This window comes from Bufo gargarizans, chromosome 4 (assembly GCF_014858855.1).
Source record: "Bufo gargarizans isolate SCDJY-AF-19 chromosome 4, ASM1485885v1, whole genome shotgun sequence".
NCBI lineage: Eukaryota > Metazoa > Chordata > Amphibia > Anura > Bufonidae > Bufo > Bufo gargarizans.
In genome coordinates, this window is record NC_058083.1 from 509,593,321 (window position 1) to 509,665,409 (window position 72,089).

Below are 72,089 nucleotides of genomic sequence, written 5' to 3' on the forward strand. Positions count from 1 at the left end.
TAATGCAGGTTATATTAATCGCATTGCGAATTCAACTTACCACACTCTGCGTCAACTACTTAATTTTCCATGGGAGTTTTGCCATGGATCCCCCTCCGGCATGCCACAGTCCAGGTGTTTGTCCTCTTGAAACAACTTTTCCATCACTATTGTGGCCAGAAAGAGTCCCTGTGGGTTTTAAAATTCGCCTGCCTATTAAAGTCTATGGCGGTTCGCCCGTTCGCGAACATTTGTGGAAATTCGCGTTCGCCGTTCACGAACGGAAAATTTTATGTTCGCAACATCACTACCCATAAGACGCACCTAGGTTTTTGAGGAGGAAAATAAGAAAAAATATTCCGGAGAAGAAGCCAGGTGTTACTGGCGAAACAACGTCGGGAGGAGGCGGCTGAGGGTTCCACACGCACTCTTGGGTAGTTATTGCTTTTTCATTTCCACACACAGGCCCGCTACTATGCCTTATTTTCGGATTCATATGTCTTTTGGCTTCTATTACCTTATTGGCTTTTCTATGTGTGGCTTTTTCTGCAAGCCATATACCCTTGTGTGTTGACCCCTCAGCCCCCTCTAGGGTTGTTTTTGTTCCTCACTGAAGGTTTCCCCTTCCTTGCTGCTGTTTTTATACACGTTATAAGTAATGTATATCCAATAAAGACTTTTTCATGTTTATACATGCATGTGTTTAGTGCTATTTTTTGGTGTGTAACGTTACCAAAAGGTTAAGGATGATTACAGTTTAGATATGAAGACTTCTGTGAGCGGCGGGGCCCGGTGTAAGAGTGACTGCACCGGGCCCCACCGCGATTCCAACAGCAGTTGCCTTCCTCAGCAACATGAGTCTTGTGGCTAGAGTGATGAAAATAGTGGACCATAGCCTACATACTATTATCATTGGTAATCCTGTCCTGGGTGTTTGTGATTGCCGTGAAGTGTAAGGCAGGATTCCCTAAAACTTGGGTCAACGATGAAGCCAGGTTTCAAGTAACAAATCCACTGTACTTTACTGAAGCAGTTCATCAGTGATTCACACAGGCACTGTAACATTTACAACTGACATATGCAATTCCCCAAGGCTGTGGAATATGAAGGATAAAGGTTCTATCCATTAGTCTGTACAATCTTTCCAAGTAGACCAAGAGGTGCGTTTTATTTCTCTCACTCTGGCTATATGCTACCTCTGTAGGTTCTTTGGTGGAATAAAGTCGGGCCCTTTCTGGCCTTTGGGTATGATGGGCAGCCTAAGGCTTTTCTGCTCCCACCACATGCAGAGAAGTCTGTAACCACCATGTAATTGCATGTACCTTCCTCTGACAAATGCTCTGCAATCCTCCTTTGTGGTCGCTAAATGTTCTGGAAGGTCAAATATCTCTTTCCTTCAAAAGCTGGCACAAATGCTGTCACTTTAGCTTTTATAATCCTCAGGGGAGTTGAATATCCCTGCCAGACTCTGATCCTAACTGCTTTTTTAGCTGTGCACTTATCGACAGCCAACACTAGACTGACTTCTATTTCCTCGTTGAGATGAAGGGGTGCTACCTGCCATGCCTAGCCGCTAGAGACCTCCCACTCTCTCTCTCCATAAACAGCCTACAGGACATATAATACATGAATATAATGCATGAAATACAGTGACATTAACATTTCCAAGTGGCTTCTGACTGACCACATTGATTTATAATGGGAACGTTCGAGGTTCCATTGACTTTACCATTATTTCCAAATGTCTCTCACCAACAGGATTGACTTATAATGGGACCCTTCAAGGTTCCATTGGTGTCGCTATTATTTCTAAGTGTCTTCCAACTAATCCAATTGAATTATAATGGGAGCATTCAAGGTTCCATTGTTTTCATCCTTATTACCAAGTGGCTGCTCACTTACTCCATTGACTTCACCATTATTTCCAAATGGCTCTCGCAAACACGATTGACTTATAATGGGATCCATTGAATTCAGCATAATTTCCAAGTAGCTCCCGACTGACCCCATTGATTAATAAAGGGAACGTCCAAGGTTCCATTGACTTCACCATTATTTCCAAGTGTCTCCTGACTGACCCCATTGACTTATAATGGGAACCTTCGAGGTTCTGTTGAGGTCTTCATCAGTTTGGTGGCCAGAATGGTGCAGTGCATGCTGCGCTCTTCACGCTGTAATGGTGATGACGCAAAGGCCATGACTATTTTATCTCTACTTTTGTTTTAATACATATGTCCGCTCCCTCCACCCTGTCCCTCTCTTGTGCAAGACCGAGACCTTCCAAAGCGCCTGTTGGCCAGTCCGAGTTTAATCACCCCCAGCTCTTAATCAAATAACCCAACAAATGGAATTGTCTCCTCGCTCATTCAACACTGACAAATTAGCAAATGTGAGACTAAATTATGCATATCTTCCAGAGCCGTAATGATATACTGTACGTGGCAGCTGATAATTTACTTACGTCGAGTCCATTCATTTAATTATGCCGCTAAACCTGGTAAGCCAATTGGTCATCATGAGAAATTCCAGGCAGGCTAATCACAAATATATAGAACACGTCCCCTTATTGTCCCCAGCGGCTAAGTGCTAAAATGCTACTTACTGCTCAGAAGGTTAATGTCCTGCTTATGTAAATTGTCCAATTTAACATTCAGCAGGCGGTATTATAAATCCTGGCACCAGGGATTTCATTTAACGTATGTTCAAACTAGTTGACCTGAAAGGTTAACAAGCAGAAGTTATACAGGACGATTACTGAACCGACTGCTTATCAAGAAGCAGAAGCTTCTAGATATTAAATAGTGCTACGCACTTGATGGTGGGAAGATGCCACTCTGCAGGCGTTGGGTTCTGAGCTCGTTCTCAAGTTTGTCACATCATAGCTATCTATTGAAGGTCCCTTTAACAATTAAAGGGGTTGTCCAGGAATAATTTTAAAAAAAACTGATCTTTTTTCAGAAATAGCGCCATATTTTTCCAACAGATATTTCCTAGGCAAATGTTGGGCTACAATACCAGAAACAGCCCAGAGTGGTGCTGTTTCTGAGGACAAAAAAAAGCAGATTTTATTTTTAATGATGGACAACCCCTTTAAAGTCAGTTTATCAACAGGAAATTCACTGGTAGACTAGTGTAACGCCCCCGAGTGGCATTACCACTCCTACGCTCTGCTTCCATCTGTGAATGCTAATATAATGTTATCTTATGCATTTATTTCCAGGTCCCTAGACACTGCGCATTTATAATAGTGTAATGTAATTGTTCATGTAATGTGCCTGGTTCACCAGCAGGTGGAAGCAACTATGGCATAGCTACACTTAGAATGGAATTCACTATTCCATTCTTCCCTTCTTTCTTGGTCAGAAGTGGGCCAGTCCTGTTTGCTACTAGAAGGAGGTAGGGAGTTCTCGTGTGTTCTGGTTGAGACTCCATGTTGGAGCTGCCAGGATTCTAGCCTATTCCCTGGCATAATCCAGAGTCAGACTACAGAGAGAAGTTGCACCATCCTGCAGAAGGAAAGATTCCATTTAAGTCTGTTAGTAAAGCAGAGCCAAAGAGAAACCGATGTAGAAGAGTTGAGATTGTTCGCCTGCCAGAGGTAATGCTAAAGCCTGCTGGAAACAAGATAAAGTCTGTAAACCATTTGGAGAAACGTTTATGCAAAGTAACGCCTCAGTAACGCCTCACGAACGTGCCGTTTTTTTCGGTCCGCAAACCGCGGATCCACAAAAAAAATGGAAGCCGCCCGTGTGCCTTCCACAATTTGTGGAATGGAACGGGGGGCCCATTGTAGAGATGCCTATTCTTGTCCGCAAAACGGACAAGAATAGGACATGTTATATTTTTTTGGAGTGGCCTCGGAACGGAGCAACGGATGCGGACAGCACATGGAGTGCTGTCCACATCTTTTGCGGCCCCATTGAAGTGAATGGGTCCGCACCCGAGCCGCAAAAACTGCGGCTCGGATGCGGACCCGAAAAACGTTTGTGTATGAGGCCTAAAGCTGCCATTGAACTTCATCACAAGGTCTGGACTCAAATATTTCTTCAAATCCCTCAATTGTTCACCCTATTTGTCTGCTTCAGAGCCAACACCTGGGTGTCACGGTCAGTGTTCCCTCTAAGCTGCGCGGATGCACAGCAATTATTGTGCCCCCGCTCATGTCCACTCAGCGCCCGCTCACCCTGCCGCCGGCAAAATCCCTACACTCATGCCCACACTGACAATGACACCTTCAATACGACCTGTACGGCTCAGCGTGGCGCCGCCTACACATATTGCTGCGCTACTGCTGCGGCTCCTCCTTCTTTTTCTGACCAGAAGAGGAGAGGAGGTCTGAGCACGCAGCAGCAGCCAGGCGAGGTAACGTGGAGGCGACGTCATCTTAGATCCTAAGGCTAGAGCAGTTTTACTGTCAGGGTAACCCATTGGTAAAAGCTCAACAAAGACATCATTTGAACTCATGGGTTTTCACAAGGGCATAATAGACTGCACAGGAATGTATCCATCTGAGGCTTGGGGTCCAGGGGCCCCCTGGGAGTCTGGCACCCCACAGGCTGCAGCAATATAATACCCCAGATCACACAGGGTTGTTAGACATTAACCCCTAACACTTCTTAGCTTTTCTTCTCGCGGACTCTTGTTATTTGGTTTAGCTGATACACTCGAGCATGTCCACAGCTGTGGCTGCGTTACATTTACAGCAGGTTACACTTGTTTGTTTTATCCTTTTGGTCCCTGGTGCTGCCCTCCGCTATGATGCCCTCACATAAAAGACCCTCATCTACAGTGCCATCACCTATAGGACCCTCATCTACAGTGCCATCACCTATAGGACCCTCATTATTATTATTATTATTTATTATTAAAGTGCCATTCATTCCATAGTGCTGTACATATGATAAGCGGTCACATTCATAATACAGACAATTGCACTAATCATAAACAAGACAAGTTACAAACTGGTACAGAAGGAGAGAAGACCCTGCCCGTGAGGGCTTACAATCTACATGGTATGGGAGAAGTACACAGTAGGTGCGGGTGAAGTTGCTCATGGCGGTATAGAGGCAGCAGGGTCACTGGTTGTAGGCTTGTCTGGGTTTTCAGGTTTCTTTTGAAGGATTCCACTGTAGGTGAGAGTCTGATATGTTGGAGTAGCGAGTTCCAGAGTATGGGGGATGCACGGGAGAAATCTTGGAGTCGATTGTGGGAAGAGGCGTTAAGAGGAGAGATGAGAAGAAGGTCTTGTGAGGATCGGAGAGTGCGTGTGGGGATGTATCAGGAAAGTAGCTCAGAGATGTAGGAAGGGGACAGGTTGTGGACGGCCTTGTATGTATTTGTTAGTACTTTGAACTGAATTCGTTGGGCAATGGGGAACCAGTAAAGGGATTGGCAGAGCGGAGAGGCAGAGGAGTAATAGGGTGAGAGGTGGATTAGTCGGGCAGCATAGTTGAGGATAGATTGGAGGGGTACGAGAGTGCTAGATGGAAGGCCACAGAGGAGAATGTTGCAGTAGTCTAGGCGGGAGATGATGAGGGCATGTACAAGCATTTTCACAGATTCAAAGTTGAGGAAAGCACGAATGCGGGAGATGTTTTTGAGTTGGAGGCGGCAGATGGTGGAAAGGGCTTGGATAGGGCAGAATCCAAGGTCACTCCAAGGCAGCAGACTTGGTTACCGGAGAGAGTGTGTAGCCATTGATCGTGATAGATAGGTCTGCTGGGGAGGGTGAGGAAGATGGGGGAAATATGATGAATTCTGTTTTATCCATGTTAAGTTTTAGAAAGCAAAAGGAGAAGAAGGATGATATAGCAGATAGACATTGTGGGATTCTTGATAGTAAGGTTGTGATGTCTGGACCAGAGAGGTAGATTTGTGTGTTGTCAGCATAGGAGTGATACTGAAAGCCATGGGACTCTATGAGCTGTCCCAGGCCAAAAGTGTAGATAGAAAAGAGCAGGGGTCCTAGGACAGAGCCTTGCGGGACACCAACAGAGAGGGAATGAGACGAGGAGGTGGTGCGGGAGTGGGAGACGCTAAACGTCCGGTCTGTGAGGTATGATGTGATCCAGGAGAGGGCCAGGTCAGTGATGCCAAGAGATGAGAGAGTTTGCAACAGAAGGGAGTGGTCAACAGTGTCAAAGGCAGAGGACAGGTTAAGGAGAAGGAGGACAGAGTATTGTTTCTTGGTTTTGGCTGTTAGTCGGTCATTGGTGACTTTGGTAAGGGCAGTCTCAGTCCAGTGGTAGGGTCGGAAGCCAGATTGTAGGCGGTCAAAGAGGGAGCACGAGGAGAGGTGAGAGTACAGTTCAGAATGGACATGTTGTTCAAGTAGCTTTGAGGCATATGGAAGAAGTGATATGGGGCGATAACTGGACAAAGAAGATGGGTCAAGTGAAGGCTTTTTGAAGATGGGTGTAATGGTAGAATGTTTAAAAGCAGAGGGGAAGATACCAGAGGTTAGTGATAGGTTGAAGAGATGAGTTAGGGCTGGGATAAACACTGTGGTGAGGTTAGGGATAAGGTAGGATGGGATTGGGTCAAGTGCACAGGTGGTCAGATGAGATTTGGAGAGTAGAGTGGAAAGTTTTTCTTCTGTAATGGTGGAAAAGCGGGTTTTGGGAGAAGAGGACTGAGCAGTTGTGTAGAGGGTCTGTGGGGACTGTGTAGTGAAGCTTTCTCTGATGTTGACGATCTTTTGTTCTAAATATTTGGCAAAGTCCTCCTCTGAGAAGAGAGGAGAGGGTGGGGGTGCTGGGGGACGGAGAAGGGAGTACATCTACAGTGTCATCACCTATAGGACCCTCATCTACAGTGCCATCACCTATAGCACCCTCATCTACAGTGCCATCACCTATAGCACCCTCATCTACAGTGCCATCACCTATAGCACCCTCATCTACAGTGCCATCACCTATAGCACCCTCATCTACAGTGCCATCACCTATAGCACTTTCATCTACAGTGCCATCACCTATAGCACTTTCATCTACAGTGCCATCACCTATAGCACCTTCATCCCCAGTGCCATCACCTATAGTATCCCCATCTTCCATGTCATTTAATCTTGCCAGGAACAACAGCGTGATGGCCCTATACCAGTGGCGTACCAAGGGGGGGGGGGCGGGCCGCCCCGGGTGCCACTCACAAGGGGGGTGCCTGACGGAGTCACCCGTCCCCGGCTCCATCCACTGCTGCGACGCGACTCCGCCAGGCGCCGGCTTCGGTCCGATGGAAGGATTATTGCGGCGGCGGGCGGCGCGCAACATGACGTGACGACGTCACGACGCTGACGCCGCGCCGCCGCCTTCACGGATCAGAAGAAGCCAGGATCCATCCATTATACCAGCGGTCGGACGGCCGGACGGCGGGCATCATCAAAATAAATGTGAGACACGAGTAAAGTAAATAATTGTGTAATTAAGGTGGGGAGGGAGGGGGTGTAATTAAGGGGGGGTGTTATTAAGGGAGGGGGTGTAATTAAGGGGAGAAGAGAGGGTGTAATTAAGGGGGGGGTGCAGGATTTGTTCATTTTATTGATGGGGATTTGGATTTTTTTTCTTTTTGGTGCAGATGGAAAGTGATTTTTTTTAAGGGGGTGCAGGTTTTTATTTTATTAACCACCTCCGGACCGCCTAACGCAGATGTGCGGTCCGGAGGTGGCAGCGCTGCGCACAGCGACGCATGTACGCGTCATCTCGCGAGACGTGAGATTTCCTGTAAACGCGCGCACACAGGCGCGCGCGCTCACAGGAACGGAAGGTAAGCGTTAGCGAGTGGATCTCCAGCCTGCCAGCGGCGATCGCTCGCTGGCAGGCTGGAGATGTGATTTTTTTAACCCCTAACAGGTATATTAGACGCTGTTTTGATAACAGCGTCTAATATACCTGCTACCTGGTCCTCTGGTGCCTTTTGTTTGGATCGACCACCAGAGGACACAGGTAGCTGTGTAAAGTACCACAAAACACCACACTACACTACACCCCCCCCTGTCACTTATTAACCCCTTATGAACCACTGATCACCCCTGATCACCCCATATAGACTCCCTGATCACCCCCCTGTCATTGATCACCCCCCTGTAAGGCTCCATTCAGAGGTCCGTATGATTTTTACGGATCCACTGATACATGGATCGGATCCGCAAAACACATGCGGACGTCTGAATGGAGCCTTACAGGGGGGTGATCAATGACAGAGGGGTGATCACCCATATAGACTCCCTGATCACCTCCGTCATTGATCACCCCCCTGTAACTTGGCTCCATTCAGACGTCCGTATGATTTTTACGGATCCACTGATACATGGATCGGATCCGCAAAACACATGCGGATGTCTGAATGGAGCCTTAAAGGGGGGTGATCAATGACAAGGGGGTGATCACGCATATAGACTTCCTGATCACTTCCCTGTCATTGATCACCCCCCTGTCATTGATCACCACCTTGTCATTGATCACCCCCCTGTAAGGCTCCATTCAGACGTCCGTATGATTTTTACGGATCCACTGATACATGGATCGGATCCGCAAAACACATGCGGACGTCTGAATGGAGCCTTACAGGGGGGTGATCAATGACGGAGGTGATCAGGGAGTCTATATGGGTGATCACCCCTCTGTCATTGATCACCCCCCTGTAAGGCTCCATTCAGACGTCTGCATGTGTTTTGCGGTTCCGAAAATTTGTAATAAATATTATTGAAAACATTGAAAAAAGTTTGTGCATGTTTTCTTAACTTTCTTGGGGGGGGAAGGGGGGGGGGGTGCCAAACAAAGGGTTCGCCCCGGGTGCCAAATGCTCTAGGTACGCCCCTGCCCTATACATTACCGTTTTAAAACTAATGGCACTATAGATGACTACAGTATACATTATAAGCCCTGCACCATGCTGTACAATATATAGTATAATCCATACACCATGCTGTACAATATACAGTATAATCCATACACCATGCCGTACAATATACAGTATAATTCATACACCATGCTGTACAATATACAGTATAACACCTACACTGTGGGGTTATTGTGTATATTGTACGGCATAGTGTATAGATTATACTGTATATTGTACAGCATGGTGTATGAATTATAATGCATATTACACAGAATGGTGTAGGGGTTATACTGTATATTGTACAGCATGGTGTATTAACTATACTATATATTGTATGGCATGGTGCAGGGATTATAATGTATTCTGTACAGCATGGTGCAGGGATTATACTGTATATTATACAGCATGGTGCAGGGATTATACTGTATATTATACAGCATGGTGCAGGGATTATACTGTATATTATACAGCATAGTGCAGGGATTATACTGTATATTATACAGTATGGTGCAGGGATTATACTGTATATTATACAGCATGGTGCAGGGATTATACTGTATATTATACAGCATGGTGCAGGGATTATACTGTATATTATACAGCATAGTGCAGGGATTATACTGCATTGTACGGGATGGCGCAGGGGTTATACTGTATGCTCTTTGATGTGACATTTATCTTAGATTTTCCTATCGCCCACCTTTGATGGCGCTGTGCCCAGCTCTGAGCCGACCCCGCTGAGCAGCTGCCAAGGCTTAGACGGAACACTGGTCACTTTCCCTCCCATGACAGAGGTGAGAAGATCCGAGAGACTGGCGGCACGTGACTATATCTGACAGTCTCTCTGTTTTCTCCTTGCAGTGTTGTTGTCTGGTAATGACCACACCTCTTGTCAGGTGCAGCTCGTGGTCATTACTGAGGCTTTATTTAGTTCTGTCTCACACTGCTTACCATACGGTTGATATTTCCTGCTGGAGTTGGTTGAGCTGGTGTGTTGTTCCTTTGGATCTCTTGCTCCTCCATCCTTCTTTAAGATAAGTGCATTTGGTTTTGCATTTTTTGTTGTTTGCTTGTGTTTGTTGTTTTCTAGGCCTCAGGGAGACGCTGGTTCCTTCATCTGGAAGGAACCAGTAGTCTCATTTCCTGCCACCACTCCTAGACTTCCAGGGTCTCCAGGACTTAGGTTCTGGTGTTTGAGTTCTTCCACCTTCAGGGTCTATTTATATTGGCAGGAGTCAGGGAGAGGTCTAGGGATTCCTAGGAGGTCACCATCCCTCTCCCTTAGCTTTGAGGCCTAGACTCTGGTCTATTTTCTTCTGTGTGTTATCTGGTGTTTTCCCCTCCCCATTACCTGTGACACTGGGGTTCCAGCGTATCCAGGTAGGAGCACCGTGACACATGCACAAAACATTATAGGCCACCCTATATCACTCGGCCATTCCTACACCTGGGTACCAACACCATTTCTTAAAGGGACTCCATCCCGTTGTTGCTTCATTGCAACTGGTGTCACAAAACACAAACAAGGGACCCCTTGCGGACCGCTGTTGTTGCACTAGTCACTTGCAGGACTAGGTCAGCTGAGTGTAATGATACCTTTCACTTATCCGTTGTCTTATTATAGAGAACAAGGACATTTAATCCATATGCAAATAAGCACTTAAAGGGGTCCTCATGTCAGCAAGTGACATTTATCATGTAGAGAAAGTTAACACAAGGCCCTTACTAATGTACTGTGATTGTCCATATTGCCTCCTTTGTTGGCTGGATTCATTTTTGCGATCACACTATACATGGCTAGTTTCCATGGTTACGACCACCCTGTAATTCAGCAGCAGTGGTCGTGCTTGCACGAAGTGGAATTCTATCCGAAGTTTAGGAAAACGTTGATTCGCAATGAATCTGAATTTCCTCGCACTTCGTGGTAACTAACCATTTTTTTCCTAAAATGGCGGCTACACATCTTACAAAGTGAAAGTAAGAAGCCTGGGAACGCCATATGACCCACAATTCTATGCAGCCAGTCAGCAGATAGCCATCCCCTGTCATGTCTGGCCCTATAAAACCTTCTTCCTGCGCAGTCTCCTCCATAGTCCTGTGATCTGAGCATAGGGAGAGACGTGACAAGCGCTAGGTGACTGTGTCTGGCACTGTTATGAGTTCTCTATTATGGTGCACAATGTCGGGTACTGTTATCGTGGCAGTATTATTTACTCTATTATGGTACAATGGGGGTTGCCCATAGCAACCAATCAGATTCCACATTTTATTTTAGACAGCTCCTTTGGAAAATGAAAGGTGGAATCTGATTGGTTGCTATTGGCAACTAAGCCAGTTCTACTTTACACCAGTTAAATAAATGACCCCCAACGTGTCTGGTACTGTTATGATGGCGGTATTCTTTACACTATTATGATACAATGTATCTAGTACTGTTACAGTGGCTGTAATTAGTTATAAATTGTTACATTACATTAGTTATGTAAATGGTTATGGTGGCAGTATTAATTACCAGCGGTGTGCCTAAGGTGCTTGGTCCTTTCTCTGGCATCCCCCCCTCATACTTGTGCCCCCTCACAGTTGTTATGCCTTTATTGTGTCCCGTTCACAGTGGTTATGAGTCCTATGACCCAATTTCTCCCCTTTCACGGTAGTAATGCCCTTGTTGCGCCCCTTCACAGTAGTTCTGCCCACATTGTGCCTCCCTCACAGTAGTTATCTCTTCATTGTGCCCACTCATAGTTGTTATGCCCCATGCACCCCTTTACAGTAGTTATGCCTACATTGTGCCTCCTTCACAGTAGTTGTCCCTTCATTGTGCCCTTCACAGTAGTTATGCCCACATTGTGCCCTTTTCACAGTAGTTATTCCCACATTGTGCCCTTTTCACAGTAGTTATTCCCACATTGTGCCCTTTTCACAGTAGTTATACCCTCATTGCGCCCCTTCACAGTAGTTGTGCCCACATTGTGCCCTTCACAGTAGTTATGACCACATTGTGCCCCCTCACAGTTGTTATCCCTTCATTGTGCCCCCTTCACAATAGTTAAGCCCACACAGTCCCTCCCTCACAGTATATATCCCTTCATTGTGTCATTAACAGTAGTTATGCCCTCTCTATGCCCCCTTCAGAGTAGTTATGCCCTCATTGTGCTTCCTTCAGAGTTGTTATACCCTCTCTGTGCCCCCTTCAGAGTAGTTATGCCATTGTGCCCCCTTCCCAGTAGTAATGCCCTCTCTGTGCCCCCTTCCCAGTAGTAATGCCCTCTCTGTGCCCCCTCCCCAGTAGTAATGCCCTCTCTGTGCCCCCTCCCCAGTAGTAATGCCCTCTCTGTTCCCCCTCCCCAGTAGTAATGCCCTCTCTGTTCCCCCTCCCCAGTAGTAATGCCCTCTCTGTGCCCCCTCCCCAGTAGTAATGCCCTCTCTGTGCCTCCTTCCCAGTAGTAATGCCCTCTCTGTGCCCCCTCCCCAGTAGTAATGCTGCCCTCTCTGTGCCTCCTTCCCAGTAGTAATGCCCTCTGTGTGCCCCTCAGTAAATAAAGAAAAAACAGAAACGTTGCGGCGGTGCAATCACCACGTGTGACCCCAGCCTTAGGCCTCCTCATGAAGGCGTCTGATGTAGGTTTTCCACATGATTTTGCTGCGGATTCTGCGGAATTTGTCGGAAATGTGCCCCAGGTTTCACCCTTTGCATTGCAAAAATGCGCACAAAGAATTGACAGACTGAGAGTTTAAAAATCCGCACCGCGGGTGATATGATGTGTGGAAAATAGAGAAAAAAAAATTAAATCTTATATTTTAAAAATATAAGAAAAAACAAAAAAAAATCAGTGCGGCAAATCCATATGTAATGGGTACCATGTAAAGGGTGAGAACGATGTCAGATCACCACTTTATACTTCTTCACTGACACTAAGACCCTGACTGACAAAGCTGCAATAAACATCCTAAAATATCCATTAAAACTAAATATAATATATAGAAATTAATGAATATTTATATATTTGGTCACATAAAAAAAAAATGCAATCACCAAAGTAATCTCTAATCCTGCAGATACGACACTAGCGTTTACTCACCACCAGATGGCAGCAGAGCAGAGGAGGACGCGGTTCCCGACTCAAACATGGCGGCGCCGGTGTAGTAGATACCGGAAGTGAATCCGGACGACCCTTACCTCCCGACCCGGAAGCAGTGCTTCAAACACGTGTGTAATCCCGGACAGCTATGGAAGTGAGTGCGGCTCCGGAGCAGAGCGAACCTGCAGGTATGGGGCAGCGGGTCGTGCGGCATGTCCGTGCCTAGAGGTGTCTGAAGTGTATCCTGTCTACGGTTCAGTCTGTTGCGGAACTACAAATCCCAGAATGCTGTCTCGGTACAGGCCGTGTGCACACCCGATATAAGCGACGTACAGGCTGCCGCATAGGAAAAAACAAAAGTTGAGCAGTCGTCTGTAGCAACCAATCAGGTGGCTGCTTTTATTTTCCAAAGCGCCTCTGAGAAATGTGAGCTGGAAGCTGATTGGTTGCTATGGGCAACGGCTGCACTGAGTGTGCACATGATGGCAGCTCTTTCAGGGCTTGTTCACACCTTGTTATTTCTGCCATGGCAACAAAAAGAATCCCTGGGGTTACCTGTGCGTTGATTAAAATGGGAATTCGCAAAAAAATAAAAATAAAATCAATGAGCCGTTTTAAATTCTGTTTTTGCCCTGGAAACCCATCATGTGACCTGCACCTCATGGGTTTTCATGATGGGTGGGACTCAGACCTCAGGGACAGGGCCCCCCAAAAAACTGATGATAATTCAGACCTGAAATAAATTATCATCAGTTTTTTTTTTACCAATACTTACCTGCTACTGCGTCCCTGCTGACGTCGCCGATACAGAGGTTCCAATCGTTCTTCTATTCTCTCACTGAACACTTGAGGAATACAGCCTTGTCACAATCAGAGTTCCCCTTTAAGAATAGTTTGGGGCCATTGGGGGCCACACATGCATTTTTTTTTTAAATGGGTTATCCAAGAGAATAAAAAGCTCCCTCATAGTGAATATACTGACCTGGCTCCCGCACGGCCCACCGATGATCACCTACGCTACAGGCCTGAGGTCTATTTGGTAGTGAAATCCCAGCGCAGGCGGGTGTGATGACATCATCATGCCCTCCTGTGACGGTACGCACGGCAGTAAGGAGTGCGCATCTGCGTCACACCATCCTGGGCCGTACCAGCAGCTAGTGAGCAAGTATAAGATTTTAGCTTTTTTATTTTTTTATTACTGGCCATAAGGGGGTCACTGGGGTGACATTACTGGCCATAAGGGGGTCACTGGGGTGACATTACTGGCCATAAGGGGGTCACTGGGGTGACATTACTGGCCATAAGGGGGGCACTGGGGTGACATTACTGGCCATAAGGGGGTCACTGGGGTGACATTACTGGCCATAAGGGGGGGCACTGGGGTGACATTACTGGCCATAAGGGGGGGCACTGGGGTGACATTACTGGCCATAAGGGGGTCACTGGGGTGACATTACTGGCCATAAGGGGGGCACTGGGGTGACATTACTGGCCATAAGGGGGTCACTGGGGTGACATTACTGGCCATAAGGGGGGCACTGGGGGGGACATTACTGGCCATAAGGGGGGCACTGGGGGGGACATTACTGGCCATAAGGGGGGCACTGGGGGGGACATTACTGGCCATAAGGGGGGCACTGGGGGGGACATTACTGGCCATAAGGGGGGCACTGGGGGGGACATTACTGGCCATAAGGGGGGCACTGGGGTGACATTACTGGCCATAAGGGGGGCACTGGGGTGACATTACTGGCCATAAGGGGGGCACTGGGGTGACATTACTGGCCATAAGGGGGGCACTGGGGTGACATTACTGGCCATAAGGGGGGCACTGGGGTGACATTACTGGCCATAAGGGGGTCACTGGGGTGACATTACTGGCCATAAGGGGGTCACTGGGGGGGACATTACTGGCCATAAGGGGGGCACTGGGGGGGGACATTACTGGCCATAAGGGGGGCACTGGGGGGGACATTACTGGCCATAAGGGGGGCACTGGGGGGGACATTACTGGCCATAAGGGGGGCACTAGAGGACAGTATGGGAGGAAATTTCTACTGTGGAGCATATTTCTACTGTGGGGGAGTAATTACTATGTGTGTGTGTGGGGGGGGGGGGTTAATCTAAGGTGTTATTATTATTACCGGGGGAGCTCTCGGGGGCAGTTATAATTGCTGTAGGGACATCGTCTGCTGGGGTCACTATTTTCAGCAGTACAGAACCTGGGGCTCTCACTGCTGTGACCTGCGTCTCATCTTCTCCAAGTCTTTTATTTATTTTTTATTATATATATACTTTCAATTTGGCTCCTGTTTATTTGTTTTAGTCTGGAGCACTGGCCGCATTACTGAGAACAATTATGTTTTACTATATGCAAATGAGCCTCTAAGAGCAACGGGGGCGTTGCTGTTACACCTACAGGCTCTGCTCTCTCTCTGCACTTTGGTAGGACCAGGAGTGATGACGTTTACACTGTCTGACCCTGTCAGAGTGCAGAGGACGCAGCAGTTAGGCCTCATGCACACGACCGTTGTTGTGTCCGTTGCTCTGTTTTCCGTAATTTTCTGCGGACCCATTGACTTTCAATGCACCGTTTGTCATCCACTCCCGTGATCCGTGTTTCCAGTCCGTGAACAAAATATGACCTATCGTATTTTTTTCACGGACAACAGTTCGTGGACCCATTCAGGTCAATGTGTCCGTGAAAAAAACACAGAGGCACACAAGATTGTCATCCGCGTCCGTTTTTTTCCTATCATTTGCATGGCAAACTTGACTTAGATTTTTTTTTACTTTCCTTCATGTCTGGAGATCCTCCAAAAATAAAGGAAGACACACGGACACAAAAACGGATCACGGAACAACGGAACCCCTTTTTGCGGACCGCAAAAAAATACTGTCATGTGCATGAGGCCTAACAGAGAGGGCACAGCCTCTTGGTGTAACGGCAACGCCCCCGTTGCTCCTAGAGGCTCACTTTCATATATGAAAACTTTAATTTTTCTCAGCAATGCGGGCACATATGAACATGGGACCAACACAGATGCCTTCAGCTGCCAAGAGCACATGTAACAGCTCAGCCAGTGTCATAGGTACAGAACTGCTGACAGATGCCCTTTCATGTATTCCTATGAACTGTGTAAAGGACCTCTCCCCCCATAACTTCCCCAGTAGTGACAGCAGCAGCCCTTTCACTAGTGGTCACTTCACAGCCCCTTACTCAGCACTGCCCCCTACCGCACAAGCCTAGGCATTGCAGCCTACCATGAAGGGTTGTCCTCAAATTCTAAACAATAGGTGGATGGTGCCCCGGCCATCATCACTCCTGGCAGAAGTCACAGGGAGAGCATGCAGCGGCCATAGGAGAGGGTGCAGTGGGGGAGGGGGCGTCTTGCATTACACTCTGCTGGTGGAAAAAGGGGCAGCGGGAGTCCTGCGGTGACAGCTTAGCTCCCCCTGCTGGCCTCCTGTTTATAATTCTGCTGTGTTGGAGACTGGTTGCAGTGGATATGATGCCTCTAATAACCGATCCTAGATTACTCTTCTCAAATCCACACCTGGCCACATACATTAGATTAATGTCCACCAAATCTGACAATTTGGGTGGGAGCGGCCGTCCATGTGTACGGTGGTGGCCCAGCTGTCTCCTGATGCCGGGGGAGGGTAAAGAGCGGGCAGATGGATCTCGACATGTGCAATCGTTTGTTCTTCAGGGAGGTAAGCTGCCATCAGAGGTGTCTGGCAGAGGCTCACCACCCTCTCCCTATTGAGAACACGCGCATGCTCGGCCAAACGGAGCATGCACGTGTATATGAGGGCGTCAGAAGGAATAGAGCTATTAGAGGCGCAAGTCTCGCCCCGACCGTGTTCTGATGGCCCTAATTGATCGCTGTTTGGGTGGTCCCTATACCTGGGGTTGGGTGAGGATTTGCGGACGTCTGACTGAGGCTTTAAATGGGTTGTTCGGCATAGGCTAGAAAATAAAAGGGGGGATTATCCCCCCCCCCCCCCCTTTATTCTGGTGCTTACCGGGTCTGCAATGGATCTATGGACGGTGCAGACTCCGGGATTTTGGGATAAAATTGTGGATTGCCGGATGATTGCACAATGGCTGCTATCCGTATAATGAAGAACGGGCGTCTCCTCTAGCGACCCTCAGTAGATGGAGGGACTGTCTTGCACACCTCTGCATCTCTGATATGTTTTTCCTTATTTAGAGTCAAGATCTTGATTTGATGTTAGTGAATGGAGACATCATTGACTTTTCTTTTCCAAGATTGGAACGTGCCCGACCGCTTCTCATTTTATGTCCAGTCTGTGTGATTCTCTGTGAGCTACATGCATCCTCGGCAGCTGCGCATACCTCTCTCCCATCCAGAGGGGTCTCTGCGATGGGGCAGTTTTATTAAAAGGGTTGGAGCCAGACAGTCCCTGCGGTCCTAATCTATGCCCCTCAACAAAGAACACCTTGCAGTTGTCCACGGTCCCGCTGCTGCTCCTAGTTCCTGCAGCACCAGGAATCGACTTGGTCCTGCGACCGCTGCGGCCAGTCACAGGCCTCAGCCTCAGATCAGCTTGAACGATACGTCACTGAACGGAGCAGCAGAGGGTGTTTTCCGTCTGGGTTCGATCTGTGAAGCAAACGCAAAGCATCCGTACTAAATCCTGACACATTCATTGTAATGGGTGAGCGTCAGTTTTCACGCATAATTTCTGCGTTCAGGAAAAATCGCAGCATGTTTCTGTTATGTAGGACGGGGCTGCAGCATAACGGAAACCAGCCAGATCAGTTATGGTGCCCATGGACCTCCATTATGAGGGAATGCCTCTTAAAGGCTTCCGTTTTACATTCCGTGATAGCGGAATCCAGAACGGAATTCTACCAGAACCCGAAAACCTCAGGTTCGCTTATCCCTACTAAGGGGCACAGGTTAGGACCATAGGGGTTGTGAGCTCCAGAGTCAGACTATCAGGCTAGGTTCACATTGAGTATTCCTTGACAAAAACTCTCGCCAAAAACGTAGGCAGAACTTCCCCATTGCTTTCAATGGGCAATCAACATGCAATTCATACAGCGCAGTTTTTTCGCCACATGCGGTTTTAAAAACAGTACAAAAAAAAAAAATGTCCCCTCCATTCTTGACTCAAATACCACGTGGAATCTGCCTCCAAAGTCAATGGGCAGAAATTAAAATCTTTACCAAGACCATTTAAAAAAAAAACTGATGCGCATTCAGCATCAAGTTTTTATTTTTTTTCTTCACCCAAAATACTCTGTGTGAACGTAGCCTTATGGGGCACGTCATGTTTGCAAAATAATCTTTTTGCCGTTTTTGCCATATTTTTTAAAGAGGTGGGGCTTAGAGGGAAGCCTTCTTCATAAATTTGAAACATCTTAACTAGTGTTGAGAGAACTTGTGTTTTAAGTTTGGCGTCTAAAGTTCGAGTTATCGAAGTATCCCGTTATGGATTCTAAATTCCGTTATAGTCCGTGGTAGCGGAATCCATAACGGGATACTTCGATAACACGAACTTTAAACGCCGAACTTTATACACAAGTTCGCTCAGCACTAATCTTAACCCATCACTCTTTTCGGAAGGCTTAGTAAATCTGCCTCAATCTAAGTCTTTGCATTCTCCTGGGCTTCCACTAGAGGGTAGTGTCGCTCTGTCACCAGTAAGAGAAGCTGGGAATCTAGTGTGTGACTATATGTGACTAGTCAGGTAAAATACTGGTGGCCGTACCTATTTACACCAAAATCAGTGTTGCTGCCTCAACACGTAGCACCGCTGCTCATAAGACTCCTATAAGCACCTATGTGGTTTCATTGTTGGGGTGCCCTGAGTCATCACCCTTCACCTACAGCTTCAACAAACCCCCATCATCCCATCCAGGCCTGTATTACTGTGTGGAATGTGTCCATATCTATTAATGTTAGGTCTTTCCTCAGGTTCTGAAGAATCAGATTTTGGAGATGACAGCTTTTCGACAGATGGCGGGGAGGAGTCTGATGCCTCCAGCCATGAAACCAACGACCAGGTTACATCCGACGACCCAAATAAAGGCTGGGCTGATGCCATGGCCAAAATCCTCAACAAGAAAATCCCCTCCGACAAGAGCAGCACCATCCTGGTGAAGAGCAAAGTGCTGGAGAAGGAGAAGGAAAAAGAGAAGCAGGAGCGGCTGGAGAAAAAGCAACAGGTGCGTAGAGGCTGGCCTCCTCAGAAGAAAGAGGGCGGATCATAAAGGACTAGAAAAACATGGCTGCCTTCTTCCAATAGCAGCCCTGCCCCTGTCTGTGTTTGTGGCATTTCAGCTGAGACCCCTTCATGCCCTGGAGCGTGAAGTGCTGCACACAATCCATAGACAGGGGTGGTGCTGTTGTTGGAAGATGGCAGCCATCATTTTCTAATCCCGGACCTCCTCTTTCAATTGTTACTTAAAGGGGTTCTCCAGGAATAAAAAAAATGAAAATACTTACCGTAAATATTATTTTATACGAAATATATTCACAAATACCTTTCGTTACTTAGAATGGCTTGTTTTGTCTAGGATGCAATAATCAGGAGAAATAAAATGGCCGCCATCCTATCAGTACACACACAACCTGTCCTAATCACACAGGAGAACAAGTTACTTCACCACAATGAGCCACAGTGCCGCCTCATCCTCCTCTCTGCTCTGCTTGTCAGGAATCATGATACTGAATACAGGTGAAGCTCTGTGGGAATGGAGAAGATGAGGAGACATGAAGTACAGGAAGGAGGGTCAGGCGGCTAATGAGCAGCAGCGCTTGTTTACAGTCTCCTTTACCACAGCAACACATTACCATCTTATCATCTGTATTCAGGGTCATAATCCCTGACAAGCAGAGAGGAGGATGAGGCAGCTCTTTATCTCAGTGTTGTAAAGTAACTTGTCCTCCTGTGTGATCATGACACGTTTTGTGTGAACTAATGGGACAGCGGCCATTTTGTTTCCCCTGATGATTGCTCCCCAGACAAAACAAGCCATTATAACTAATGAAAGGTATTTGGGAATATATTTATTATAAAGTAATATATTTAAAGGGAGTCTGTCACCAAAATGAGACAATATAAACTGCTTACATGGCGTTCTAGCACAACTACACAAGATTCCAGTGGTACCTTTGTTGTATTCTTTTGACTTTCACCGGCTGAAAAAACATAGTTTTATCTATATGCAAATGTGGGCTCGCAAGTGCCCAGGGGCGGGGTTCTTGTTGTAGGTGCCCAGGCTGCTCTGCCTTTTCATATTACCCCTCCCCAGCCTCTTGCTGGTCCCGCCCTATAAGGCTGTTTCATCATCCCAAGTACCGGCCGAGATCCGGCGCGTGCGCAGTTCACCGCCGGCCCGGGCATGCGCACTGCAATGTGGATATACTTACCTTTATCTTGCTCGGCTTGCCTCCAGTCTCCCTGCCTGCTTCCGGTCCGCTGGCGCATGCGCACAACATGAAGCGATGCCGCTCCCCACAATGGGCATCGCAGTGCGCATGCCCGGGCCGGCGGTGAACTGCGCACGCCCCGGATCTCGGCCGGTACTTGGGATGATGAAACAGCCTTATAGGGCGGGACCAGCAAGAGGCTGGGGAGGGGTAATATGAAAAGAAGGCAGAGCAGCCTGGGCACCTACAACAAGAACCCCGCCCCTGGGCACTTGCGAGCCCTCATTTGCATATAGATAAAACTATGTTTTTTCAGCCGGTGAAAGTCAGAAGAATACAACAAAGGTACCACTGGAATCTTGTGTAGTTGTGCTAGAACGCCATGTAAGCAGTTTATATTGTCTCATTTTGGTGACAGACGCCCTTTAAGTATTTTCATTTTCTTAATTCCCGGAGAACCCCTTTAAGGAGAGGGTTTGGAACAATGGACATCTGTGATTTTCACGAGGAAATGCCAAAAGTGATTAAAGAAAACCTGACTTTCTTTGGCAAGGAAATAGTGAAAGGGGTTGTTTCACCTCAGAAATTGGTTGCGTATTGCTAGGAATATGCCACCAATGTCTAATAGGTGCAGGTCCCAGAGTGAAGTCAGCTATCCACTTCTATCTTGTTGGTAAAATCAATTTGTACCGTTATTTCAGTTTTTGGGGCAGCTGTGTGACAACCAAGATGGCTGTCAGTGCTCCCATAGGGGTTGTCAGCCAGCTTCCTCAGGCTACTCAGCGTATAATCGGCCTAATTATAAAGTCCTGTACGCCCACTCCTCAATTAACTGTATTACTAAGCAGATTTGAGAAAGTTGGATGAGACTGGAAGCGTAACGTAAGGCGTATTGGTTGTCATTTTCTCGGATACAGTTCCAGATTCTCTGCATAGACGTAGAGCAATCGCAGGGCTCCGATCAGTTGCTTTGACAGCCTGGGGCCTTTTGAAGGCTCCCAGCACTGTCCTAGTGAGCTGCCTGTTATGCTAAGCCTTAGGCCTATTGCACACGACCGTATGGCTTTTTCAGTGTTTTGCGGTCCGTTTTTCATGGATCCGCTGTTCCGTTTTTTGTTTCCGTTGTGTTTCTGTTCCGTTTTTCCGTTCCGTTTTTCCGTATGGCATATACAGTATACAATAATTACATAGATAAAATTGGGTTGGCCATAACATTTTCAATAGATGGTTCAGGAAAAAACGGAACGGAAACGGAAGACATACGGATGCATTTCCGTATGTGTTCCGTTTTTTTTTTGCGGTTCCATTGACTTGAATGGAGCCACGGACTGTGATTTGCGGGCAATAATAGGACATGTTCTATGTTAAAACGGAACGGAAAAACGGAATGCATACGGAGTACATTCAGTTTTTTTTGCGGAACCATTGAAATGAATGGTTCCGTATACGGACCGTATACAGAACGCAAAAAACGGCCAGTAAACGGGAAAAAAAAACGGCCGTGTGCAATAGGCCTTAGGCACAGCCTGACCGGAAGGCCTCATGCACACGACCGTTGTGTGCATCCGTGGCCGTTGTGCCGTGTTCCGTTTTTTTTTTCGCGGACCCATTGACTTTCAATGGGTCCGTGGAAAAATCGGAAAATGCACCGTTTGGCAGCCGCATCCGTGATCCGTTTTTCCTGGCCGTGAAAAAAATATGACCTGTCCTATTTTTTTTCACGGCCAACGGTTCACGGACCCATTCAAGTCAATGGGTCCGTGAAAAAACACGGATGCACACAAGATTGTCATCCGCGTCCGTGATCCGTATCAGTGTCCGTTTTTTCCTATCATTTCAATGGCAAACTTGACTTAGATTTTTTTTATTTTTCATGTCCGTGGATCCTCCAAAAATCGAGGAAGACCCACGGACGAAAAAACGATCACGGACCTACGGACCATGTTTTTTGCGGACCTTAAAAAAAAACGGTTGTGTGCATGAGGCCGAAGCCTGTGAAAATCGCATAGACTGCAATAGTATTCTATTGCAGTCTATGGGCCAAGCCATCAGAAGATCGCATGTAGATGTAATAAAATCACCCTCCCCTTTCCCAATTTTACATATAAAAATAAACTTTAAAAAAAGCCATAGCCGTCTCCGAACTATTAAAATATAAAAATATTTTTGGTGCACAGTGAACACAGTATAAAAAAAACTCAAAATGGGTGATTCGCTAGTTTTTTGTCACTTTATCCCACCCCAAAACAATTGAATACAAACTACTAAAAAGCTCATCCTGCAAACCAAGCCCTCATGCAGCTCTGTAGACAGTCATAACATAACGATGCAAAGGAATTTAATTTTTTATTTTTTTTTTAAAGATTTTTATTTCTTATAAGGCCTCATGCACACGACATGTGCCGGTCGGACCCGTGCCTCCGTTCCGTACCGACCTTCCGGATTGCGGACCCATTCAAGTGAATGGGTCTGCAGCCGCTTGCATGAGGCCTTACGAGTTTGGTATCGTTGTAATCGTCCTGTGACCCATTAACTCTCGCACGGTCAGACCAGGGACAGCCATTCCTGTGATTAGCCGCCACCTGAGTCTGCATTCTGTCTCAATAACGGATGATTGGCGTTCGTATCTGAACTCTGCTTCGCTCCAGTCCACTGATTGCCAAGCCGGTAGCTAAAGGGCTTATCTTTCGGATCCAGCCCCTTCCCCCTCGCCATTATATTGTGCTTCTATATGGCGGTTTCTTGGATGTGTACAGTGCTGTAATGCCGCAGGTCTGCTTCCCATGACCTCAGTGCGGTGTCCTGGGCCCGACCGGTTTTATTGTGAAGCAAACGCTAGGTGGTTAAGTAGACTTGGTTTGATGAAAGGCCAAAACTCGGCCGTAAATTCATTCTGGGTCTGGCCAGTATTATAAGGCTGGAGGCGATGAAAGGAGGGTTTTGTACAGCGGAGCTTTATGACAAGATGACTGTGAGTACAAGTCTATTAAAATGCAGGTCTTAACGAGGCCTCTCAGCTTTTCCTAAATAGACACTTTACCTTGTGGCCGTGGAGGGACATGACTTCATCTGGTGGGTTCACCGGGGGCTATTCTGCACGGGACCAGAGGCTTCTGCCTTCACTAACATTAGAGCATCACGTTTACAGCAGTCCCCTAATATTAGGAAAGTATTGGCACCCCTGTGCCGCGTTTCCCATCCCCACCTCCCACTCTGGAAAAGTCTAAGCTCCCCTGCAACACAAAGTGCAGTTCCTTGTCCCAGCTTACAGAATAGAGACCCCCGCCCAGGCAGCTCATAATGAAACCCTACTTGAAGGGACACCCCTAACCTTCACCAGGGGAGGCCGACCAACCCCTGCCACACGTACGCATTGCTCGGCTTGGGGAGAGGACAGCCATCTGCCTGTGGGGAGTGTTGGGGTGCTCCCATACATATTAGATGTTGGGCTGGTCTTGCTGAAATTGGCAGGTTTGGCCAACATTCATCTTGTGTGTATGGACAGCGTAAAGAGAGGCAACCAGCAAGAGATTTGTACCATACAGAAAAAAAAAAAGCCAGTTCAGTAGCTTCTTATATACGTTCCTATAGAGAGAAGGCTTTCCTATGAGGTCACCTGATGTTTCTCATTTCGCTCCCCACTGGGGGCTCGGTAACGGACGGGAGGCGCAATCACATTGCGACCTCCTTACGGTCTGTCATTTTGTGCGTCCCCCACCCTCACGTGCTTCCTGCTCCCTGACGCTCAGCTTCTATTGCAGTTTGATAAAAAACGACAGTGGGAGATGATGTGCAGAGTCAAGCCAGATGTGGTCAAAGACAAAGAAGCCGAGAGGAGTCTGCAGAGAATTGCTACAAGGTAAAAAAAATCATCAAAATTTCACTTCCTTTTGTATTTCACTTAATTTTTTTCATGCCGATATTGAAGATGGTACATCGTGCGTGATCTGGTTCTAATAAGAGCTCAGCCACAGAGGAGCCTGGAGATTTATGTAAGGAGAGGCAGCCATACAAAGTGGTCTATCCGGAAAAGATAAATGCGCTTGTGTGTGCGTGTGTATATATGTATATATAAAATTTAAATATATTGTGTGTCTCCGTACAGGGGGTCGCGTCGGGTCTCCCCTGCCAGGGGGTCGCGTCGGGTCTCCCCTGCCAGGGGGTCGCGTCGGGTCTCCCCTGCCAGGGGGTCGCGTCGGGTCTCCCCTGCCAGGGGGTCGCGTCGGGTCTCCCCTGCCAGGGGGTCGCGTCGGGTCTCCCCTGCCAGGGGGTCGCGTCGGGTCTCCCCTGCCAGGGGGTCGCGTCGGGTCTCCCCTGCCAGGGGGTCGCGTCGGGTCTCCCCTGCCAGGGGGTCGCGTCGGGTCTCCCCTGCCAGGGGGTCGCGTCGGGTCTCCCCTGCCAGGGGGTCGCGTCGGGTCTCCCCTGCCAGGGGGTGAATGAGACGGTCAATTAATGTGTCCTCTGTAATCTGTGACCTGCAGAACTGGCATATGTCACATACATACAAGAATTGTATTCCAAGATACTATACGTGATGGGACTGATAAGAAAACCCATAACCGCCAAACACATCCCACATTCATTGACTATCAAGCTGACGGATGAGTTGTACAGTTTTAATATGATGGCTTTGGCGTATTGGACCCCGGGGTCAGCTAACAGAGCAGCTGTGTAGCGTTAAAGGGGCCTTTCCTTCACCATTTGTGTCTTCTGTCCCCTCAGAGGTGTCGTACAGTTATTTAACGCTGTGAGAACCCACCAGGGCAACATGAACGATAAGATCAAAGAAGCCGGACGTTCGGAGAGGAAGAAGAGTAAACTGATGTCGTCTGTGTCCAAGAAAGACTTCATCAACGTCCTGAGAGGGAAGGAGGGCAAAGGCGAAATATCGGAGCGACCAGCGCCAAAAAAGGTGCGTTCTGCCTGGTAAAGCGGGCAACATATTTATAATGTATTTTACAGTAACCCGTTAAAGGGGATGTGCCAAGTTTTTAAAGGGTTTCTATCACCTGAAAAATGGGTATTAAGCTGGCTGACATTGGCGATGTGCTAATGTCAGCTGAACATAACTATATTGGTGCCATCTCCCCGCCTGAAGCCATTACTGGCAGAGCCTCTAGGAGCGGGGAGGGGGGGCTCAGTTTGCCCACCTCTTTTCACGCACTTCTTCTCTTGATTGACAGGGCCAGGGCAGCGCTGCTCTCCTCCCACCAGCTGTGTCTGCAGTGTAAATCTCGCGCCGTTCACTATTCGGCGCAGGCGCAGTGAGGGAAGGACGCTCGGCGGCTGCTGGCTTCCTCACTGCGCCTGCCCATTTTTCAGGTGACAAACACTTTAAGTTATCCCCTGTCCTAACTGATCAGAGGAGGTCCAACGGTCGAGACCCCCCATCAATCCCAAACAGGGGCGCGTTCTCCAGATGATGGAGCGGCAGGACGAGCATGTGCCCAGCTGCTCTATTCATTCTCTACTGGAATGCCGAAAATAGCTGAACGCTGTAGTCTATCTCCAGCAGTCCCATAGAAAATGAATGGAGTGGCCGGGCACACGCTCGTCCTGCCGCTCCATCAGAGGTCCCAGTTAGTTATAACTTCAAGACCTGGCACAATCCTTTTAATGACGCAGTATTTTGTTTGTATTTTCATCCCACATTCGTGGAGTGCTCTCCATTCATCGCTATGGGACTTCAGAAAAGAGCCGTGAGGGCGCACTCAGCTATTTTGTGAAGTCCCATAGCATTGATCTAAGAGCGCATTGCACAAGCACGCCCTTCTCTATGGGACTGCGGAAATACCCGAGCCAGAACTTGGCTGTTTTCAGAACTGATTGTGGCTGCACGGGCGCGGCTGCTCGGGCGCAGCTGCTCTGTGATCATTTTGGGGGTCCCGTTTGGAGATGGGTGCAGATCCTGCACCTAACTGACATTAAAGGGATTCTGTCACCAAGTTTTGGGCTATAGAGCTGCGGACATGCACGGCTAGATCGCCGCTAGCATGTCCGCGATATACCTGTCCTATAGGGCTGTGTGCTTTTATTTTCTTTAAAAAAGGATTTTAGAGATGTGTAAATTAGTCTTGTAGGTGTCCAAGGGGCTGTACTAACCTTCCTGGTGCCCAGCACCGCCTATGTCCTCCGAATCTCCTCCTTTCATCAACGATAGATTGCCGTAATCTCGCGATGCGCAGTGCCGGTATAGTGTTCCTTTCCTGTGCTGGCATCAGCCTCAGGGAAAGAACTGCGCATTTGCTAGCTCACGCATCGCGAGATTACGGCAATCTATCGTTGATGAAAGGAGGAGATTCGGAGGACATAGGCGGTGCTGGGCACCAGGAAGGTTAGTACAGCCCCTTGGACACCTACAAGACTAATTTACACATCTCTAAAATCCTTTTTTAAAGAAAATAAAAGCACACAGCCCAAAACTTGGTGACAGAATCCCTTTAATGGCATATCCTAGTGATATGCTTTCAGTATCCCAGATGGGAATGCCTCTTTACAGATTTTTTTTTTTTTTTAATGAAAACCAATGAGATAAAAATGTAATATCACATAATACAAACCGTGCACGTGTAACGAGTTAGGGGTTCGGCTCAGGCAAATCCCGCCAATCAGCGCTACAGACTCTTCACAGCACATTGTATAGTGGCTGTGCTTGGTACTGCAGCTCAGGCCCATTCACTTGAGCTGCACAGAGGCCATGTGGCCGATGAATGTGACATCCCAGTCTGACCGAGTGCTGCGACCCCCTTTAAAAACAGATAGGACATCTGAAGGGTTTATCTGCACCGGCTATATGGGGTATGGCGGCCCAAGCGTTATGGGCAGGCCCATTGAGCCAGTAGTATCTATTATGTCCTACGTTAATTTTCTGCCATGTTTTTGAAGTTTGTCTTTAAAGAGTTTATCCAATCCCTTTAACGACCCCCAAAATGCCCGGGCCCCTCCTCTAGAGCATACTTACCTGCTCTCCGGCACCCGCGTCCCTCTGGATCCATGCATGGCCGTCTCTGCATCTCCCCATCGCGCGGATTGAAAAAATCAGGCGACGGGGGAGCAGCCAATAGCAGGCAGCGACGGTGACCAGCCTCCCTAGTGTCACCCACGATAAGATGCAGCGGCGGCCGTGCTGGGATACAGAGGGACGCGGATGCCGGGGAGCAGGTAAGTTTGCTCTAGAGGAGGGGCCTGGGCCATTCTGGAGGTCTTTATAGGGATTGGGTAACCCCTTTTAAGAATCGATGTGAAATAAAGAAGAACTCGGGAAGTACCACAGCACAGCCTGCAGGGGGCAGTGCTGCCTTTCAGAAGAACCTAGACTGATTTCTGCTCCTACTCTTGTGTCTGTTTGGCCTCACACATTAGATATAGTGGTAGCAAGAAAAGGTTCATGTTGTGGTGCTGTCATAGTGTATAATATCGGAGGAGTCGCTCAGGCCCAGGATTCTCGTTCTGTCCGCGAATATTTGACAAGCCGGAATTACTGACAACTTGGTGCAAACTCCCAAGTACATCAAGCTGGGACCAGACTTTACTGATCTGCATTACTATTCTATACCCCCCGCCAGCTGTTGCAATACTACTACACCCAGACCCCTACCGATCACATACGGAAAACCCCTCTAAAATCCCATCCACTTTGCTGTCACTTATATGCTGCACATTTTCTGCCTGCCAATGTGGATGGAAAAATATGCAGCGTGTACGTTACATGTGAACGTGTACTGACGGGTTTTCAGGATTTCTACATTGATTTGCTAGGATGTACGGATAGAGAGGAGTGTTTCCATGCTTGAAACTGGTGCAGCACGCGGTAGATGTCATCACACCTAGGGGTCCGTACTCCCAAACTCCTGGTAGATGGGTGTCTCCTAATGGCTCACAAAAAAAGGGGCCATTCTCCCGGTAGATGGGTGTCTCGTAATCAGTTGCACAACTAGGGGGTCTGTACTCCCATTCTCCCCGGTAGATGGGTGTCTCGTAATCAGTTGCACAGCTAGGGGTCCGCACTCCCATTCTTCCGGTAGATGGGTGTCTCGTAATCAGTTGCACAACTAAGGGTCCGTACTCCCACTCTCCCGGTAGATGGGTGTCTCGTAATCAGTTGCACAACTAGGGGGTCTGTACTCCCATTCTCCCCGGTAGATGGGTGTCTCGTAATCAGTTGCACAACTAGGGGGTCTATACTCCCATTCTCCCCGGTAGATGGGTGTCTCGTAATCAGTTGCACAACTAAGGGTCCGTACTCCCACTCTCCCCGGTAGATGGGTGTCTCGTAATCAGTTGCACAGCTAGGGGTCCGCACTCCCATTCTTCCGGTAGATTGGTGTCTCGTAATCACTTGCACAACTAGGGGTCCGCACTCCCATTCTCCCGGTAGATGGGGGGGGGGTCTCTTAATTGGCTACACAAATGCTTTAGATGGGTGTACCCCATTAATCGGACTAGCTGCACAGAAGCCCAGCTTTTCCACTTCAGGTAAATACAGCTTTCATATGTGCGCAGCACACTGGTCCGCGTCGACTCACGGTTACCCCCCCCCCCCCCCCCCCAATCCCCCTTCCTTTGACTTTTACAGCACTGAACAGAATGTGCTGTAAACGTCCTTCTAAAAAGTGCCTAGTAGGCAACTGGGTTTTCTTTAAGTCGCCTTGGCACCGAGCGGCGCCTCTCATGAGCTAATGCTTCTAATAATGGGCCCAGTTTTCCTTCCATCTGAACTCCCCTGCAAATCCCTGCCCAAGTCCTGTCCTGGAAAATGTTTGTGTGGTTTCTATTCGGTAATAGACGAGATCTAAAAAACAAATGTTCCCTGGTCTCGCGGCAGTCAGAGTGTGCGGGGCCCGTGGTGTCGCTGTGTACACTTTGATCTGCGCTGACGTGGGGGTGCGCTCGGCCTCCCAACCCCCACCTTCTATATATCTGCGTTTTTTTTAGTTTTTTTTTTCCTTCATCTAAGTGCTTTTTGGATGCCAGGAAGCCGTGCCTGATCCCATTACCACATAAACATATTGTCATATGGTTCCTGTTTGTGTGGCCACGCTGAAGGTTACTTTATCCATCGACCGGTTCCGTGCCGTTCAATAACAGATAGACGCCTGATGTGGATAGGTTACGTCCGATCGGGCATCAAAGGCTGCTGGGAAACTTTTAAAGTTTAAAGGGGGTCCTCCTTTTTATTAATCCCTCACCCCCTGCAACCTTTTACTTTCTGGAAGTAGACCAGGCATGCTCAACCTGCGGCCCTCCAGCTGTTGCGAAACTACAACTCCCAGCATGCCCGAACAGCCTACACCTATCAATCTACAGCAGGGCATTCTGGGAGTTGTGGTTTTACAACAGCTGGAGGTCCGCAGGTGGGGCATCCCTGCACTAGACTGTGCTGTCGTCTTTTATTAGTCACCAGCTGAGTCTGTGGGAAGGTCTCGGACTACCCCTCCCCCTGTGTGCAATTAGGAAGGCGAGAGTTGTAGTATAACGTTGCGGTGCTATCGCTTGCAATGACTGAGGTTAGTGTGCTCAAATAAATGGTCAGGGCCTAACGACTCACATCCTGACGTGGTATGGGGTGGATTCTTCATTGACGACCCTTTATAAGGCCAGAAAATCACCTAGGAATGTTTAATTTTATGAGATTGAATATGTGATCATATTGATATACCGTATTAAATGGGTTAAGTTTTCAAAGAGCATGTCCACCCTTAAACTCCAATTACATCCTGTATTATACTCCAGAGCTGCACTCACTATTCTGCTGGTGCAGTCACTGTGTGCATACATTACTTATCCTGTACTGATCCTGAGTTACATCCTGTATTATACTCCAGAGCTGTACTCACTATTCTGCTGGTGCAGTCACTGTGTGCATGCATTACTGATCCTGAGTGACATCCTGTATTATACTCCAGAGCTGCACTCACTATTCTGCTGGTGCAGTCATTGTGTACATGCATTACATTACTTTTCCTGTACTGATCCTGAGTTACATCCTGCATTATACTCCAGAGCTGCACTCACTATTCTGCTGGTGGAGTCATTGTGTACATACATTACATTACTTATCCTGAGTTACATCCTGTATTATACTCCAGAACTGCACTCACTATTCTGCTGGTGGAGTCACTGTGTACTTACATTACTGATCCTGAGTTACATCCTGTATTTCTTTTATTAAAATTTTAAAACAAACAGATAAATAAATATATAAAACAGAGACCAAACCAACCATACAGGACATGATGCTCCTCAGCGCGGCGCAGACAGCACCGGTCCAGCCCACTCGCCACAGAACACCAGCTATGTACAATATTTACAATATCTGTGTACATGTACTAACCTTCCTGATCCGGTTGCACCTACCTACACTTAACAAATACAGAAGTTAAACTTACAAAAAGCCCACCCACCACCACCCCAATGCAACACACAATTTTTTTTTTTTTTTATATTATATATATATATATTTTTTTTTTTTTTTTTTTTTTTTTTTTTGGGTCCCTGAGCTGGTCCCGCATCCCATGCCCCCAGTACATGATAATAGACGTCCATGAACCAGCCCAGGATTTTCTTATATGTCCCAAAGTCCCCAATGTTCCATGGAACCCTCCCCCCATTTACCCACCACCCAACCTAACACTACACCCGACAACTCAACCTATACAAATATACAAATATATATAGACATAAAGACATATAAACTACATTACTTAGTACATAGTACATTACATAGTAGACCTTAACCTCACCACCCACCGTGAGGCTTTTCAGCCACACACAACCCATTAAAGCCCAAGTTTGGCGCCTGCAAGCCCTATGTCCTCATACAGCCACTAAAACAAAACAAAAATCTACAGTGTCAGCTTCAGCCCACCACCGGGAGGGGAGACAACAGGCTAGGGTACCCTAAAGGCAAAACCCCTCCAGAGGAGAGAGGCTCTACCCGCCCCCAACCTCTCGTACTCCAGAGAGCGCACCTTCACCAGGTCTCCGAGAATGTTCCTAACCACCTCATCCTCGGGGAGGATTTTGCGTTGCGTCGAAACTAAACACCGTGCATGCCACGTGTAGTACCTGACCACTGAGCTGACTAGGAATAAAGTGCAAAGGTCCCTACCACCCAGGTGTCTGAATGCTCCATAGGCCCATTCCGCATAGGAGAGAGTGACCAGCCTAGGCCAGCCAATGGAGGTCCCCACCCTGGTGTAAACCTCTGTGTTAAAGGGACAATGAAGCAGGAAGTGGTCCATGCTTTCCAGCACACCACCGCACTCCTCACGGGGACACCCCCTGTCCTCAGAGCTCCTACACTTCAGATTGTCCCTCACACACAGTTTCCCATGGAAGCAGCGCCAAGTCAAGTGAAGGAAGAACTTCAAGGGGATCCTATTGGAATTTAAAAGCCGTAACCCAACCCTCAGATCCCGACCTGGGCAGTCCCTGAGGGCCAGAGGTTTCTGGAAATGGGTCAACAGAACCCTCTGGTCAAGGAGTCTCCTTGACTGAGTCCTGATTTCCCACATCCCCAGACCCCACCGACGTAATACCTTCAGAACCAGGGCAGCATAAGCCGGGAGATGCCCATGTGGTGTGCGGAGATCCTTCACTTGCCCCCCTGTCTCCCATTCCTGGAAGAAAGGCCGAAACCATCCCCGACAGGAGGCTACCCACAGAGGAGCCCTCTCTTGCCAGAGGTTCGAGAGATTAATCTTAATAAAGGTGTTCACCAGGAACACCACAGGGTTGACCATACCCAACCCTCCTAGTCTCCTCGTACGGTAAGTAACCTCCCTCTTGACAAGGTTCAGTCTGTTTCCCCATAACATCTGGAAGAACAGACTGTAGACCCGAGTCCAGAAAGGTTCCGGCAAGACGCACACACTGCCCAGATATAACAGCAAAGGGATCAGGTAGGTTTTGATAATGTTCACCCTTTCCCTGAGGGTTAAAGACCAACCCTTCCACTGGTCCACCTTCTGAGCGGCAATCTTAAGCCTGCTATCCCAATTTTGATGGGGGTAATCCCCCTGGCCAAATTCAATGCCGAGGACTTTTGTAGATTCCTGGGGCTCTGGAAGGGTGTCCGGGAGATCAAAACCAGGATCTCCACCTCCCAGCCAGAGACTCTCACACTTATCTCGGTTGATCTTGGACCCAGATGACTCTGAGTAGCGCTCTACCTCAGACAGTACCCACTCTGCCTCCCCTCTCGAAGACACAAAGATAGTTACGTCATCAGCATACGCCACCACCCTCAGTGTAGTCTCCGGAGCCGCCCGGTCCATCCCGATGCCCGCCAACGGCCCACGATCAACCCCTCTAAGGAAGGGATCGATCGCGAACACGTACAAAAGCGGGCTCAGAGGACAACCCTGGCGAACCCCAGATCCCACCCCAAAAGGACGCCCAATCCAACCATTCACAAGCGGGAAACTCTCTGCCCCTGCATACAAGGTCTTAAGCCAATCAACAAACCCCCCGGGCAGGCCATATCTCAGAAGGACAGACCAGAGGTACTCGTGGTTAACACGATCAAATGCTTTTGCCTGATCCAAGGACAGCATGTACCCCTTCCAGTGACCTGCCCTGCCCTGCTCCACGGCCTCCCGGACACTGAGCACAGCACTAAAAGTACTGTGGCCGGGAACAGAGCAATGCTGGGCCCCAGAAAGGAGCTGGGGTGCAAACTTCACCAGCCGATTAAATAGCACCTTTGCCAAAATCTTTCTGTCCACACCGAGGAGCGCTATGGGACGCCAATTCTCAATGTGGAAAGGATCTTTACCCTTTGACAGGATGATCAGGGCCGACCTCCTCATTGACTTTGGTAGAGTACCCGAGGAGAGACACTCATTTAATACCTCAGTCAAGAGGGGAACTAAGGTGTCCTTAAAGGTCTTGTAAAACTCAGATGTTAAGCCATCCGGACCAGGTGATTTTTTGGGAGCAAGCCCCTCAATCACCAGACTGACTTCCTCTTCACTGATCATTTCCGTCAAACCGTCAAGAGAGGGGTCTACCCCTGGTTCAGGGACAGTTTCAGTCAGGAAAGCCGATATCTTATCACGATCAAGATCCCTCCTTGCCATGAGATGTGAGTAAAAGGATCTGACAACCTCCAGGATCCCTGATCTGGACCTTCTCAGAGAACCCGTACTATCAATCAGTCCTGACACAATCTTACTACTCACTGACATCCTGCAGTTTTTGTAAGGGTCGGGCGAGCGGTATTTCCCGTAATCCCTCTCAAAAACCAAAGATGCGTGCCTATCGTACTGACACCTCATAAGCAAAGACTTCACTCTGGAGATCTCCTCACGGCTACCCCCAGTCGAGACAAGACGTTCGAGTTTCCTCCTCAGGCCCTGATACAGGCGATACTTACTCAGACTCCTGAGGCTCGAGAGCTGGCGGAAGAATCTCCCCACCCTTTCCTTGAAGATCTCCCACCACTCAGACTTACTGCCGCAGAGATCCAGCAATGGTACCTGGCTCTGAACGAAATCCTCAAAGGACTGTCTTATCTCCGCTTCTTCCAAGAGAGACGAATTGAGCCTCCAGTAGCCCCTTCCCATTCGGGGGGTCTCTGCAACATTCAGAGAAAACAAAATCATACAGTGGTCGGAGAACTCCACCTCCACAGCGGACACGGCTGAAGAGACGGCTTCCTCCTTTAAATAAAACCTGTCTATTCTAGACCTACAACTAGCCCTATGATAGGTGAACCCCGGGTGGCCTGGGGTGTGCCGGATGTGGACATCCACCAGACGAGCCTCACTAGCTATTTTATTAAGCGCAATGCTGTCGTAAGTCAGCTTGTCCCTGGAACCTCCCCTATCCTGGGGCCTCGTGACAGTATTGAAGTCCCCTCCAAAGACCACCTGCCGACTTGTAAAAAGATAGGGCTTGATCCTCATGAAGAGACACTTACGGTCCCACTTGGACTGGGGACCATAGATGTTAATTAGACGAAGTTCTTGTCCCCTCATGAGGACATCCAGGATCAGGCACCTCCCCATTTCTAATTCAATAACCCGTCGGCATTCTACCGGTGCAGTAAAAAGGACTGCCACCCCGCTATACGGCTCGGCCGCAAGAGACCAGTAGGAGGATCCGCGTCGCCACTCCCTTTTAGCTTTAAATACAGATGCCAAATCTGGCAGCCTGGTCTCCTGCAAAAACAAAATGTCAGCTTCAACCCGGCTGAAAAAATCAAAGGCCGCAAATCTAGCCGTATCTGACTTAATGCTGGCGACATTAATGGACGCCAGCGTCAACGGAGTGAGTGCCGCCATCATGGGTGATTGAATTAGATGGCTTTCTTTTCCCACTGCCCCCACCAACTTTTTCATCAGATGATGGCTTACCCCTCTTCAAACAAACAGATGTGTCCATTTCACCTCTGCCCTTGTGCTCTGACTCCAAGCCAGCCCCCACCCCTGAGGACATGTTTTCCCCAGTAGAAGGAGGCTCGGCGTCCCCCGCAGGCCCAGGTGTCACCGCGACTCCCGAAACCTCCCCACCGGCTCCCTCCCCTGAGGAGGGGGAGGTGTCACCAATGGCTTGGAACCGGTTTGAGAGACTAATCGGAGGGGGGTTGGTTGTACCTTCCTTTGGCATCTGGCGGGTGGGAGAAGATCTTAAATCTCCCTTTTTCCCTGTACGTTTATTACCCTGCTTTTGCCATCCCCCACTTCCCCCGTCATGGGGGGATAATGAGGAGATGGCACCTTCCTCTTCCTGGATCCTCCTAATTTCCTCATCCAGCTCACTGTCCCTTTGGGCCTCAGCAGTAGCAGCAGTCTCAGGGGTGAGATCAGGGGTCATCCCAGCTTCCCCAGTTGCCTGAGGTTCCCGGGATTCACCCATCTCCCTCTCCCTTCGGCGATTTTCCTGACGCCTCAGTTGGGCAGGCGTCTTTTGCTTACTTTTCTTCCCTGGCCCCTCTGTTCCTTCACTTCTGCCAGCCCCTGCCCCAGTAGAATTGGCCTCACGGCTTCCTCCCGCCGGGGCATTGACCGCATTGGCAAAGGAATGAGGGCAGCGACTGAATGGGTGACCTAAGTCACCACACAGGTGACACCTAATCTCTGCACATGATGCAGCGAGGTGGCCAATCTCCCCACACAGCGCGCACTTCTGTACAGTGCAGTTAGCACTGAAGTGTGTGGGGCTGCCGCATCTGTGACAGAGCTTCGGCTGACCCTGGTAGAAAATCTGGATGCGATCCCTTCCAAGGAAGGTGGCAGATGGTATGTGAGTAACTGTGTTTCCTAAAAGCCTAAGTTTTACCATGAACGTCCAGGCCCCAGACCAGATGCCATGTTCATCCCTGTTCTTCTTGGGAACCTCCACCACCTCCCCATATCGGCCGAGCCACGTCATGCTGTCAATACACGAGAGTGACTCGTTACGGGTTAGAACGGTCACCCTCTTCACATTGTTCTGACGAGACACTGCCTGGACGGCAAAATCTCGCCAGCTGGGCTCGTCCTTTGCCATCTCATAGTTCGACCAGAAGAGCTCAAGTCCCTCCGGCCGAACAAAGCTGACATCGAACTCAGGGGTCCCATAGGGATGTATCAAGGCGTAGATGTCTGTCGCCTTGAAGCCCATCTTTAGAAGGAGCTCAACAACTTCTGATCTTGAAGGACATGTATCACTGCCCCTCCACCTCAGACGGACCACATTCCTACGGAGAGCACCCTGCCCAGCTGTCGGGAGGGACCACGTGGTCTCCCCGCTCCTTTGCTCTCGGAAGGCTGAGAGGCCATGCCTATCTATCCAAAAGGATAGATCAACCTCCCTCCCCTCTACATTGATTGTGCTCTCCCCTCTCTTTAGAGCCTCCAGAAGACGCCGCTGCAAAACGCCGTCCCCAGAGCCAGAGGACAAGGAGGGTCCCCTACTCACCCCGGCTGTGACAGTAGCAAAACTGCGCACAGGGGCTGCCACAGCCGGGGGGGCAACCGGACCAGGTTCCACACCCTCCCCGCTTACCAAAGACCCTCCACCACCCACTTCCATATCTTCCATCCCCAAACCAGCCTTACTTACAACAGATTCTGCGACCTCCCTTCCTTCCCTCCTAACACCATTCACTCCACCATCCAAACCCCCAGACATATTTTTATTAAAAATAATTTTCTGCCCCCCACCTGCTCCCTCACTCATACTGGCTGAACCGGTGTGTTTTGGTGTAATTATTGGTACCTCAGCATCACTGGGCCCTGGGGTCGGAGCTGCCCCCAAAAGACAGACCACAGCCCCAACCCCACTTTTATCATTGCCCTCCGCTTCCTCAGTACTACCATTTACAACTTTTGGGCGCCGCTGATCCATTACCGGGCGCCGCTGATCCAAACGCTGCTGATCTGTTCTTTCATGGCGCCGCTCATCTGGACCAGCAGCGCCAATACAAAACAAAGGCTTTGGCCTCAGTTCTTGACCTTCATTGGGAGGCGTAACCGTCATAGCTCCGACAGCTCCTTCATGCCTCTGCTGGCCCGAGGGAACAGCGTCATCAGCGGTTGGAGCCATCGGAGCTCCTGCAGCCATCTGTGGCGTGGAGCCACCCCCTCCTCCCATCAGGGAGCAAACTCCAGCGCCAGAGATTTTTCTCTCATCCTCCGCAGTAACCTTCCTGTCCGGCTTTTCAGCAGGTGTCGCACCAGCTCCATCCCCGTTACTGCAAACAGAGACGGAGCTCACCACCATATCGGATACCTCGCTCTCCCCTCTCTCCTGCACCGAGTCCACTGCAGGACACGGGCTGGGCTGAGAAGAGGGGCTAATACAGTGAGCCGGCCCTGCGGTCGACCCGGGGGTCCCAGGGAGGGGGGTGTATACATATCTTACCTGCTCCTGGAGCTTGGTCTTCTTAGCCTTTTTCTTTCCTTCCCCAGCCGTCTCCGGTGGCAACTCATCACCAAAGCATAAGTCCTGGAAACGCACTGGGGACTCCAGGAGCTGGATCTCCTCCACTAGGGCCCCTCCCGGGCCGCAGGTCTCATACTCATCCCCCGAGCCGCAGCTGGGTGACCTTGCTATTTGGCGTGCAGGGGGCCCACTGTACGGAATCTGCTCCTGCAGGCTGCCAGGTGGATCTTGCTGGTCATCATCATCATCCTCCTCCTGCACGACTGGTTCCTTCTCCACCTGGCTGTCAGGCTGCTGCCCCATCTGCCCCTTCTCCTCCGCCATCTTCCGAAAACGTTCCTCGTTTAGGAGTTTTTCCTTAAACGGGCCGCTTTTATCTCGGAGTACAGTCCGCCTTTGCTCAATCTCGCCAATGTCAGCTTGTAGCTGCTTTATTTGGCTCTCCAGCCCCTGCTTCTTCCTCTTTGGGGCCACTCCAACACAAGACCTCAAGCCGCGCAGCTCCTCCCGGAGCCTCCTCAGGGTCTTAGTCGCGTCTTCGTACTCACGGAGGTGGCTCATGACCCGGGATCCGTAGGTGGAAATGGACTCCCGGGCCCTCAGTACGCCCCAGCCTTCCTCCTCAAGATCTGCTTCACCTCCGTGAACACTCGGCTTTTGCTGGGCCCCGGAAGGGCCACTCTCACCCATGCTGGCATTCGGGTCCTCCTTAGCGGATCCAGCCTTGCGGCTCTTCCTACTACCCTCAGACTCAGGGGAGACAGAAGCCACATTACTGCGACTCCTGCCAGATCTTCTTACCCCTGAGTCCTCCATGCAGGCCAAACGCTGGCTTCTCCTGTCCCCTGAAGGCCTGCCGCTGGGAACAGGAGCCTGGGGCTTGCTTCCCTCGCTCATGCCTGAGAACCCACTCTCCCCCTGGGGAGGAGAGAGCCGGCCTCAGGTGGATAGATTTTCCTCCAAACGCTCAGGAGCAGCAGCAGCAGCAGCAGCTACACACAGCCACAGGCGACCACACCCACAGGTAATCACAGCTCAGGAACAGCTGGTCCAGAGCTGCACTCACTATTCTGCTGGTGGAGTCACTGTGTACATACATTACATTACTTATCCTGTACTGATCCTGAGTTATATCCTGTATTATACTCCAGAGCTGCACTCACTATTCTGCAGATTTATTGGAAACCGTGAAAAATCTTTGCCAAAGTGGTCTACTGTCATTGTAGATATGGAGTCTTCTCCCAACTAAACAACAATGACTGAATCCATAAGGGGTTATATTGCAGGGTCTTCCATGTTTGTGAGGGCTTCACTGTTCAGAGTTTCTAAGATCCGGCTCCTTTAAACCCTGAACAAACCTGAAACCTCTGACATCTGGGGTTGGCCTCCAGCCTAAGGAATCTTTTGTCGTGATGGTTTGCTACAGTGCATCAGCGTAGGTAATGGTCCAGGTTTTGTAGCTCTGAGGCAGACTCGACATAATGGTAGCTAGTGTTCTTTCATTCACTGACATCCAGCAGTGGATACACAGATTCATGTATTGCATTAGGAAGTTGCAGAGCTATATACTGTTGGACAATTGAGCTTTGAAACCCTTTAGTAAAGTGGGAGCCTGCGTAATGAATTAGTGTACACTCGGCGGCTCCGGCTTTATCTACATTCGCCTTCCCCGTGCACCTTGAAAGAGTTTATTATGAATTGTGCCGTCTCGAGCTTTGGATTTCATTAACTTCATGGTTTTTACAATCCGCGCTTCACATCTAGAGCCAAGAGACCCTGACTGCATGTTCATCAGGATCACATTATATGAATGCGTACCTCCATCACGTAGCACTTGAGCTAATTTGTAGAATTTTTTCCTTACAATAGCAGGTAGCAGCTTTTTTTTATGTTTTAGGTATTGCGGCGGTTTATGTGGCTCTGCAAACGCAACGCCGCTTCTGGTGCTACCAAATGACCACCCCGGTGTTGGCTGCTGTTTTTTGCGCCCTGTCTTCATAAAACATCCGGAGTCTGCTGACTGGCTGAGGGAGAACGCCCCGCTATGCTCTTGCTTTCAGGAAGCTACTTATACAATTCCTTAAAGGGGCTGTCCAAGATTTACAGTATTGATGACCTATCGTGACTGTCGGCAGACTCGGCACCCCCGGCGATTAGTGGTGCGAGGAGGCTACGGCACTCTGGAAGTGCTTAGGCCTTTTCATGTGGCGTCACGTGGCCTAGTCAAGTGAAGTGATCAGCTGTTTGAGGAATCCACAACCCCCACAGTGGACTTCTCACCATTCACTAAGCACAGCGCCGTCCATTTGATGGTGCCTGTGCTTGGTATCGCAGCTGAACCTCATTCAGTTGACATGAGCTGCGCCCAGGCCATGTGGCCGATGAACGTGATGTTATGTGGCCTAGGAAGAAGCCTTCCTAGAGTGCTGTGGGCTCCTCGTACAGCTGATCGCCGGGGTGCCGAGAGTCAAAACCCCCGCCGATCTCATATTGATGACCTATCCTGAAGATAGGTCATGAATATGTAAGTCCTTCAGAACCCCTTTAAGTGTTGCTTCTCCTAAAAGTTTTCCATGGTCAATTTCGCCAACGTATTCCGCTTGACTGGGACAGATTGTCACCAGTCAGATCAGTCCCTGTAGCCGACGGTTCTCTCAATCTAACGTCCTTATTTCAGACCCATATGCACACACACCAAAGCCGATTTTATATAACACCTGTGTGAGAGGAAAAGGAGACCGCAGAGGAATCCACGTGGACATGGGAGAACGCGCAATTTCCACGCAGATGTCTATTGTTGAATTCAAACCCAGAACTGAGTTGAGCCTAATCTGTAAGACTCTTTGGTTTGGATTGTGATCTCGCAGATGAGAGAACCAGAAACAGTCAGATGCTAACTCCCGTTCCGATTTCCATATACACTGACTTTATGGCGTGCGGCGGTTTTTGTTCTTTGTATTTCCGTACCAGTTCACCTGAGTCTCGAACTGGGAACGGACAAGAATGGAGCATGCTGCAAGTTCTCGGCACCGACTAACGGATCGAAATTTCTGCCTGTGAGTTAGGGCTGAGTCCCTGCTTCAGGGTCTTGTAGCAGAGAGCATCTCTCTCTAAGGGCTCTTGCCGTGCGTGGAAATCGCTGCGTGAAAGACAGCCAAGCCGCGCTCTGGACAGCAGAGACGCAGAGCATTAACATGATTGATAATGCTCCGTGCCTCTCCGCGATCTTTTTACTACAAAATCAAGGTTACAACTTTATCACGCAGCGAATTCCACGCACGGCATCCGCTCGTGTAAGAGTCCTAAGGGCTCATGCCGTGCATTGGGGATTGCAAATTGTGGTCGGCGCTGATGGATGCAGACACATTCAAATTGAAGGGGTCTGCGATCCGTCTGCAACGCAAAAAAAAAGCACAGTCTATTTTTTTGTGGTGCGGAGGCATGGACCCAAATGCTATGGAAGCGCTCCGTAGTGCTTCCGTGCCTTTCCGCTCCGTGCCTTCCAGATTGAGAACCCATTCAAGTGAGTGGGTCCATATCTGTGATACGGTGCGCACACGGCTGTTGCCCGTATATTGCGGACCCACTGTTTGCGGGCAAGGCCAGCACATAGTCGTGTGCATGAGCCCTAACACACCAGTTACATGGACGACATTATTTTTTTACTGGGAACGATGTAATACTTCATTTCACCTGCGGAGGAGCTGCCGAAAAGTTGAACACTTGCTGCCATGTTCCTTCATAGATCCCTGTGATCAGCTTTTGATTGGGTTTCTCTTTTACCAAAAAGATTCTTAAAAGTAGCAGCACTTTTCATCCCCATCCAAGTTTCAGGTATCAGAAGCCTCCAGACAAACTCAATTTTGTGTGCAAACCGCAGAATCAAACAGATAAAATCCAACCTGTCCAATGAATGGAGCCCCTGCCCATCCTTCTTCCGCTTCTTTTCCAGAAGTGCTGTTTACATGCTGTTCATATCTTCAGCGTCATCCATCTGATGAGTATTTGCCTTATGTGCTCTGCCCCTTTACCCATCAAGTGCAGCGTAGAAGTTTTTGAATGGCCATATGGTGTTCATTATATTTGGGACTGGGCCAGCGTGCTCCTTTCATATCTTCCAGTGTTTTATCAAGGTATTACATTATCCTTATTCAACCTATTGCTTTTTTTTTTTTTGTGTGTGTGTGTCGTTGACTTTCCCAGGGACTTTATTCTGTTTTTTCGGTCCGCGGCCTTTCATTTATTTGTTGCCCTTTGGGGGAGAATGAATCAGATCAAACGCACGAGTACTTGCATAGCTTGTTTGCCAAGATCTCTGCTCTAGAAATCATATTTGTGGGGTTTATGAAGTCACTTCCATCGAGGAGGGTCATACATCTATCTGAGCGTTTTCATGTCGTGCACTGGGTCTACTTTATAATAACCTGGTCTCATGTTGCTCGTGTTCTTGATGACTTGGTTCTTGGCTACTGGAAAGCTTAGATGTTAAATCCTCCTGCTGACTGGCTCATCATTTTCTTGAGGTTTGCTGGGACACTTGAATATGAATCATAAAAACCACAAGGTTCCTTATTTTTAAGAGCATTGTTTTTCACTTCCACCCCATCTAGAACTAAAAAAAGCTTAAAAAAAAAAAAAGGCTGAATTTTGGTTTTCTGCACCTTCTTGCTGAGACCCTGCATTATGGGTGAAGAGTTTCTGCTGCTCCATTTTATAGGGTTAATGGAGACAGTCGAGTACAGTGCATGGCTTTTTCCATCAGACCCATAGACGTTGGATGGAGCAGCAGGGTACATGCTTGCTGACCACTTCATTTGAACTCTTCCTCCCTGCGGTCTTGCTCATTCCAGTGTTCAAAGGGGGAACCCAACAGGTGGAACATGTAGTCCACAGTTCATTTTATAGAGGAGATGTTGAGCACAGTCCTATAGGTAAGACTGTCCATCATTGAGTAGGAGCACCAACTGGACTCCTAAACAAAAAATGAGCAGGAATTTCAATCAAATTACAAGCTACCATATTTCTCACACCATAAGACACATCTAGGGTTTTAGAGGAGGAAAAATAAGAGAACATCATCATGCCTCAGATCAGACCCCCAGTCGTCATCGGGCCTCAGATCAGACCCCCAGTCGTCATCGGGCCTCAGATCAGACCCCCAGTCGTCATCGGGCCTCAGATCAGACCCCCAGTCGTCATCGGGCCTCAGATCAGACCCCCAGTCGTCATCGGGCCTCAGATCAGACCCCCAGTCGTCATCGGGCCTCAGATCAGACCCCCAGTCGTCATCGGGCCTCAGATCAGACCCCCAGTCGTCATCGGGCCTCAGATCAGACCCCCAGTCGTCATCGGGCCTGGGAGAACCAGCTCTGCACCTTGACCCGTGTCCTGACACTGTACATTGTCAGGACACCACCTGATGAAGAACAGGGAGCATTAAGTATTTCCATTATAAGACTCTTAAAAACCATGACAGAAAATAAAATTTTAGAAAATCCAGATGCCACTCCTTCCCTTGGGAATTGGGGTGTTACTGTATTCAGGAGAAAGTGGAAAGTGGCTAGCAAATTGTAGGGGATATTCTCCTGTTATCCTTTGTGAAAAAGAAAGTTTGGGCCCAAAGCACCATTTTCTTGTAAAAACAAAAAAATCTAATTTTTTTTACCCCCAAGTATTAAAAATTCAATGAAACAGCTGTTAAGTGCTCACTACACCCCTTAAAAATTCCTTGGGTGGTGTAGTTTACAAAATTTGGTCACTTTTTGGGGGTTTTCACTGTGGGTTACCTCAGGGTCTCTTCAAATGCAACATGGTGCCCAAAGACCATTCCAGCAAAATCTGCCCTCCAAAAACAATATGGCGCTCCTTGCCTTCTGTGCCCTGTCGTGTGCCCAAACAGCGTTATACCACCACATATGGGGTGTTTCTGGTAATAAATGTTGAGGTTTGTTTTATTGTTAACCCTTGATGTGTTCCAGGAAAAAAATTGATTAAAGTGGAAAATCTGCCAAAAAATTTGAATTTTGATATTTCACCTCTATTTTGCCTTAATTGCTGTGGAATACCTAAAGGGGTTAGCAACATTTCTAAAACCAGTTTTGAATAGTTTGAGGGGTGTAGTTTCTAAAATAAGGTCATTTATGGGTTGGTTATATTATGTAATCCCCACAAAGTGACTTCAGAACTGAACTGGTTCTTAAAAAAGTTAACTTTGAAAATTTTCTTAAATTTAAAAAATTGCTTCTAAAATTCAAAACCTTGTAAAAAAATAAAATTACATTACTAAAATGATGCCAACATAAAGTAGACATATAGGGAATATTAATTAAAGGGGTTGTCTCATCATGGACAATGGGGGCATACCACTAGGGATCCGCACCTATATCAAGAACGGAGCCCCGCAAGGTGGTGGCTGGAGGACTTCGGTCCGGCCACCACCAAGCCGGCTCCCCATAGAAGTGAATGGGAGCGTACCGCGCATGCCCGACCCCCGCTCCTATTCATTCCTATGGGGCTTTTCGCCGCCCCATAGAAAATAAATGGAGGGTGGCTGCGCATGCGCAGTGCGCCCTCCTTTACTTGCGGTGCCCTGTTCTCGATATAGGTGAGGGTCCCAGCGGTGGGACCTGCACCTATAAGACAATGTTGTTTTTGTTTTTTAGTCCATAAAAAGGCGTAGCAAATGTTGTTCTTACAGAGCAGCTCTCTGTTTTGGGAACCACCCTCCATAACAGCCATATACCCATATGGTAAAAAGATATCCCCATGCATCAGCCCCTTTAAAGCGCTCATACACATAGTAATGGCACGTGTACAGGCCTGGGTGGCCACTAGTCCCTAAGAGTCCATATTTTGCTCTGTGAGGCATCATATCCTACCCTACAAACAGTTACAGGGGAACTGCTTCAAAAGCCCACCTCTTTGAGAAGACCACCCCATTATTCAGACCAGATTTCTTATGACAAATACTCAAATTCCCCCATGTATTACGCATACTGCCCATCTATTTGGAGAAGTCCATCCAAGTGGTCACTTATTTAGATTTTTGGCGGTTACCTGAGAAGTTTCACTGTATTTTGTAGTCATGCCATTGATCACGCCGTGAGGACTATACTGTTACCCATTCATTTCGGTATCAAATTATAAATCCCTAATGCATGGATCTAAAGTGTGGCCATGTACATAGACAGATCACCCAAAAATGTTGAAATAGAAAATTTGCAGCTCAGTCACTGGGTGGTCTCCCACTCACCCTTTTTATTGTCTCCCTCATTACTGGTTTAAAGGGCGAGGAAATTTCGAGCCTTTGCTGCCTGGTACCTCTTGACACTTAGTGTAAACAGAGTCTCCTCTTACCTTACTGCTCTGTATAGTCAGGGATTACATTCATTATCTGGTTTGTGTACATACAACCACATCTTACCCTGACAGCCGTCCTTTATGCTCCAGCAAATTGACACAGCTAATCAAACGTAAAAATACCAAAGTCTCCTCCTAAAGTATTGCTGCAAACATTGAGTTTATCAGGATCCTCGATGACCATAAGAAGAGTTTCTCCTGAATGCCCTGTCTCTGGCTCTTCAGCCTTTGTGATTGTGTCCATCCTTATGGCTGCTACTGGTGGCCGTCGTCATCTTCTCTTCAGTTCTTTCAAACAATTGTTTTTCCTTCTGTGGGATGCTCAAAACAAGATCAAACTTTACAAGGATGGTCCTGTCTGGTCTGATTATTTGCTTTCAAGGAATCTGTTTAAAAAAAAAAATTTGGTTCCCTTAACAATAAACTGGTGGGGGAGCCCACCAACAAATGTTCCCCTACTTTGGACTGGCCATGTCATGCACATTGGGTATTCAACAGCAAGATATACTTGTAGTCTGTCCCCACTTTGGCTCAAAGATAAGGCTGATGAATAAGGAACCCCCCCCCCCCCCCCCCAACTATTCCAGTTGCCCCACCATTATGGCATCTGAAGTGAACATGGGAATTTTTGACATCTACATTTTGCATCCCGGTAGGCACGGCCACACACTTATTCATTATATTGGACCCTCAAAGTGCCCGTTCCGTGAGACACCTAAGAAGACAATGTTTCAGGGGAGTTTAGCCTGTGGAGAAGTTTGATGCAAGTCCCTTCGAGACTGCCGAATGTCCGAGATGGTTTCCGTGGGTAGGAGAGCTATAATTGTACACATGGCTGACATTAATAAGAAGGCTTGTTCCTGCTCACCTCCCAGTGCAAACAGGGCAGCGATCAGCTGGAAAACAAGCTGATTTGTTGGCTGATTGGGTCTTTTATGTGGGCAGAAAAATTCTTGATGTTTGGCAGCACATTTCTCCATGTAACGGGAATGTGCTGACGAAATAATATGAACTTCATGGTGGATGAACGTTCATAGTTGCGATTGTTCATACCCCGTGTTCTTTCCACTGGCCAATGTGAAGGCTCTTTAAACGAGTGCCAATGGGGTACTCTGTATGGCCCTGCATCATTATGGGGATTCGCTCTGGTAGACGGGATAAGCGGACGCAGTATAGAGGCACCAACCAGTTTGTAAACCAAAAGTTCAGTGTTTATTCACACGTTAGAAAGTTCACAGAACAAAAAACCACTTTCAAGCAAAAAAGTCACCTTGCAGTCTTGGTGTCAGTTCACACCATGCGGCCTGTTCTGCCAACAAGAGTCCATCAGTAGGCTTTAGGCGGCCTGTTTCCCCTCCCATGGGTCTCAGCCCTCCACCCCGGCACAAGCCTCAGATCCCAATACAGAGATCCCCTCTGCATGAACCCAGTTGTCTTTTAAAGGCAGCTAGGTGTTAACAAAAACCCGGATCGGCACCTGCGATCCAGTCCGGTGTTTGACCCAACCTGGCAAGGCAGCGTTTCGGCTACAAGTGCCTTTCTCAAGGCTCTTGAGAAAGGCACTTGTATAGAGCCGAAACATTGCCTTGCCATATGGGTGAATAAAGTCATTTTATTTTTTGTTACAATTTTGGAGTGCTGCCCGCTTTCTATACCTTGTATATTGGGTGTGCTTATTCCCATTGGGCTGTGCTCCCAAGGTGGTTGATTACTTTCTTTTTGCTGGTGCTGCAATATATATATATATATATATAATCTCCTGTTCTTGAGGGAAGCGTTTCGAGTACGAGTATTGGGCATCTCACTCCACTGTTGGTTGCAGAAAATCTAATTGGATCCATATCGGCTTATCTGAGCGTAGCATTCCTAGCAGTGGCTTTCCCGTATTAGTGCCGGTGAATATGTAAGAATGAGGCATCCGAGAATGGCTGACAGGTGCGCAGTGCTACAGCCAAACATAGACCAAGATCTTTATCTTTGCTGTTTGTGTAGAAGACAAGAGGCGACCCTGTGTGTTTTATAGGCTGGCATTGTGTCAGGGCTCTGCAAAGAAAGGAAGCCTCTTTTACACAAGTTTATCACTTGGATTTCTGCTGTTTACAAGCAAATACCACGGCGTTATTAGTAGAGGACGGAATGTATTGTGGACGCTTTACTAGAAGAACGGACAAACCGGCACAAATGATCTTCTACGAGGCCTGTAATTCTTGCTTTGGACCCGACTCATCCTTGCATTACATGGCCAGTTATTTCAATGGCCACCCTGTAAGGCCTTGTATCCCCTGCGGCGGCTGCTTCAGAGGAAATGTTTGATCGAATGCGGCCGACCTTGGCATTAACTGATGATTTATGTAGGTGTGAGATGCCATACCTGTAGCTTTAAAGGGGTTGTCCCATCTGGAGCATTTATGGTATATCGATAGGATGGGCCATAAATGTCTGATAGGTGTAGCTTCCACCTCTGAGACCCAGTCCTATCTCAAGAACCTGACCCTACCATGAATGGAGAGCACACTGCGCATGTTTGGCCTCCTCTCTCTTCACTACTCTGGGACTTCTGAAAGTAGCTAGTGACTAGTGAATGGAGATCAAGCTGCGCATGCATGTGAGATTGGAGCTGGTACCAAAGGTGGGCCCCGTACCTATCAATATGCCATAAATGTCCCAGATGGAAATTCCCCTTTAAACTGATGGTTTTGAAAAGTAAAACTCAAAAAGAAGACCCGTATAGAAACCAGTATTGTCCAAATGCACATTGTGATATGTCTGCCCCAAAGATAGAAATGACACGGGGCCAACTAAACACAAAAACAATCTGGATTATTCTTGGTTGCATCATTAAACAGTTATAATAAAACTATGTGGACAACATAAGCATTATATATATATAAAAATTTTTGTTTTTTTGCATTACTTTTTTACGTATATTGGTGCAGTGTAAACAAAGGTCACACATTAGGATTTTACCATGGGCGGCCCTTTGGAAATTAAGGGTCCTTTTACATGTGAAGAATAAATTTGGTAGAAACGACCATCAGTCCACAATTCACTGAGTTGGGCCTTCACAGTGACTTTGGGCGGCCGCAGGTCAACTAGCCAAAGACCGCAGTGTAGCGCTGCCTGCTTTGCCACGGATGAAAGTGAATGGGGTCGCCTTGCACAACAATTGCAAGGAATCGGTGAACTCTCGTGATATGTAAACTGTGCACACGCCTGCACATTATCTCCCTGCCTCATTTGAGGGGTAAATGCGAAGACCCTCACCTGCGAGTCTTCTCATGGACATATTTGAAATGGCGGTTTGCAAGGCTTCGCGGATATACTCTGCAGGTCTTTCGGTCACTCAGTATACAGTGTTGCAGGCCAGTTGGTCCTTCTTTGTTATCTGGCTCTTTACATTTGCAGTGAGCCACGTGGTGGCGCTCTTGTATCACATGGTCTCGAATCCTGCGCCGTGAACACTTTGGCAAGCTGTAGGTATTATTTAAGCATACGGTCGTTTGACATATCTTTATGAAAGGCCATAGGAATGCTATGTATACAGATTACATGCTTCATTGAAAGCGCTTCTTGATCCGCAATCTGCAATGGTTTTAATCTCTAGCCTCACACATAACACTGGTCACAGCTGTATTCTGCTGTATGCGGCCATTATTGCTGTGCGTGTGCCAGTGATTAGAGGGTATGTGCTGGTAACCAGACCTGTCTGTGCTCTCCTGGCATGACTGCCTTAGCAAAATACTCATGATCTTCATAAAATCACAATTGTGGAGCAGCTTTTCTGAAAACACTGCAGAGTACTGTTCCTCTGTTGTTCATCCTGGTAATGTCTGAATACGTTGACAACTTTCTTACCCTTCACCTTGTAAATAAGGTGCATCCCTATACACTGACATTATCCAGTCACTGCTGACCGTGTAGGACACACCCGATCGACAATAGAAATGGTAACGCCTAGTTGACAACTTCCAGGCGGAATAACAGAGCGACCACATTAGAGTTGTAAGAAAAAAACACTCCTTAAGGCTACATGCACACGACCGTTGTGTGTTTTGCGGTCCACAAAACACGGATGGCACCCGTGTGCGTTCTGTAATTTGCGGAACGGCACGGACAGCCATTGATATAACTGCCTATTCTTGTCCGCAAAACGGACAAGAATAGGACAGGTTATATTATTTTTTTTGCAGACCACGGAACGGAGCAACGGATGCGGACATCACACTGAGTGCTGTCCGCATCTTTTGCGGCCCCATTGAAGTGAATGGGTCCGCATCCAAGCCACAAAAACTGCGGCTCTGTTCCGGACCAAAACAACGGTCGTGTGCATGAGGCCTAATTGTTTAGATTATAGCTGTAATATTTTATGAATTGATGGGTACCTGTCAGTTTGGTTTATTAACCTTTTATATTTTGATCTACTCTATTCCTATATTTTTTTCTCTACCTGCCAACCGAATGGCCAGGCTCTTCCTGGGGTAACGCCTGGTTTGTGCTCAACAGTCAGACGTCTCCCCCTCTCACAGCATGAAGTCTCACAAAGAGAAACTGCAGTCTTTTGTTCTCCTGTAGACAGGCTTTTCAATGACTGAGGTTTGTGGCGACAGCACTTATAATGCTGTTCTAACACCTCTCCCAGGGCAGTTTAATTACATCTAATAGCTTCAGTCATGCAAATTGCAATCAACATCTTCTATGAGGTCCTTGACCTCATGGTGATTACGATGGACAGATTATGCTGGCAGAGTCACTAGTCACTAGTATTGAATGTCTGAGATTTCTTGTACAAGTCGTGTCGTTCTAATTGAGAAAGCCAGTTGGATAACCAGCAAAACATCTTCAGGAGAAAATGCAGTTCAGTTGTTCTGACTTACTACTGATTTGTGACCCGGGTGGTTTCTAAACAGGATAAATGGAGTAAGATCTACAGTATCTATCCATCTATCTCTTATTGATTCACATGTGCTGCTAATGTATGCATGCTTACAGGAGCCTGTATAACAGTATTACATTACAGCTGTTGGACTGTATACCTTACCTGCCATCCCTGGTTCACTTTTACTGAATGCATGTGTTGATGCCAAGTACATTCCTATCTGCCACAAACATGTGGTACCACTTATGTGGGGGAGTGGATCAGCTGTGAAGGTCAAACATGGCTGCCCCCCTAGTGCAAATGCATGAGAGTGCCTGTCAAACGCTTAGAAACATCAGATCGGTTCCCGCTGAAGCAATATTAGGTGGATGGATGGAATATGTTTTGACTCGGGCACTTGCACACAAGCGTTTGTGCCCGTATTGCGGACTGCAAACGGCAGTCCACAATGCACGGACACCTTCCATGTGCACGCCATTTGGGGATGCAGTCCCATTGACTTGAATGGGTCCGCGATCTGCAAGAGACGCTCCGCACCGAAAAAAAAAAATAGGACATAGAACGTGGGCTTCCAATCCGTGCCTCCGCTCCACATCCATAAGTGCCCGTATATTGCAGACCCGCTGTTTGCGTTCCACAACACGCGAACGGGACACCTGTTCCAAATTTGCATAACTCAGTCTTGCAAATAAATACATGAAACTATGTAATATAGATCATCAGAGGAGGACAGCTTCTACCTCGCTTTCTGTAGCCTGTAGTCCTGCTTTGCCTGTCTTCAGGTTTTCAGTAAATGTTCAGAAACCTCCTTTATTAGGCACGTTTTACACTTGCGTTGGGCACAGCCTTCTGGATCTGTCTCTGCCAGAATTCCGTTATTACCTATAATGGGGTTCGGCGGAGATCCAGCCGAAACTCTGCAAACATCGGCCGGACGATTCTCGGCATCTTTGCCGGGTTGCGGACGAATCTCCGCTGGCCCATTATAGTTAAAGGGGCCGGTGAGTATCTGGTAGTGTCCAGCTGTGGAGCATCCAGACATCTCTTGCAGGCTGCTCCCTACCGGAACAGCCTGCCAGGGATGTCAAAGGGCTAATTCAGAAGGCAGTGTTTTGCGGTCCGGAAATTGAGAATCTGCAAAACGCAAATAACGGCCTGTGTACGTTCCACATTATTCTGCGGAATGGACAGAGCCAGCACAATATAGAAATGCCTATTTTCGTCTCAGATTGCGGACAAGAATAGGACATGCCCTAAATTATTTACAGGGGCCACGGAACGGAACTATTGATACGGACAGCACACAGTGTTCGTTCTGCATCTTCTGCGGCCCTATTAATATGAACGGGTCCGCGCCCGTTCTGCAAAATTCTGTACATACGGCTGTCTGAATGAACCCTTACACTAGCTCCCCGTAATAATAAAAAAATCGCTCTGCACCCAGTTGCACACTTGGTTGTGATTTATTTCACAGTTCTCCAAGGAACCTCCTGTTGCAGCCATTGTCGCCATGCTACAGTGCAATTGCCGTGTTGATCCAGGACTACATCACAGCTGTCCGATTGTCAGAACAGAATGTTACATCCAGATTCCTATGTGGATTGCAGAAACCTTTAAAGGGAAGCTTTATCTAGCTTAATGTAGTAAAAAGTAGATTGGGAGGAAGGGGATGCAGCTGCAGGTTGTGTCTGTGAGGCTGCATGCTGTGAGAGGGAGGGGGGAGATATCTGCTTGGTTCAGGCACACCTACTCCTCAGCCATTTTTTTTTTTTTTTTTTGTCTTTTTTTTTTTTACCCTGTCTGTGCACAACTGCTTACTGTCTCCTTGCGTAAGAGCCGTCACAATGACGCGCTTTCACTATAAATTGGGCATGTCCCATCCGTCCATGCAGATGTTGCGTCTTGACATTAAATTTTGTATCTCTATTCCTTTCAGGCCGCCGCAAATACACGAAACGCATCAGACTGGAACATCCTTCGCGATGACTTCATGATGGGAGCGTCTATGAAGGACTGGGATAAGGACAGTGATGACGGAGCGGTGGACACAAAGCCGGAACCTAAGGTCAAACGGGAAGAGAGTGGAAGTGATTCCGACAGATAACGCTGCACCGGACGGAGAGCTAAAGATAAAACCTTATCTCTCTGCATCCGACACGAATAAACTCTTCATTCTGTGAATGCATAACATTTTTGACATTACACAAATGCCTTTTTGTAAAAAAAAAAAATATATAAAAATATGTATATGGAGAGAGAAAAAAGCGTTTTGTGTTTTTCTCTCGGACTTGACAAGTCCTTAATCCTGAAAATTTCCGAAAGGTATAATTTTTCAACTTATTTTTCCAAAACATCCCGTGCAGTCATAACAGTGGCATGTGCCCAATAATTGTGTGGGCGGGTGCCAGAGGTCGCCGGGTTTGTTTGTTTTTAATATCGATGGGCGTGTTTTTTTTCCCTCCCATGACCCCTCGTCTCCTGGTGGAAGATGGGGGTAATACACTTGCGGACATCACCTTGTGTGGTAGATGTGTTTGAAATGTCTACTGGCAGTGCGAGGAGTGCCTGGCTTGGCTTGAAACAGATTCCAGCGCTGTGCTTCAAATTATCCTGCATGAAAGTAACTGCTTGGCGTTCACTAATGTCTCTCCAAGGTTAGAAGAACAGAAAACAGCTTGACCTGCATTTATCAAAGGATGCTACGGTTTCCCTTTACAATTGGTACCTTTTGGGGGGGGGGGGGGGGGGGTGCAACTGAGCCGCTGAGGTTTTGCCTTCAGCAATGATGTATTGGAGGCTTGCAGTTCTTTGATGTCCATTAAAAGTTTAACCCTAAGTCTTTCTGTTCTTCATTTGCCATACAGTTGCATACAGGCAGTTGCTACAGGAAGCTGGTTGTAGTAGTCAGTGCGAAGATTGACAGGACAAGTTCCTAGCCCCTGTAGATTGACGACTAGATTTTACCATTCCCCTTGCCGACCTCTAACACTGTACTGGCAGTGCTCGGAGTGTGAAGAGCAGGGATCGTCAACCTTCGCACACTCCAGCTGTTGTGAAACTACAACTCCCAGCACGGACCCTTTAACTTCTGTGGGGGTTCAGAGAACAGCCACACAAGTGTGCATGATGGAAGATGTAGTTTCACAACACCTGGAGTACCGGAGGTTGCTGATCCCTGGGGTAGAGACTATTGGCAAGGCAAATGGTATAACCCAGTTCTAAGTTAATTCATGTATTTCCAGTAGTGATAGTAGGGGAATGGCACAATACAGAGATTCAGAAGGAATTGCATCAGCATAGTTTTTTTTTTTTTTTTTAGGGAATAAAAGTATTTGCTAAGACGTGTCAGTAGAACTGGCAGTGTACACAGAAGAGCCGACAGATCCCCTATACTACACCGCACAGGAGAGCCGACAGATCCTCTATACTACACCACACAGGAGAGCTGACAGATTCTCTATACTACACCGCACAGGAGAGCCCCTACCGCACAGGAGAGCCGACAGATCCTCTATACTACACCGCACAGGAGAGCCAACAGATCCTCTATACTACACCACAGAAGAGCCGACAGATCCTCTATGCTACACCACACAGGAGAGCCGACAGATCCTCTATACTACACCACACAGGAGAGCTGACAGATTCTCTATACTACACCGCACAGGAGAGCCGACAGATCCTCTATACTACACCGCACAGGAGAGCCAACAGATCCTCTATACTACACCACAGAAGAGCCGACAGATCCTCTATGCTACACCACACAGGAGAGCCGACAGATCCTCTATACTACACCTTACAGGAGAGCTGACAGATCCTCTATACTACACCGCACAGGAGAGCTGACAGATCCTCTATACTACACCACACAGGAGAGCTGACAGATCCTCTATACTACACCGCACAGGAGAGCCGACAGATCCTCTATACTACACCGCACAGGAGAGCTGACAGATCCTCTATACTGCACCTTACAGGAGAGCTGACAGATCCTCTATACTACACCGCACAGGAGAGCTGACAGATCCTCTATACTACACCACACAGCAGAGCCGACAGATCCTTTATACTACACCGCACAGGAGAGCCAACAGATCCTCTATACTACACCGCACAGGAGAGCCGACAGATCCTCTATACTACACCGCACAGGAGAGCCGACAGATCCTCTATGCTACACCGCACAGGAGAGCCGACAGATCCTCTATACTACACCTCACAGGAGAGCCGACAGATCCTCTATACTACACCTCACAGGAGAGCCGACAGATCCTCTATACTACACCGCACAGGAGAGCCGACAGATCCTCTATACTACACCGCACAGGAGAGCTGACAGATCCTCTATACTACATCGCACAGGAGAGCTGACAGATCCTCTATACTACACCACACAGGAGAGCCGACAGATCCTCTATACTACACCACACAGGAGAGCCGACAGATCCTCTATACTACACCGCACAGGAGAGCCGACAGATCCTCTATACTACACCGCACAGGAGAGCCGACAGATCCTCTATACTACACCGCACAGGAGAGCCGACAGATCCTCTATGCTACACCGCACAGGACAGCCGACAGATCCTCTATACTACACCGCACAGGAGAGCTGACAGATCCTCTATACTACACCGCACAGGAGAGCTGACAGATCCTGTATACTACACCGCACAGGACAGCCGACAGATCCTCTATACCAGGCATCCTCAAACTGCGACCCTCCAGCTTTTGCAAAATTACAACTCCCAGCATGCCAGAACAGCTTACAGCTATTAGTCTACAGCAGGGCATTGTGGGAGTCGTACTTTTACAACAGCTGGAGGGCCGCAGTTTGAGGATGCCTGCACTTTACTCTTACCCTTATATACAATTATATGGCTGCTATAATAATGCGCCTATGTACAAGGATATATATTATAATACTTAGGCTACTTTCACACTAGCGTTCGGGGCTCCGCTTGTGAGTTCCGTTTGAAGGCTCTCACAAGCGGCCCCGAACGGATCCGTACAGCCCCAATGCATTCTGAGTGGATGCGGATCCGCTCAGAATGCATCAGTTTGGCACCGTTTGGCCTCCGCTCCGCTCAGCAGGCGGACACCCGAACGCAGCTTGCAGCGTTTTCGTGTCCGCCTGGCCGTGCGGAGCCAAACGGATCCGTCCAGACTTACAATGCAAGTCAATGGGGACGGATCCGTTTGACGTTGACACAATATGGTGCAATTTCAAACGGATCCGTCCCCCATTGACTTTCAATGTAAAGTCAGGAGTCCCCATCAGATCGGAGTTTTCTCCGATCCGATGGTATATTTTAACTTGAAGCGTCCCCATCACCATGGGAACGCCTCTATGTTAGAATATACCATCGGATTTGAGTTACATCATAAACCTCAGATCCGACAGTATATTCTAACACAGAGGCGTTCCCATGGTGATGGGGACGCTTCATGTTAGAATATACTGAGAACTGTGTACATGACTGCCCCCTGCTACCTGGCAGATGCTGCCAGGCAGCAGGGGGCAGACCCCCCCTCCTCCTGTAATTAACTTATTGGTGGCCAGTGCGGCCCCCTCTCCCTCCCCAGTATTAAATATGACCAGTGCGGCCTCCCCCTCCCACCCTCCCCAGTATTAAATATGACCAGTGCGGCCTCCCCCTCCCTCCCTCCCTCCCCAGTATTAAATATGACCAGTGCGGCCCCCTCCCTCTATATTTATTGGTGGCCGGCCAGTGCAGATTCCAAGTATTATGACCAGTGCGGCCTCCCCTCTCCCCCCCCCCCCCCTAATTAAAATCACCCCCCCCCCCCCATCATTGGTGGCAGCGGAGAGTACCGATCGGAGTCCCAGTTTAAATCGCTGGGGCTCCGATCGGTTACCATGGCAACCAAGACGCTATTGCAGTCTTGGCTGCCATGGTTACTTAGCAATAAATACAAGCATTATACTTACCTGAAGAGCTGCGATGTCTGACCGGCCGGGCGCTCCTCCTACTGGTAAGTGACAGGTCTGTGCTATAGGCAATGCGCCGCACAGACCTTTCACTTACCAGTAGGAGGAGCTCCCGGCCGGTCAGACATCGCAGCTCTTCAGGTAAGTATAATGCTTGTATTTATTGCCAAGTAACCATGGCAGCCAAGACTGCAATAGCGTCTTGGCTGCCATGGTAACCGATCGGAGCCCCAGCGATTTAAACTGGGACTCCGATCGGTACTCTCCGCTGCCACCAATGATGGGGGGGGATGATTTTAATTAGGGGGGGGGGGGGGGGAGAGGGGAGGCCGCACTGGTCACAATACTTGGAATCCGCACTGGCCGGCCACCAATAAATATAGAGGGAGGGGGCCGCACTGGTCATATTTAATACTGGGGAGGGAGGGAGGGGGGAGGCCGCACTGGCCACCAATAAGTTAAATACAGGAGGGGGGGGGGGGCCCGCACTGGTCATATTTAATACTGGGGAGGGAGGGGGGGGGCCGCACTGGCCACCAATAAGTTAAATACAGGAGGGGGGGGGGGGTCTGCCCCCTGCTGCCTGGCAGCATCTGCCAGGCAGCAGGGGGCAGTCGTGTACACAGTTCCCAGTATATTCTAACATGAAGCGTCCCCATCACCATGGGAACGCTTCTGTGTTTAGAATATACTGTCGGATCTGAGTTTTCCGAAGTGAAAAATCAGATCTGAAATAAACAGTTATGCAAACGGATCCGTTCTGAACGGATGCAAGCGTTTGCATTATAGGAGCGGATCCGTCTGTGCAGACACCAGACGGATCCGCTCCTAACGCAAGTGTGAAAGTAGCCTTATCCTATGTACAAGAAGATAACTAAAATCACAGAGAAAAAAACATCCTGCACGATATGATAAATAAATATGCAGATGTCCATGGCTACATTTATGAGATTTCTCTTTATGAGAAAAAAAAAAATCAGAAAAAGCCAGCATTATATATAGATTAAGCCCTCACTCTGATATGATTAAATCCGAGACTCTCAGCCAATATATTTTGAACAAAACACATCTGTGCCCTCCTACCCCCGCCAATGTGGTCTCCGTCAGTAAGGTCCTACTCTAAACCTACCTATGCCATTGGGCATCTATGTTCAGCAGAGCGGACCCTGCACATATAGCCGGGGACAGATGTGTTTTGATCAAAATATATTGGATGAGAGTCTCGGATTTTATCATATCAGAGTGAGGGCTTAGTCTATATATAATGCTTGCATCTATTGTATTAGTGCATTATTATCAGTTTTTCTGTGATTTTTATTTTTTTTACATAAATGTAGCCATGGAAATCCATGGAATTTTCTCTGATTTTTGCTTAGCTTGTAGTATACACTTGAGAGAGTGGCGCCTTCAAGTGTGAATGCGCTTCTATTATCTGGGGAGTAGCATTCTTGTGCACTCCCCCCTATTCCCTATTAAAAAGGCGGCCTTGATTATATAGCTGTGCGTGCTCCGCCTCTTATTGGTTGCTTGATGCACATAGAAGTGACTAGGAGCAGAACAATATCACTACTATAATGCCTCCTATGTACAAGAATATAACTACTATAAAACTGCCTCCTATTTGCAAGAATACAACTACTATAATACTGCCTCCTATGTACAAGAATATAACTACTATAATACTGCTCCTATGTACAATAATATGACCACTATAATACTGCCTCCTATGTACAAGAATATAACTACTATAATACTGCCTCCTATGTACATGAATATATCTACTATAATGCTGCTCCTATGTGCAAGAATACAACTACTATAATACTGCCTCCTATGTACAAGAATATAACTACTGTAATACTACCCCCTATGTGCAAGAATATAACTACTATAATACTGCCTCCTATGTACAAGAATATAACTACTATAATACTGCTCTTATGTACAAGAATATAACTACTATTATACTGCCTTATATGTACAAAAATGTAACTACTATAATACTGCTCCTATGTACAAGAATATAACTACTATAATACTGCTCCTATGTACAAGAGAGCTGGATTGGTCGTACCTACTAGACATGCCACTGGTGAAGGGGACCTCTTTCCTACAAATATTAAGTTTCCGTAAGGACATCAAGAAACTTAAGATACCTTCCCCCCATGATACCCCGTTAACTTGGCTTGAAGAGCAAGTGGGGACACCCTTTCCTGCTTCAAAAGCTCTATCCAAAATGTGTCCCATATCTCTGTGTGGGAGACAGAACTTTCCACCAAATTCTCAACCCCTGAGAGAGCATCTATAATGGCCAACTCTCACTGCTTTTCACGCTGTGTAATAGTATAGGAAAACTCCTTCAAACTTACAACCAGATGGTATAAAACACCTGTATTTCTCCGTAAATTAGACCCAACCATCTTGGATATGTGTTGGAGATGCGGCACTGAACCGGGATCACTATCCCACATTTGGTGGAACTGTCACAAAATACGTTCCTTTTGGCTTCAAGTTGAAGCTACTATTAACCAGGTGTGCTCCCCACGATGCCCAATGATACTAGATCCTAAACTGGTACTACTCTGGCAATCCTTCACCCCGTCAAAAGCTAATCTACCTACGGCCCTACTTACTGCTGCCAGGCTACTTATCCCGCTGAAATGGAAATCTAATAGGCCTCCATCACAAATGGAATGGTTAGATAAAGCAGATCAGCTATATCGCTTAGAACAGTTAGCAGCATGGAAAGTGGGAAACCGCCAGAAATTTCTGAAGATATGGCATCCATGGAGGCTTTTTCGCGGCTTTGCTTGATTCTCCAAACTTATCGTCATTCCTACAGTAACCCTACCCCCCTCTCATCCCTCCCTCCTTACATGTTACCCACCTACCGATCCATTAGTTGTCTTATTGTTACCCTTGTCTTCGTGTAAATCCCCTGGGTCATCTATATGCTATATTAGGCACTCACCCAATCTCAGGTTCCTATAAACATGATTACACCATAAATGTATTTCAAATGTGGTTTCCAGCTATAGTGTATGTGAACCTACATATTGTATGAAAATATGACTATCCTTGTACTACTTATTAATGTTATGAGATTTTAGTACCTTTTGTAATACTTTGCTACTACTTGAATAAACTGAAAATTGGCAAAGAATATAACTACTATAATACTTCTCCTATGTACAAGAATATAGCTACTATAATACTGCTCCGAGGTACAAGAATATAACTACTATAATACTGCTCCGAGGTACAAGAATATAACTACTATAATACTGCTCCTATTATGATAGAGGTTTTCCATATACCTGCGTCCACAAAATGACTGCTTGAGGGTGATATACCAGCTTCAACTAACAACTGATTGAGGCCTTCTATATATCAGCTTCCACAAAATAGTGATAGAGGTTTTCAATATACCTGCCTCCACAAAATACAGATTGCGGGTTTTGATATACCTGCTTCAACTAACAACTGATTGAGGCCTGACATATATTAGCTTCCACAAAATAGTGATAGAGGTTTTCCATATACAGTGGATATAAAAAGTTTACACACTCTTGTCAAGTTTACACACACAGCCAGTACTTGCCAGATATTCCTGCAGCTCCTTTAATGTAGCCTCCCAGACCAGTTATCTTTTCGTCTTCTCATCAATTTTGGAGGGACGTCCAGTTCTTGGTAATGTCACTGTTGTGCCATATTTTCTCCACTTGATGATGACTGTCTTCACTGTGCTCCATGGTATATCTAATGCCATGGAAATTCTTTTGGACCCTTCTTCTGACTGATACCTTTTAACAGTGAGATCCCTCTGATGCTTTGGAAGCTCTTTGTGGACCACGGCTTTTGCTGTGGGATGCGACTAAGAAAATTTCAGGAAAGCCCAATTAGAGCAGCTGAACTTTATTTGGGGTTAATTAGAGGCACTTTAACCCCTTAAGGACTTAGGACATACAGGTACGGCATGTTTCCCGAGTCCTTAAGGACCCATGATGTACCGGTATGTCATGTGTTGTTCCGATCACCGCCGCCCGGCGGGCGGTGATCGGAACCCGGTGCCTGCTCAAATAATTCAGCAGGCACCTTGGCTATATGCGCAGGAGGGTCCCGTGACAATTCAGATTTTTACCTGTGCTTGCGGCGGTGATCGAGCGTGCCATTGGGTCCCCATGCGGCGCTGCCTTCCGGTGACGAGCCTGTGAGATCCAGCCCCCTGGATCTCACAGGCCAGAAGCTGTATGAGTAATACACACAGTATTACTCATACATCCAATGCATTCCAATACAGAAGTAATGGAATGCATTGTAAAGGATTAGCCCCCCAAAAGTTAAAGTCCCAAAGTGGGACAAAAAAAAGTTTAAAAAAAAGTTTTCCCCCAAAAAATTTAAAGTTTCAAGTAAAAATAAACAAAAACGTCATTTTCCCAAAATCAAGTTAAAAAAAATTGGTTAAAAATAGGGGGATAAAAAAATACATATTAGGTATCGCCGCGTCCGTATCGACCGGCTCTATAAACATATCACATGACCTAACGCCTCAGAAGAACACTGTAAAAAATAAGAACTGTGCTAAATAAACCTTTTTTTTGTCACCTTACATCACAAAAAGTACAACAGCAAGCGATCAAAAAGGCGTTTGCCCACTAAAATAGTACCAATCTAACCGTCACCTCATCCTGCAAAAAATGAGCCCCTACCTGAGACAATCGGCCCAAAAATAAAAAAAAACTATGGTTTAGAATATGGAGACACTAAAACATCTTTTTTTTTGTTTTAAAAAAGCTGTTATTGTGTAAAACTTACATAAATAAAAAAAATTATACATATTTGGTATCGCCGCGTTCGTATCGACCGGCTCTATAAAAATATCACATGACCTAACCCCTCAGATGAACACCATAAGAAATAAAAACTGTGCTAAATAAACAATGTTTTGTCACCTTACATCACAAAAAGTGTAATAGCAAGCGATCAAAAAGTCACACCAATAAAACCGTTATCTCATCCCGCAAAAATCTTACATTACCCAAGGTAATCGCCCAAGAACTGAAAAAATTATGTCTCTCAGACTATGGAAACACTAAAACATGATTATTTTTGCTTCAAAAATTAAATCATTGTGTAAAACTTACATAAATAAAAAAAAAGTATACATATTAGGTATTGCCGCGTCCGTATCGACCGTCTCCATAAAAATATCACATGACCTAACCCCTCAGATGAACACCGTAAAAAAAATTAAAATAAAAACTGCTAAATAAACTATTTTTTGTCACCTTACATCACAAAAAGTGTAATAGCAAGCAAAAAAAAGTCACACGCACCCCAAAATAGTGCCAATAAAACCGTCATCTCATCCCGCAAAAATCATACCCTACCCAAGGTAATCGCTCAAAAACTGAAAAAATTATGGCTCTCAGACTATGGAAACACTAAAACATAATTTTTTTTGCTTCAAAAAAGAAATCATTCTGTAAAACTTACATAAATTAAAAAAAAGTATTCATATTAGGTATCGCCGCATCCGTGACAACCTGGTATATAAAAATATCACATGATCTAACCTGTCAGAAGAATGTTGTAAATAACAAAAAATAAAAACGGTGCCAAAACAGCTATTTCTTGTTATCTTGCCTCACAAAAAGTGTAATATAGAGCAGCCAAAAATCATATGTACCCTAAACTAGTACCAACAATACTGCCACCCTATCCCGTAGTTTCTAAAATGGGGCCACTTTTTTGGGGTTTCTACTCTAGGAGTGCATTAGGGGGGCTTCAAATAGGACATGGTGTCAAAAAAACCAGTCCAGCAAAATCTGCCTTTCAAAAACCGTATTGCATTCCTTTCCTTCTGCGCCCTGCCGTGTGCCCATACAGCGGTTTACAACCACATATGGGGTGTTTCTGTAAACTAAAGAATCTGGGCCATAAATATTGAGTTTGGTTTGGCTGTTAACCCTTGCTTTGTAACTGGAAAAAAATATTAAAATGGAAAATCTGCCCAAAAAGTGACATTTTGAAATTGTATCTCTATTTTCCATTAATTCTTGTGGAACATCTAAAGGGTTAATGACGTTTGTAAAATCAGTTTTGAATACCTTGAGGAGTGTAGTTCCTTAGATGGGGTCACTTTTATGGAGTTTCTACTCTAGGGGTGCATCAGGGGGGCTTCAAATGGGACATGGTGTAAAAAAAAACTGTCCAGCAAAACCTGCCATCCAAAAACCGTATGGCATTCCTTTCCTTCTGCGCCCTGCCGTGTGCCCATACAGCGGTTTACAACCACATATGGGGTGTTTCTGTAAACTACAGAATCTGGGCCATAAATATTGAGTTTGGTTTGGCTGTTAACCCTTGCTTTGTAACTGGAAAAAGATATTAAAATGGAAAATCTGCCAAAAAAGTGAAATTTTGAAATTGTATCTCTATTTTCCATTAATTCTTGTGGAACACCTAAAGGATTTACAAAGTTTGTAAAAATCAGTTTTGAATACCTTGAGGGGTGTAGTTTCTAGAATGGGGTCATTTTTGGGTGGTTTCTATTATGTAAGCCTCGCAAAGTGACTTTAGACCTAAACTGGTCCCTAAAAATTGGGTTTTTGAAATTTTCAGAAACATTTCAAGATTTGCTTCTAAACTTCTAAGCCTTGTAACATCCCCAAAAAATAAAATATCATTCCCAAAATGATCCAAACATGAAGTAGACATATGGGGAATGTAAAGTAATAACTATTTTTGGCATTACTATGTATTATAAAAGTAGAGAAATTGAAACTTGGAAATTTGCCATTTGGTATTTTTTTTATAAATAAAAAATATTATTTTTTTTACTTCATTTTACCAGTGTCATGAAGTACAATATGTGACAAAAAAAAAACAATCTCAGAATGGCCGGGATAAGTCAAAGCGTTTTAAAGTTATCACCACTTAAAGTGACACTGGTCAGATTTGCAAAAAATGTCTTTAAGGTGAAATAGGGCTGAGTCCTTAAGGGGTTAAATGATGGCAGGTGTATGCTGACTCCTATTTAACATGATTTTGAATGTGATTGCTTAATTCTAAACACAGCTACATCCCCAGTTATAAGAGGTTGTGCACACTTATGCAACCACATTATTATTATTTTTTTGTTTTCTTCCCTCCACCTAAAAGATTTCAGTTTGTTTTTCAATTGAGCTGTACAGTTTATAGGTCACATTAAAGGTGGAAAAAGTTCTGAAATGATTTATCTTTGTCTCATTCTGCCATATATCAGCTTCCATAAAATAGTGATAGAGGTTTTCCATATACCTGCGTCCACAAAATACAGATTGCGGGTTTTGATATACCTGCTTCAACTAACAACTGATCCCTCCCTATCTGCTGCTCCGTCTCTACCTCTGAACTCCCCTCCTCTTCCTTTCTTGTGGGCACCCACGTGACGTCCATTGACACATCATCATCGTCACCTTCACCACCATTGACATTAGAGATCTCGGAGTAGGCAGCAACAGCGGGGACCACCCTCAATCTGTATTTTGTGGACGCAGGTATATAGAAAACCTCTATCACTATTTTGTAGAAGCTGATATATGGCAGGCCTCAATCAGTTGTTAGTTGAAGCTGGTATATCAAAACCCTCAATCTGTATTTTGTAGACGCAGGTATATAGAAAACCTCTATCACTATTTTGTGGAAGCTGATATATGGAAGGCCTCAATCAGTTGTTAGTTGAAGCTGGTATATCACCCTCAAGCATTCATTTTGTGGACGCAGGTATATTGAAAACCTCTATCACTATTTTGTGGAAGCTGATATATGGCAGGCCTCAGTTAGTTGAAGCTGGTATATCACCCTCAAACAGTAATTTTGTGGACGCAGGTATATGGAAAACCTCAATCACTATTTTGTGAAAGCTGATAGATCACAGCCCTCAATCAGTATTTTCTGGAAGCATACAAATGCACTATAATATACTTTCTATGTTAGAAAGTATATTATAAGTATATCACACCCCTCTGTGTATTACACCTTTCGATAGCACAACGTTACCAGTCCTTAAAAGGACTTTTGTGGTCCTATTAGCTAGCGTTTGGTGTCCCCAAGTTCCTAACAGCCTGTCCCTGCTCCAAAATGCAACCTCTCTCTACACTGGCAAAACACATAATGTAAAATGGCTGCCAGATTGGGTTCTGTTATAGGGTTTGGGGTGTGTCAATGTGCTGAAACGTCTCAATTGGCTGTCCTGTCCCACCTGATGGATGTGTCATGGGTCGAAGTTCGGCGCAATACAAAAGAATATGGCGCGCATGGACATCGCCGCATGTTCGGCGGATCGCAAACGCGCAAAGTTCGCTGCGAACCGACTACCGGGCGAACTGCAATGCCATCACTACTTCCAGTCACTTGAAGCTGCTTTGGGAGTTTAGTGAAGATTCAGAGAACAGTTTCAGTTGGTGTCTAGTTTAGGAATAAACGTTGGACCATCAATGAGTCATAGCGGAGGCGCCATTAGACAGGGCTGTCTAACGCTGTCAATCGAAGGGGAAAGGGAAGTATTATAAGCACTGATGGTGTAGCTTTATCAGTGCTCCAAGAACTACGCCGGCCCCTCGGTGCTCAAACTAATATTTAGGCAAAGTCCACATATCTCTGCAGTGGTGCAAGCTAAATAGAAACAAAATACAGTTGCAAGAAAAAGTATGTGAACCCTTTGGAATGATATGGATTTCTGCACAAATTGGTCATAAAATGTGATCTGATCTTCATCTAAGTCACAACAATAGACAATTACAGTCTGCTTAAACTAATAACACACAAAGAATTAAATGTCACCATGTTTTTATTGAACACACCATGTAAACATTCACAGTGCAGGTGGAAAAAGTATGTGAACCCTTGTTTTTAGTAACTGATTGAACCTCCTTTGGCAGCAATAACTTCAACCAAACGTTTCCTATAGTTGCAGATCAGACGTGCACAACGGTCAGGAGTAATTCTTGACCATTCCTCTTTACAGAACTGTTTCAGTTTAGCAATATTCTTGGGATGTCTGGTGTGAATCGCTTTCTTGAGGTCATGCCACAGCATCTCAATCGGGTTGAGGTCAGGACTCTGACTGGGCCACTCCGGAAGGCGTATTTTCTTCTGTTTAAACCATTCTGTTGTTGATTTACTTCTATGCTTTGGGTCGTTGTCCTGTTGCAACACCCATAGTGTCAACTTTGGTTTCATCTGTCCATAGAATATTTTGCCAGTACTGCTGTGGAACATCCAGGTGCTCTTGTGCAAACTGTAAACGTGCAGCAATGTTTTATTTGGACAGCAGTGGCTTCCTCTGTGGTATCCTCCCATGAAATCCATTCTTGTTTAGTGTTTTATGTATTGTAGATTCACTAACAGGGATGTTAGCATATGCCAGAGACTTTTGTAAGTCTTTAGCTGACACTCTAGGATTCTTCTTCACCTCATTGATCAGTCTGCGCTGTGCTCTTGCAGTCATCTTTACAGGACAGCCACTCCTAAGGAGAGTAGCAGCAGTGCTGAACTTTCTCCATTTATAGACAATTTGTCTTACCGTGGACTGATGAACAGCAAGGTTTTTGGAGATACTTTTATAACCCTTTCCAGCTTTATGCAAGTCAACAATTCTTAATCATAGGTCTTCTGAGAGCTCTTTTCTGCAAGGCATCACTCACATCAGGCAATGCTTCTTGTGAAAAGCAAACCCAGAACTGGTGTGTGTTTTTTGTAGGGCAGGGCAGCTGTAACCAACACCTCCAATCTCATCTCATTGTGTTATTAGTTTAAGCAGACTGTGATTGTCTATTGTTGTGACTTAGATGAAGATCAGATCACATTTTATGACCAATTTGTGCAGAAATCCATATCATTCCAAAGGGTTCACATACTTTTTCTTGCAACTGTATATTGTTTTAGTCAGCATGATCAACCCTACAAGGCAATATGCCTGGTTTAATAGGGTTGATCATGCTGTCTCAGACTCTTTAAGCAAGATTTTGCTTGCATTTGGGTCAGTGAATTCTATATAACGGTTATAATTCCTAATGTTTTCTCTAAAGATAAGATGAATAAGGGAGTGAAAATGCAGACTCATGACCTTCTCCTCCTGTGAGAAATGTTATATAAAGTCCACAAAGAGACCGTTTGAGTTTTCCCACAGTCAGTGGAGGATCTGATGCCGGGGTGTGAACTGAGGAGAGTGACTTCTCGTCTGATTATGGGAGAAGGAAGGTCCTTATGGGGGATTACCTCTGTTCTCCAAGTGACAGCTTTAATTCTGGCACTTAGCACTGAATGAGCCTTGAGAGTCGCTTGAGGTCAAACGATAACAAGTGATGAAAAATTAAAAATAATCTTTTATTAGTTGATGATTTTAACCAAATGATTCTGTTTATATTGTTGAAGCCTTTTTTTATCTCCCAGTTTTACGAGCCTTGTAATATAGAGCTGTCTGTAGAAAGTCGATGGTCAATTCAACTGTTATATTAGTATATACACCAACCAACCCTAACATTAAAACCACTCACAAGAGAAGCTGGAATTATATTGATGATCTCATGACAATGGCATCTGTCAAGGAACAGGATGGCCGTAAGTGAACAGTCAATTCTTGAAGTTGATGCATTGGAAGCAGGAAAAATGAACAAGTGTAAGGATCTGAGCCACTCTGACAAGGACCAAATTGTGCTAGCGGGCGGACTGGTGGTTTGGAGGTCACTACCTACCAAAAGTAATGCAAGGAAGGACAACTTGTGAACTAGTCATAAATGCCCAATGCTTATTCATGCAAAGGCTATCCCATCTGGCCCGATCTCCTAGAAGATTTAGTAAAGAAGACCATGTAGTCTATGATAGAAAAGATGTAGCTACAGTTCAATCGGAGAGCCCATGCTGACCTCTGTCCACTGATGAAAGTGCCAACCATGTGCATGTGGGCATCAAAACTGGACCACGGAGCTATGAAGTGTTGCTTACCTGGAGGAGTTATTTCACTGAATGAGTTATGCTCACCGAGCTAATGATAGGTTGTCCTGCTTTTGAGATCCCTAATAATTAGCTTCAATAGACAAGAGAAGCCATTGGCAAGTCTTCAGTCAGTCTTCAGGAGGGAGAAATGAAGCCTAAAATGGTGCACATTGAAATCAACAGGTCGGTATAATGCATGAACAAGTAGTGTTCTCCAGATAATACCCCTTGTAGCTACTTTCCACTCTAGTAGTCCCCGAGTGAGTGACTCCCCTAGATTAAATCCCCTAGAAGAACTCAGATTTTTGAAAATGGGTTTTCCAAGTAAGAGAACCTATCTACAGTATTGAACCTACCTACATCAGAAATATATAGTATATAATGGATCTGCATAAATGACTTTAGGTGGATACACTTGTGTACCTTCTCTTCTTATTTCAGGCTGGTCTTGGTGGAAATGATGCAGTGGCGACATGAATCTGCGAGTTAATAGAAGTATTACCTTCAAATTTGTACAGTGGTTTCATGGAGACCCAGTTTCACTCAGATTGGGGGAAAAGGCAGAGTTGCACCCATTTTGAAGTTTTTGAAGGGTACAACATAGCAATGTCTGGTTGTACATGAGACCACAGATAACCTTAGATCTTCCCAGTTTCTATGACCCATGACAATCTCAGCTCTGTTACATCTATATATGACCTACCTTGTATTAATCTACTGGATGCTCACTCCCCAGGCCTCACCTCATGGTTAAAATAAAACAAATGTTTTTTAACTGTACAGGAATAAATTTCGCGATCTGCAGCCTCATTAAATCCCCAATTATCAGGAGTTTTCTGTACCGGGTTGCGGCTCCTTTCCAAGACTTTAAATGCATGTCTCCTTGCAGCCTTCGGCTTGTGAAATCTGGCTAGTCGTTTAATGATCTGGTCAGCAATTTTCGAAAGATTACTTCCTTTGTGTTAAGCAAAGCTTATCCGTGTACAACCAAAGAAAGGCAATCTAGAGAACAACCACAAATTGTAAAAAGCCAACCACATAATGTGCAACATTAAACAGGAAATCTGAGACCAGGAAGGGCTGAGAAGTAACTTTCCAGGTGTCTCTGGTTTACAAAAACCCTCTTTTTTTTTAAGGAGAAATCGGCATGCCATAACAATGTAGTAATACACTAAACATTAACTCTAATGTGTTTATTTCTATCCGCTACCTTCTTGTTTTTAAAGGGATACTCTGCTATGGACAGCCCCTACTTACAAGCCGAATCCCTTGACAATAAACTGATCGCAAAGTGTCTTCCTGCTGTGATCTTCAGGGATCAGCTGTGAGGAAGCCAGTTCAGTTTTCCTGCAGCGCCACCACAGGGAAAATGAAGCATTACACTGAAAACTATAGGTTATTTAATGCAGGACAGGTCCTCCACAGTGAGAGACATGCTCCACACTGGCCAAAACTTTACCATATAGGTATTCTTCACTAGAAGTATTGGTTGTATGATAATATATTACGTCCTGTGTTTCAGAGAGCTTATTTCCTGGTCATGTTCTCCTACAAAAATTGAGATTTTCTCTGGAAGCTCTAAATTTAATACTTCTAGAGGAGAACGGTTTATGATATACAGCGTCTGATAAAGCATGCTGCCATTTTTTATCTGGACTCCATAGATGCATTTACCTCTGTATGTAACCTGATACTGGTGAGCTGGGAACTCTTTTAGGAAATATAAAACTTAGCTTTTACTTCGTGATACAGATAAAATAAGATGGAAAAAGGTGCTGAAAGAAGTATAATATATAATGGAGGGTCAGATCAGGTACCGTTTGGTGAGGCTAAAGGGGTCAAATAAAGCTCACAAGTCTCAGTGGTGGTGTGAACTCCACAATGCAGCAATATAGCAAAAGTGCCTAGGTACACTATCCCACATAGACCCTAGTCTGTTGATGGGGAATACCTAAACGGCTTCAATCGGAGCACCTGCCCTACAAAGAGCAACCCCCAGCCTCTGGAACCTCAGACCTATGTAATCCACCCTAACATGGACTAACTCCTAATGGACCCAACGCCAGTCATCCAGCTCATCAGGGAGGAGCGTTGTGGGTCAGTGCGTTACTCAGCGGCAGTGGCAAGCGAACACTGCCTGACACTTCCTTTTACACTCCTAACTCCGTCAACAAAAGGGGCTCGTCGATGCAATAAACCAATGGCAGGCGGAGGGAGGAGATCAGCTCAGTCAGCCTCCCTCTCCGCCCGCTCTGATGCGGCCAAGGCGTCACGAGGGCGGGGAGGTAACCATGGGGATCAGAATACGCTTCCCCTGCAGGTTCGTCCACACCACAGCTCGAGAGAGGCATGGCTTAGCAAAAGGGATAAACAATTGGGTAATCTGTCATCATGATAGTTGTACACATTGCTCTTGATTCAGCTCTCAGGATCAAATTGTCCCAATCACCTCCTCGGGGACCCTGCGGTACATGCTGGATCCCCATGAAGTGAATAGATACTATATTGCCGTTATGGACTTCATTAATGTGTCTCGCCACAGACGTACAGTACAGACCAAAAGTTTGGACACACCTTCTCATTCAAAGAGTTTTCTTTATTTTCATGACTATGAAGGCATCAAAACTATGAATTAACACATGTGGAATTATATACATAACAAACAAGTGTGTATTCTAGGTTCTTCAAAGTAGCCACCTTATGCTTTGATTACTGCTTTGCACACTCTTGGCATTCTCTTGATGAGCTTCAAGAGGTAGTCATCTGAAATGGTCTTCCAACAGTCTTGAAGGAGTTCCCAGAGATGCTTAGCACTTGTTGGCCCTTTTGCCTTCACTCTGCGGTCCAGCTCACCCCAAACCATCTCGATTGGGTTCAGGTCTGGTGACTGTGGAGGCCAGGTCATCTGGTGCAGCACCCCATCACTCTCCTTCATGGTCAAATAGCCCTTACTTTCAAAGTTTTCCCAATTTTTCGGCTGACTGACTGACCTTCATTTCTTAAAGTAATGATGGCCACTCGTTTTTCTTTACTTACTGCTTTTTTCTTGCCATAATACAAATTCTAACAGTCCATTCAGTAGGACTATCAGCTGTGTATCCACCTGACTTCTCCTCAATGCAACTGATGGTCCCAACCCCATTTATAAGGCAAGAAATCCCACTTATTAAACCTGACAGGGCACACCTGTGAAGTGAAAACCATTTCAGGTGACTACCTCTTGAAGCTCATCAAGAGAATGCCAAGAGTGTGCAAAGCAGTAATCAAAGCAAAAGGTGGCTACTTTGAAGAACCTAGAATATGACATATTTTCAGTTGTTTCACACTTGTTTGTTATGTATATAATTCCACATGTGTTAATTCATAGTTTTGATGCCTTCAGTGTGAATCTACAATTTTCATAGTCATGAAAATAAAGAAAATTCTTTGAATGAGAAGGTGTGTCCAAACTTTTGGTCTGTACTGTATATTTTTTATTTATGATATCATTGACATGATCTCTAATCCTGCATCTAAGCTCCCTCTTGGTCTTCCCTATATAATCCAATGGGCATGAGCACTTGGCGAGGTACACTACACCACTAGTCTGACAATTGATGAAGTCCCAAATGGCATATTCCTGGCCGGTAAATGCAGAAGTAAATCTTTTGGTGGCTGTGACTTGGTCACAGGCGAAACATTTACCACATTTAAACATCCCCTTTGGACTTTATGACAGCCAAGTAGTGGGCTGTAGAGGAGGCCGAAAGTGACTATTCACTAATCTGTCCCTTAAGCTTCGCCCTTTTTTATAGGTGATTTTAGGGTACGGGCCAACAACTGCTTTCAAATCTGGATCATCGCAAAAGGATATTCTAATATTTGCTAATGATCCGTCAACTCAGAGTGTGCATTGACCAGAAACTTTTTTATATTCAATGGCCGCTATTACCACCAGATCAGGGGCACCGTGATGGGCAGTCCCTGTGCACCGTCTTACGCTAATTTTCTTCTGGGTTGGTGGGAGGCCAATGTCATCTGGGCAGAGGATCTCAGCCACTGGCATGACAACATCTGCCTATGGCTGAGATTCATAGATGACATTTTTGTTCTCTGGAAAGGCACCAAGGAGTCCTCTAATTTTATAGGGGTCATCAACAAGAACGACCTCAGACTTCATTTTACCTCAATGTGTGAGGTACACCGATTGTCATTTATTGATTTAATGATTTAAAGAGGACTGAATAATACGATCATTACTGAAGTATGTTGAAAAACTACAGCCTTGAATAGTCTACTCAGATGGCAAAGTACCCACCCATACCCTCTGAGGCGAAGAATCCAGAAGGGACAATATCTTAGACTGAGGAGGAATTGCTCCAATATGCAAATTTTCAAGGAGCAGGCCAGGGATTTGCGTCTGAAATTTTTTGAGAGGGGCTATCCAAAGGGGCTAATGTGTATAACTATCATGATGACAGATTACTCAATTGTTTATTCCTTTTGCTAAGCCATGCCTCTCTCGAGCTGTGGTGTGGACGAACATGCAGGGAAGCGTATTCTGATCCCCATGGTTACCTCCCCGCCCCATGATGTCTTGTCCGCATCAGAGCGGGCGGAGAGAAAGGCTGACTGAGCTGACCTGGCTGTCCTCCTGCCATTGGTTGATTGCATCGATGAGCCCCTTTTGTGGGTGGAGTTAGGTGTGTAAAAGGAAGTGGCAGGCAGTGTTCGCTTGCCACTGCCGCTCAGTAATGCACTGACCCACAACGCTGCTCCCTGATGAGCCGGATGACTGGTGAAACGCGTTGGAGCCTTTAGGGGTTAGTCTATGTTAGGGTGGATTACATAGGTCCGAGATTTCAGAGGCTGGGGGTTGCTCTTTTCAAGGCTGGTGCTCCGATTGCAGCCATTTAGGTATTCCCCATCAGCAGACTAGGGTCTATGAGGGATAGTGTACCTAGGCACTTTTGCTTTATTGCTGCATTGTGGAGTTCACACCACCACTGAGACTTGTGAGCTTTATTTGACCCCTTTAGCCTCACCAAATGGTACCTGATCTGACCCTCCATTATATATTATACTTCTTTGAGCACCTTTTTCCATAGTTACCAAGGTTGGGTTTCTATTCCTCTTGAGCAGCCAGAGTAGCACTTTCCTCCATTGCTCCCTTTTCAATGCCTCCCAGATGCTCCGCCGCTCTTTACTTTCCGGTTCCTCTTGGCATGCAGGAAATAACAGCTCAGCCAATCAGTGGCCACAGCAGCGAGCTGTCTCAGACAGTGATTGGATGAGGGGACATTTCCTGTATGTCCAGAGGGACCAGGAAGCAGAGACCAACGTGGACCTTGGAATCATCATAATGGCATTGGTGAGATATGCATTTTTCCCCTTTTTTTTTTTTTTTTACAGCATGGTGAGCCTATTTAAAATCTGTATCGACCATAAAACCCCTTTACCTCCTTGACTGTCCTAAACTATATAATAAACTCTAAAATTACATTATTATATAATACACAGTATATATGTTTTAACCACTAGGCCTCCAGCCATATTAGATATTAACCCACAACCATCCAGGACCAATGAATAATGGATTAATTACACTTTCATCACCCTAGATCTCCAGGAATATGAGATATTCACCTCTATGCTACTCTAGACCACCAGGGATATTGCAGTAATTAAAAACTAAGCTATGTCCAAAAAGAAAGGAAACATTTGAGTAAAAGGTGAGGGTCTTCTCTTCTTAAATCATAGCA

The 72,089-nt window shown here is 46.6% G+C and overlaps 1 protein-coding gene across 1 annotated transcript; it reads left to right on the forward strand.

Annotated features, from left to right (window-relative positions):
- Positions 1-12,968: 12,968 nt before the first annotated feature.
- RRP15 (ribosomal RNA processing 15 homolog) lies at positions 12,969-52,888 on the forward strand. Its single transcript, XM_044290639.1, has 5 exons — positions 12,969-13,084; positions 18,848-19,098; positions 24,067-24,164; positions 25,028-25,217; positions 51,349-52,888. The coding sequence occupies exons 1-5, from the start codon at positions 13,045-13,047 to the stop codon at positions 51,514-51,516; spliced, it is 747 nt and encodes a 248-aa protein (XP_044146574.1). The 5' UTR covers positions 12,969-13,044; the 3' UTR covers positions 51,517-52,888.
- The last annotated feature ends 19,201 nt before the right edge of the window (positions 52,889-72,089 follow it).

What these genes read in the sequence shown, in the direction of transcription:
- RRP15 (XM_044290639.1), top strand. Translation starts at nt 13,045, where the DNA reads ATGGAAGTGAGTGCGGCTCCGGAGCAGAGCGAACCTGCAG. An exon ending in GGAGCAGAGCGAACCTGCAG is followed by an intron (nt 13,085 to 18,847) that starts GTATGGGGCAGC and finishes GTCTTTCCTCAG; the next exon opens with GTTCTGAAGAATCAGATTTT. An exon ending in CTGCAGAGAATTGCTACAAG is followed by an intron (nt 24,165 to 25,027) that starts GTAAAAAAAATC and finishes CTGTCCCCTCAG; the next exon opens with AGGTGTCGTACAGTTATTTA.